At 39.9% G+C, this 71,095-nt stretch overlaps 5 protein-coding genes and 1 long non-coding RNA gene across 7 annotated transcripts in view; 4 read left to right on the top strand and 2 right to left on the bottom strand.

Moving 5' to 3' along the window:
- The window catches only part of LOC100708368 (granzyme K), a 6,862-nt gene extending 356 nt beyond the window's left edge, over positions 1 to 6,506 (top strand). Inside the window, exons 2-5 of the mRNA XM_005473578.2 lie at positions 1,172 to 1,313; positions 2,166 to 2,304; positions 5,295 to 5,564; positions 5,681 to 6,506. Coding sequence (XP_005473635.1) covers positions 1,172 to 1,313; positions 2,166 to 2,304; positions 5,295 to 5,564; positions 5,681 to 5,845 — 716 coding nt within the window. The 3' untranslated portion in view covers positions 5,846 to 6,506. The remainder of the gene's footprint in view (positions 1 to 1,171; positions 1,314 to 2,165; positions 2,305 to 5,294; positions 5,565 to 5,680) is intronic.
- Positions 6,507 to 19,253: 12,747 nt separating this feature from the next.
- On the bottom strand, positions 19,254 to 20,016 carry LOC112848331 (uncharacterized). Its single transcript, XR_003222420.1, has 2 exons — positions 19,725 to 20,016; positions 19,254 to 19,397 (listed from the first exon to the last, which is right to left on the bottom strand). It is a non-coding gene; the product is annotated as an uncharacterized LOC112848331 (long non-coding RNA).
- Positions 20,017 to 32,454: 12,438 nt separating this feature from the next.
- On the top strand, positions 32,455 to 36,442 carry LOC100708644 (granzyme A). The gene is made up of 5 exons (XM_003451067.5): positions 32,455 to 32,607; positions 32,862 to 33,003; positions 33,760 to 33,892; positions 35,144 to 35,407; positions 35,530 to 36,442. Exons 1-5 carry the CDS (start codon positions 32,544 to 32,546, stop codon positions 35,686 to 35,688), a joined length of 762 nt encoding a protein of 253 aa, XP_003451115.1. The 5' UTR covers positions 32,455 to 32,543; the 3' UTR covers positions 35,689 to 36,442.
- A 7,574-nt stretch (positions 36,443 to 44,016) lies between these two features.
- Positions 44,017 to 50,410, bottom strand: LOC109204552 (granzyme K-like). Of its 2 annotated transcripts, none has more exons than XM_019365651.2 (5): positions 50,369 to 50,410; positions 46,145 to 46,286; positions 45,468 to 45,606; positions 44,935 to 45,204; positions 44,017 to 44,853 (listed from the first exon to the last, which is right to left on the bottom strand). In XM_019365651.2, the coding sequence occupies exons 2-5, from the start codon at positions 46,228 to 46,230 to the stop codon at positions 44,692 to 44,694; spliced, it is 657 nt and encodes a 218-aa protein (XP_019221196.1). In that variant the 5' UTR covers positions 46,231 to 46,286; positions 50,369 to 50,410; the 3' UTR covers positions 44,017 to 44,691. The 2 variants fall into 2 exon arrangements, with proteins under 2 accessions (XP_019221196.1, XP_019221195.1); XM_019365650.2 differs by lacking the exon at positions 50,369 to 50,410 and adding an exon at positions 46,515 to 47,996.
- Positions 50,411 to 54,032: 3,622 nt separating this feature from the next.
- On the top strand, positions 54,033 to 57,753 carry LOC100708915 (granzyme A). The gene is made up of 5 exons (XM_003451068.4): positions 54,033 to 54,118; positions 54,392 to 54,533; positions 55,317 to 55,455; positions 56,681 to 56,944; positions 57,066 to 57,753. Exons 1-5 carry the CDS (start codon positions 54,055 to 54,057, stop codon positions 57,222 to 57,224), a joined length of 768 nt encoding a protein of 255 aa, XP_003451116.1. The 5' UTR covers positions 54,033 to 54,054; the 3' UTR covers positions 57,225 to 57,753.
- Positions 57,754 to 65,388: 7,635 nt separating this feature from the next.
- Positions 65,389 to 70,223, top strand: LOC100709186 (granzyme K). Its single transcript, XM_003451069.5, has 5 exons — positions 65,389 to 65,474; positions 65,748 to 65,889; positions 66,899 to 67,037; positions 68,974 to 69,243; positions 69,368 to 70,223. The coding sequence occupies exons 1-5, from the start codon at positions 65,411 to 65,413 to the stop codon at positions 69,527 to 69,529; spliced, it is 777 nt and encodes a 258-aa protein (XP_003451117.1). The 5' UTR covers positions 65,389 to 65,410; the 3' UTR covers positions 69,530 to 70,223.
- The last annotated feature ends 872 nt before the right edge of the window (positions 70,224 to 71,095 follow it).

The raw sequence follows: 71,095 nt of genomic DNA, 5'->3' as shown, positions 1-71,095 counted from the left end.
TCTAACCTGAAAATATCTTAAAAGTTTATTTTGTGACCCAGAAATAGAATATTAAAACTAAGTAGCTGCTACCATTGTTGGAAACTGGAATTGGCTGCACCGCGCTATGAATTCTGGGATAGCTGACAAGCCAGGCGACGAAGGCTGTCCCAAATTCATGGGCTGCATCCTCCTGAGGCCGCATTTGTAGGCCGATTACGTCACAGTGATGCGATGAAGGCTGTCCAAATTCGTAGACTCCTCCGAATCCAGCCGACAAATGCGTCCTCCTTTTCCCTGAATTTGAAGGATGGGTCGGGTGTATACTTCATGGCCAACCATATCCCAGAATTCATAGCGCGGCCCAGTTTCCAACAATGGCGGGCGCAAATAAGTTTTAATATTACTCTTATTACTCTTTCTGGGTCACAAAATAAACTTGTAACATATTTTCAGGCAAGAATGTAGGTGTGTAAACTTCAAATATCTGCTCGGTTTATCAAGACATCACATATTTGCCAAAGTGCTCCAACATTTTCGAAGACGTCTGTTACCCGCCAGTTTGAAGTTTTGCGAGATCTCGCAAAAGTTCATCTTTTTTTTTTTTCTCCCATGTCCCCTGTAGGGCTCGGTAATATACTACTGTGTTACATCTATTAAATGTATTACATGTGACGTGTAAAACACGCATTACACATGTATTATAAAGCAGTTGTCACACGGTGTTTTATGTCTGTGAAGGTTCTCAGTCATCCAGGTCATCGTAGTCTAAGGAGCTTGGAAAGAAAAAAGCGTCTGGACTTCTTTAAGTTGCTTGAAAACATTTCACCTCTCATCCGAGAAGCTTCTTCAGAGTGTGTGGGTGTTAAGGCGCTCACTCACATCCTGGGCCATCTGACTTAAGGAAATCACATAATAGGGTGGGGCTAGGATTCACAATGAGTTCACCCGAAACCTTGGCTGATTGTGACCCTCACCCGTTTTCGCACCTTGGCTCGTGTGATTAGGTAGAGGATCATTAGGGGGTTCATTGTCCCTGTTGGGTGGGACACTCCCTAAGGCCTTAAATCTGGGACTCTCCACCATTTGACCTTAGAACTGAAGAAGCTTCTTGGATGAGAGGTGAAAGCAAATTTGATTTAAACATGGGCTGATTTTGTTATGTGACTGGATATTTTTTTTCTTACTTTAGGTCATGGTTCGGAGATTATTGGAGGGAAAGAAGTCGAGCCACACTCACTGCCTTTCTTGGCTCATGTGAAAAGTGAACGATTTACATGTGGCGGGACATTAATCCATCCACAATGGGTCCTGACAGCTGCCCACTGCACGGAGTAGGAACGCTTACTTTTCTTAAACTTTCAAATGAAAATATTGCAATATTTATGTTTAACTGAATGTGTGAAAGATAATACATAAAGAGATTTAAAAAGAGATCACAAGGAAAAGGTCTGTAAGACATGACTTGATCTGACAGCTTGGTAGATTAATGAAACCACAGGTTGATTACACTCCAAGAAATGACAAAAAAAAAAAATATATATATATATATATTTTTTCTATTCTAGCCTTCAAAATATTCATAAAAATACATAAAATATAAATAAGATAAATACATATAATCTTCTTTAAAGGTATTTTTGCTACCCTTGCTTTAGATATAGAACAAGAAAGGAGACACTAAAATGTGCCAGTTTATTTTGTCCAGAATCTTTTCAAGTGACATATAATACATTTTATTGCAGTTATTAATGTATAACTGTCTAAAATGAATGGAGAAAATAAAAAAAACAACAACATTTACAGCACTGGGAAATAAGTTATTGTTCATTTTTTATTTATACTTTGTCCATTTTCTTGTATGTTGTATCTTCACAGAGTATTTTGTTTGCAATAGTCATTGTCTGAGAGACAAAATTGCACTCAGTTAAAAAAAAATAGACATCACAGCTACATACACATGAAATATGCAATATATTTCATAATCTAAAACACTTTGTAGTGTTGAAATTTTCATTCAGCTGTGGGAAAGTATCTTGAAATTCATTTAAGGCTCAATAACAGCACTGTTAAAATTTTACACATATAATGGGGATACTATGATTATTGTATGATTGTTTTACAAACTCCTGACCATTTTACCACCATGTTACCATTTTATATACATGAACTGTCATTGTTTACAGTATGACTATAGTGATCCTGGGAGCACACTCCCTCAGGAAAGTGGAAGTTGATTCTTGGCAGGTCAGAGAGGTTGAGAAACAATTTCCTCATCCTGACTTTTCCTGGGTAACCACGGTCAATGACCTCATGTTGCTCAAGGTAAGCTGATCATTTACTGATAAATACCAAGTGAAGTAAAAGATAAACCCAGAAAAAAATACTTATTAATTTAATTAATATATAGATTTTATTTTTAGATAATTGAAGTATTATCTAAACATGTATCTTTTTTATTGTTATTAATTTATCTTCTGTCCCTTGAAACAGACATAAGGTCTTGTTAGATCACAAAATGATATGACGAAGCAAAGTCATACTTAGAACTGTCAGGGAATGAGGTGGAGGAGGGCCAGACATTAGAGCAAGAAGTGAAAGTTCAGAACGAGGACATACCAGCTTTTGAGGAGCCTGAGAAGGAGCAAAATGAGGACAGACAGAGTTCATTAGTGATAAGAAGTATTAAATGAGCTAGGGCTCTGAAGTTCTGGAATTTGGTTTATCAACCACCACACAGGAGACAAGCCTGTGAAGAGAATTGCCTTTCCATGGCAGACTTGTTGCATTTTGATTTAGAGTACTCATTTTCCACTCAAACTCTTAGTTGGTGTGTGTGTGTGTGTGTGTGTGTGTGTGTGTGTGTGTGTGTGTGTGTGACAAAGTGGCTAGGACTGAATTCATTTACCATTTGTCACTTGCATACATTGTTATTTTGTGTTCTGTTATCTTATAGTTGATCATAATGCTTTAATGTAAACACAGCACATGTAACCTTGCCTCTGCATACTATCCCGGGTCTGTTTGTGGTAGCACTGGTTACATTCATTACATCTGTGCAAATGTTCTTAAAGCTAAATGTCACTTCGTCCTTAGTTGATTAGAATCTTTCATTTGTTTATACTTACCATTGTGTGTTCCTCTGTGCATGTCCTATCTGTGAAACAGGTATATGGGAACGGCAGCCCCAGTACTTCCTGTTTTTTATAGGATATAATGTCATTGGTCATGTCAATTGGGTGTAACCAAATGAAGGGGTGTTTCTTCTGTGTAAAATTGTTTATTTCCTTTAAACTAACCTCATGAGTCGGACTTTGTGCAGAGATTGACTTTTCAAACCGTTTAGTTGGGTGAATGAGTTTGTTAAGTGAAACAATGATTTTATTCCTGTTTCTTTGTCTAAACTGTGTTCTTTAGTCAACCCTGTTTTCTCAATGGTAGAGGTTAATGAGGTTCAGATGTAAATGGAATTCTGTATAAAGCAGGTGAGATTTTGACTGCCAGGTTCTTATGTTTTGTGAAACAATTGTTGAAAGGCGATGCCGGAAAATAAAGAACACTTAAAAGAAACAAAATTCAGTTTGATTAAATTCAGTTCAAAAGGCTCTTATCTCCTCTTCTAGATATCGTCTAAAATGTCAGAGACCTGCAGTTAATAGTAGGGCTGCCACAAACGATTATTTTGATAGTTGACTAGTCACCGATTATTTTTGCGATTAGTCGACTAATCAGATCATGCATCCATTGGACGTAAAACGTACAGCTTATTGCACCAGCATGCATCTGCTCTTATATAACTATCATTAGCTTACAACTTTAAGTGTTTAAGGTATGTGCTAACTAAAAATAAAGACAAGATGATAGTTTTTTAAATTTTAATGACATTTGTAGTTTGTCTGGTGGAGTTTAATAAACTCAGTCGTCTGCTCCTTGCTATCTAAAATATAACAGGACACCGGAGTATATTCTCGAGCATCTCACACTTCTGATAATCAGTTGTCTGCTTGATGTTTATTCAGCTGTGTAAAAACTATAACTTTAATCTCAGCCAAACCGATTTACTCAGGAACAAATAAAATACTAAAAAAAAAGCCAAACAATATCATTTTTAAGTTATCTAAGTGACTTATATATCATGTTTAACCTGAGTAGCAAAAGACGGCGGTGGGTTTGAAAATGATTTGTCGGGAGTCCGGTGTTCTCACCGACTCTAGTGAGCCTTGAACCCCAGCTAGCTATCGAGCTGGTGGGTAACAGACGTCTCCGAAAACATCGGAGCGCTTTTGAAAATATGTGATGTCTTGATAAACTGAGCAGATATTTGAAGTTTAAACAGCTATATTCTCGCCTGAAAACATGTTAAACGTTTATTTTGTGACCCAGAAAGAATAATAAGAGTAAAACTAACTAGCTGCTGCCATTGTTGGAAACTGAGCAGGGCCGCGCTATGAATTCTGGGACACAGCTTCTTCTTCTTCGGGGTTTAACGGCAGCTGTCATCCTTCTTCATGCAGTGCTGCCACCTTCTGTTTCAGTCCGTTATTACACTCTTAAATCCTACTACTTATTCCTGCGTCTTTTGGGATCTTACATAGCTTCAAACGACGCGTCGACTATTAAATTGGTCGTCGACAATTTTGATAGTCGACGTAATTGTGACTACTAGACTAATCGTGGCAGCCCTAGTTAATAACTCCTGTTATTATGGGCTGTGAGTCCCTGCTCAGGCTCCTCAAAAGCTGATATGTCCTCTGAGATTACCTGACATTGGTTGAAAATGTGAGGTAAATCCTGCTGTCCACTACAAAGGACAATAAATAAGTTTTGTTTTGGAAGGGGTAAAACTACTGTGCATTTTTGAAATCCTACTAAATCAAAGCTGAGGCTCTCAAATTGAAGAAAAAATGTAAGTTTAAGCAGCAGAATTATAATATCTATAAAAAACATTTTAAAAAAGTATCACTTAACCTCGGCTTTGGCATAAAATATAGATTGCATAAACAGTGGTTGACAGTGCAGTCTCAGACTCATTTCCCTGATAGAGGACAAATATTAATTGCTGGGTATTACTAGGAGGATAAAAGGTAAAAGCAGAGTTATTCTCTTTAATGTATTTTTGTGTATATATAATTAGATTTTTCAATAACTTAACACACCTGTTGTCCATTTACAAAACAAAATGTATAAATACATGAGTGGGGGTTCAAGACTTTAGCACAGTGCTGCATGAATACTTACATCATGACCTGCTCTGTAAAGGTCAAATATAAACAGTCATTATCAGTATGTAACATGTCCATTTAATTGTTGCTCAGCTTAAGGAACCAGTGACGCTAAACAAGACAGTGAAATGTCTCCGGTTGGGCAACACTGTCAAGGAGCCTCCAGCTGGCAGCAAATGCATGGTGGCTGGATGGGGACTAACCAAAAACAACCAACCATCTGATGTCCTCATGTCTGCCAATGTGACTGTGATCGACAGACAAAAATGCAATTCTCGTGATTATTACAACCATCACCCTGTTATCACCAGTGACATGATATGTGCTGGTTCGACTGGTAAAGAAAAGGCTGATGCCTGTAGAGTAAGTATATAAAATGTGTGTATTTTTATTAGTTTTCTGAATTAAACGGGCATTTTGGCTTTTTCAGATCCACAAGTAGTCAAAGAATGACTACCATGTATTTGTTCTTGCTGCAGGGGGATTCAGGAGGGCCACTGTTGTGCAATGGGGTGCTGGTTGGAGTTACTTCTTTTGGAAAGAAGTGTGAGAGTAAAGAGAACGTACCAGGAGTCTACGCATTTGTCTCAAACAAACAACTCAACTGGATCAAAGAAACAATGAAGTCATATGAAATGCCATGAATCCACAGGCATCAATACATATGAGCTAAGCAAGACAAAAATCTTGAATGCTTTTACGCTTAATCTGTCACTGCTTTCACCATAGAAACTACACATATATGATATCAGCCCTTAGTACTTTCCACTGCAGAAACATAAATCCAAATCGTCTTTTTAGCCTTTCTCTAGGGCAATCATTGTGATGGTTTGTGGATTATTTGATTTTCCAAAACTGCATTTTGGCTGCTGTTACTGTAGAGTCTACATAGATGTGGTTATTTCTGAAAGAATTTCTACAAGAACAGTTCCTAAAATAATTTCTTCTTGCAGTGGAAAATGACCTTTACCCATCTTTTATTGTCCTACTTGTGAAAAAATAAAACTTACTACTGTTAACTACAAAATTTTGTTAATCTTTTTCCAAATAATATAAAGTAGCCAGAAATATGAGTGCTACTTGTTCCAGCAGATGTCTGCTACTACTGCAATAAAACCAAGTAAACAGTTTTTTTTTTTGTTTGTTTGTTTGCTTTTTGAGCATGATAAGATGAAAAAAAATTTGGATAAAGATTTTTTTTTTTTTAAACAAAGATTTGTTCTTGAAACCCCCAGGCAACATTTTTATATACCTTTATCTATTATCTATTTTCTAATAAAGCTAATGGCATGAATAAAAAAAACAGATCTTTCCTTCTCGCTTTCATTATTTGTACAGCAATTCTTTTAAAATTCTGTCTTTTTACACTACCTCTGAAACCTTTAAAAATGTTTGTGATCCAAAACTGACAGTCTTTTATTTTTAGTATTCAAATTGATTAACTTTTAATGGATAAGAAACATTTTAGTAATTGTATTTTCAGGAAACAAACCAGCAGATGCAAAGTAATCTTCTGCGTCCGTATGAGACACTCTGGATTCTCAATCGACTCCAATAGAATGCCGCTCGTGTCGGTAACACACGCTCCAGCTGTCCATTCCAGCCCTACCTTAACCTTAACCATAACATGATAGCTTTGTTTTCCAAAGCGATCAGAACGTAAAACACATTTACATGTATAAATTCATTCCAAATGGCTCTCATGCCTCCGAACATAACGAGGATTTGCCACATAGCATTGGTATGTTACGTGTTGGGATGAGAATGTGTTGCCCTGGGTGGCAGGGCTATAGCTCGCCACATCTACTATAAAAGAGTTACATGGAGAAACCTTGTGAATACAAGGGCGCTCACACACATACAGGTGTGCACATTTGTGTTCACACCTAAAAACCTGGTTGTACAGATAAAAGATGTGTTGTTGGTAAATGGACTGGTTCTTATATATCGCTTTTCTACTCTGTCTGAGCACTCAAAGCGCTTTATACAACTAATTCATTCACCCAATCACACAAGCACTTTTTCTAAGCTCTTAAGTGCTGAGTATCTAACATTCATCCACATTCACACTCCAATGGATGCATCGGAGAGAAACATGGGGTTAGTATCTTGCCCAAGGATATTTGGCATGCAGACTGGAGCAGCCTGGGATCGAACCACCGCCCTTCTGGTTAGTGGCCTGACTGACCTGCTCTGCCAACTGAGCTACAGCCACCCCTTGAGTATTGGTCTTGAGTGCTGCGTAGTAACATTCAATATTCATTTTTTACTGTTACTTGTCTTTGTTGTTGCTGTGGTTTCCCTACTGTTGTTCTCTTTTTGCTTGATTTTTTTTTCAGTACGTGATCAAACACTTTTAGTGACTTTGTTTTCTCCACTCAAGGCTGGTAGTCATCATAAGAATGTTCTGTGTAAAGAAAGAAACTTGAAAAGGACGCTGAATAAGTGAAAATTATGTCAAAGTTAGCCAATTCTTTAAAATCAGAACTGCTTTGCAGCTTTGCATGTCTGACAGTCCACGGTGATTTAGTCATGTGCAGCTACTAAAACAAGCTGGTTTAGCTCATCTCCCATTCTTTAAACCATCTGTCTTCTGAGTGGCTGCCCCTCATAAACGTAAGATGTGGACAGCAGATTGGCGGGACTTCAGCAATATCAGCCAAAATTGTTCATAACAAGCAAGAATTAATGGCTTGTTTTGGACAGACATGACTTGGAATCATATTGTGACACCACAGTATCCTTCTTCATTTCTTCATATTACCATATAAGAAAAACTCAACAACAAAAACAAATACACACCAGAATTTGAGAATAGAAATCCCGCCTACTGCAGCTCCCTCCTTGCTGTTCTAAACTCCTTACACCAGACAAACATAGACACATACACTTACACATGTACTTCATTAGTTAAACCAAAACAAAAAACAGGCCTCGATCCTCATACTCATTATATTCCCAGGGTTGCATCATTAGTACGCCTTTCTCTAGCTGCTAACCTGTTTGCTGAGGAACGGATTTTTGCAAAGAAGAATGGGCAAGGATTTCAGTCTCTAGATGTGCAAAGCTGGTAGAGACATAACCTAAAAGACTGGCAGCTGTAATTGCAGCAAAAGGTGGTTCTACAAAGTATTGACTCAGGGGGCTGAATAATTACGCACACCCCACTTTTCAGTTATTTATTTGTAAAAAAAAATGTTTGGAATCATGTATGATTTTCATTCCACTTCTCATGTGTACACGACTTTGTATTGGTCTTTCACGTGGAATTCCAATAAAATTGATTCATGTTTGTGGCTGTAATGTGACAAAATGTGGGAAAGTTCAAGGGGGCCGAATACTTTTGTAAACCACTGTGGTTTAGATCAACTATTAGTAAACAGTACAAATATAACAAACAGATTACTTTTTAGTTTGCTTTACACGTTGTCCAAACATGGCTTTTGACCAGTAACATTAAAAGAAATTCAACTAATCATTATGCAAAGCAATTGGATTCTACTCCAAGTACAGCTGAGACATTGTCTCAGCTGTATCCTGCTGACCAGCCTACACATTCCTCTCAGTTGTCCCATAAGTTTGAATGACAATATGTCATGAAATATGGAAGTCTTTAAAGCACAGAATGAAAATTACAATAATCTAAGTTTAGTTTAACCATCATACAAGCACAATGAAGTATTCATCCATGAGAACTACACCAAGTCAAATTTCTCACGATCAAAAAGTGGGTAAGTATATGTGTGTGTTGCTGTTTTTATTGTTGTTGGCGGTGGTGATGGTGAATGGTGTAAGGTTGGTAATGATATATTTGATCACAACCTTAGAAGCGTTTAGGAGCCCATTTTGCTGACTTGTTCATTTCAGTTGTCAGACCACATCCTTTCAGCTCTCTATATGGTGAGCATCACAGTGGGTTTCAGTGCATACAGCATCTATGATAGACGAAACGCAAAATGTTCTGCCTGAGTAATTTCAGTGTTTTAATTTCATGCATGCTCCTCTTGATCATTCAGCCAGGTGATTAATGATTTCTACTGAACTTTAATTTACTTGTAAATCATTTTCTCATGCATTTAAACAAGCAGAATGCATAGTCACATTATTGATATCTTTCAGCATTAGAAAAGCAGCTGGTGAAGGAGGTTTGCTACATGAATCTGTTTTCAGCTTTATCGTCTGCTGACTTTATGTGACGGATATCTCCTTTTTTTCTAGGTCATGGGTCTGAAATTATTGAAGGGAAAGAAGTCAAGCCACACTCGTTGCCTTTCATGGCCTATGTGGAAAGCAAAAAATCTTTCTGTGGAGGGACGTTAATCCATCCACAGTGGGTCCTGACAGCTGCACACTGCACCAAGTAGGAACATGAGACCTTACACACACACACAAAGAAGTATATGGTTCTATATATACATATCACAAATTCTTTATTTTCTTACCATAGATAGAAATATAGAAATCAAATTGGCATCAAACATACTGTCTGTTGTTTTTATAGACAGGCCTGTAAGCCTGTAAGACACATGTAGATTTGTGTGCATTGTCTGCAAATATTGATGTTGGTCATAATTCAAGAAATGAGAAGAGAAAGATTTAATGTTTATTTAAACCAGAATAATCATGTTACAAACAAGAAATGTGTGGTAATCACTGTCACTGAAAGAGAAATTGCACTCTGAAATTTTCATAACTGCAACATTAATATTGTTTAAATTCAGCTGGAGGAAAACTCCATGCAGTCTCTATAATAGCCATAAACCAAATGTATATAATAACACACATGTACTGAAGTAACTATGCAGTTATGATATTTTGATAATTGTTTTATTTAAAAAGGTTAATCTGACCTATTAACCTTTTATATAAGTGAAATTTCACTAATATTTTTTTCTTCTACAGCAGGGGTAGGCAACCTTTCTGATGGCGAGTGCCATTTAAAATTTCCTCAGAAGTCAGTGTGCCATATGATTGCATTAGCAATAAATTTAATAACGCTCTATATGAACAGTTACACATTATATAGAACCACTTTATAGAATTATATTTGTTTGCAAATGTTGGCAGCTATCAGCGAATAGTTATCAGCTATTTTGAAACAAAAAAAAAGACACTTTTTATTCATAACAAGAACTCCATAACAGCAAATGAACTGTACAACAGAAAATACAAATGCTATTTATGGTCTCCTCACAACAATGATAAGAAAAATAAACTGGGCCAATATGGCATGTTTGTTAATACAGAGACACACATGTTAATGTGAAGTCTCCAAGTGTCCAACGTTCAGACGGCTACCTGAGGACACTCATGTGAGAGAAAATCTGCTCACACAGATATGTAGAGCCAAATACTGTCAATAAGGCCTCTGCAGTGTTCTGAAGACAGTTAAACTTGTCAGGTAGTGATGTCCAGCAGGTGAAAATGCAAGCTCCATGAACACGCACAGCTGTAGATTCCAGCTGCTTCGATGTCGCATTAACTGGCATTAACTCAGCCAGTTAATGCGCGACAAATCTAGCTGCTCATTAAAGATTTCTGGTTTGATCAGAAAATAAAACATTGGTCCATACGCCTGAAAGTCCCAAAAATGCATTGTGTCTCGAGTCTATGGATGCATTTTGACTAAAGACCGGCCCCCCAGATATTAAAGCCATAAAGCCTTTGAATGAAAACAAACGCTGTTGTGACAGTGATGTACACTGTCTTGTTGGTAAAAGTATGATTTCTATTCATTTTACGTCAGATAAAAACTTTGGTTGTAAGCTTCAGATAATTATTTAATAACAGCCAGACATTTTAAATGAGAATAAGAAAGTATTTCTTTGTGCCCCCCTTTCCCTGTTAATGCCCTACCTGCCCCCCTGGCAAAACTTTGCTAGACCCGCCCCTGCACAGTTACCAGCTGTCAGCTACATAGAAAAGGATCCTGGTGTTATTTGTCTCTCAGAAACAGTTCATAACTTCCCTTCAACTCATTCATGTCACCTAAAAGGTAAACCTGTTTCTCCATCACCTGTTCAGCTGTAATGATTCAGTAAGGACATCTCCTGGTTTCATCTTCATGTTTCCCTCTCACCAGATATACAAACCGATATCATGACCAGCAGCTTTTACAGCTGTGGCTCCAGCAAACATCAGCTGATACTAGAAATTAATATTAAATAAATTCTAACAACAGCTGACCAAGCTTAAACGTGCTGCTGTTGTTTAGTGCGACATCCGGCAGTTTCCTCTTTCTGGCGCAAAGTGAGTGATAAACAAACAAGAGAGAAAAGCTGATCAGCTGATCATTGATCAGTTTTATGATTGAAGTAGCAACAGGAGAGAGAGGGGAGAGAATGAGAGGAGAAGAAGATGCAGCTGTGCAGCAAAGACACAGAATAACTCCAGCTTTGTGTCTTTTTCCATCCTAGCTGAAGTACGGGACAAACTGTGTTCCTTCTCAGCTCAACACGAAACGCGTAATAATTTCTCTGAATGCCGGACGATTCCGTTTGTACGGGACGGTTGGCAACTCTACTAACTAACCTTATGAATAAAATAAAGTTCACTAGCAATAAAATCATAGCACCAGCCCAGCTGTATAGAAACTCCGTCATGCTAGCTAGCACGCAGTACGAGTTATTGTAACTGACTGTAAAAAGTCAGCACAACGAAAATAAACTCCACCTAAACTTGTTTTATATCTGACCCAGATAGACTGCAGGTAATAACTTCTTACCTGAAGTTTAGTTCACCTGACACTCCGACCGGCGGCTGCCTCGGGTCTCTCCTCCTCCTGCCTCCCCTTCCCTCATCCACCTGCTGGCCTCCACCACTTGTTAATTTTACTGAATCTGTGGAAGCTCCGCCATGGCCAACACCAAACAACTGAGTTATTTTTACACACCGACCAGCTTCTGGCCAATCCACCACCAAAAAAAAAAAAAAAAAAAAAAAAAAAATCATCGGGCCACTGAGCAAATGCCCGGTATGCCTGATGGCCAGTCCAGCTATGGTCGTGCGTGCCATCAGTTAACCCTTCGCGTGCCAACGGTGGCACGCGTGCCTAGGGTTGCCGACCCCTGGTAGCATATAACTGACAGTGCTCCAATAAACCAGTGAAATTGTATTGTTTTAATTGTAAAGTGATGCTTGTGAACATTTTTTAACACAGATAAATTCTTTAGCATGTTAAGTTTATTCATTTCTTAATTTGAGTAATTGAGCTTGAATTTATCCTTTCTTCTTTGTTACTTTTGAACTTCCTCCACTTCAGGTTCCTGTAAAAAGCAATTTAAGTAATGTCAAAACAGAATACTAAAGGCAATTGGTTTTTTGCACTCTTCCTATATGAAGAGTCTAATATTTACTCCCCACTTTAAATCATTCTAAATTTTGTTGTTACAAAAAGTAGTTAACCTTCACACTATATCTCAGTGTCACTGTAAATGAGGTTCAGTCATCAAATATCAAATGAAAATCTCCAAAGGTTGGTTCTGTTCATCTGGACGTAGCTTTTTCAGTGGGAGAAACGTTTCGTCACTCATCCAAGTGACTTCTTCAGTCTCAGCTGACTGCAGGTTTCCCCAATCTTATAAACAGTACATTTGCAAAATGACTGAAACCAGCCCACTGAAGGAACAATGGGTTGGAAGGTCAGTTCCTTCATCATAATTATGCAAATTCTCATGACCCTTGATCAACAACCACTGATCAAAGCCCACTGGTCAAAAGATGAAAAGGTTCCTTTATATGTATTTGCTGGTCACATATGTATAGGCTGACCACGTTTATTAATCAGGGTATATAGTATTACTATTATTCATGGTATAAATACCGTGAATAATAATTTAATATATGAAAACAGTGTGAATGATAAATGTGCACAGCCTGTCATGGTGGGGAAAGCCGGGGTGTTTATTCAGTGGGCCCAAAAGCAGACACGGGATATACGGCAGACACAGGCTGACGTTCAAAAACAAAAAAAAACAAGGCAAGGTGGAACAAGGGTGAAACTAAACTAAAACCTAAACTGGGAAAGAACTAACAAACTATGAAAACAATGACGAGAGGCAAGAACTTAAAACTGAACAGGAACATGCAAAACATAAACTCGAAAAAGTCTAAGCATGAGCATGGACATGAACCTGAGCAGTAGCAAAAACTCTGTGGCTTTTAGTGACTCAACATGAAGACAAACAGATGACCCAACAAAGAACAGAAGGAGACAGAGGAAAAGTGGAAAAACCTGGGGAGACACAGCTGACACAAATGATCATGACACCACAGGAAAAAGTAAAACTAAACACACTGAACATGGAAACAGCAGACCTTTCAAAATAAAGGAGGAAACATGGGGAGACATGAACTGGCTTTGTCCCACCATTGGAAGGATTTCTCAATATCAGCCACATCATCTATTTGCTTGGCCTGGGATCTGTCTGTACAAATCGTGCAGTGGTTGTGCTTCCATGATGGTTCCTGTTCTTGCTCCTCTTCTTCTTTAAGTTTCTGCTGCCTGAAGTATTCATTACACACATGATCCGTTGTGCCCATCTTTCTGATGTACTCACAGATCTTTGTTATTTCATCCTAAAATAGACCTTTTTTCCTAAATAATACAGTGACAGCAGATACACATGTAGGTATATCTGAAAGTGTCTGTCATATACCTACTAAAACCTCCGTCACACAGCAGCTAAATAAAATTGTTTACGTTTGTTTAAATTTGACCAGAGGCTTTGCAACTATATCAGCATGCATCAGTTCCAATAAGTCTGTTTTGCTGACTCATGGTTAGATAATTTAAGGTCAACATTAAAAAAACTCTGCACAACATTTGGTTTCTGTGCATACATGCATCAAAAATAAAAAATACAAGATAAGGAGAAATGTTTTGCCTGGGAAAGTTAGGGTAATATCACAACTACAGTTTTTTTTTTACTCTAATCGGAATCAGTAGATAAATAGCTTTTTCTGTGGTCTGGTTTCTTTTCACACGGAGAAAACGGCACGCCATTTCAACCAACGTGTGTCACTGCAGTCTATGCCAGAATGTTCAGTCTTCATATTGGTCAGATGTGTCTTGGGCAAGAGTATCAGAGGAATAGAGGAGAAAATGTTTTGATTGATTTTTTTTTTATTGATTTGCAAGAACAGCAGAAAAGAGCAACTATTGAGAATGTATAATGACTGAATGTATAATGACATGGTAATGGTCACAATGTTCAACTAAAGACATGTTCTGTATATATTATCTCTTCTTGGATATTCATTCTTTGTAATTGTGAGTTTTGCATCCACCTGTCACTAATATAGAGTGATTATTACATACACTGTCTACTTTCCTTAACAATAGGATGATCTGGATTCATACACACTCACATGCATGGAGGGAACACATTAATTATGTCTTGACTGATAGAATGTTTATCGTCCAGCTCAGAAAACAAAACTCAGTCTTAGGACTCAGGGAAGCGATTTAATTTTTATGGCTCAGTGTGAGCACATATGGAAAAAGGCAATTTTACTCACTACTGAGGTGGCATCTGGAGACCAGGCTTCTGAAAATATGTGTGGAGAAACCTTCTCTGACTACAGCCTGGGTTTAGCCAAAATGGGCAGATATAGAGAGTTGAGCCAAGGCTGTGGAAATTATTTTTTATCTTTAATTTACACACTTTTGCATTTTGTATGGTCTGGAGCAGAATCCACACTAATCCAAGTACAACTATGATATCCAACTGGCCAGCTTAAGCTGAGATACCACTGCAGGCCTGTTTGAACAATTCGTTTTCACATCACTGATGGTGGTATAGAGGGGGAAGGCCTTAGACATGCACTTGGCAGAGATGGGAGGTGTGTGTTCAGTGTTTGGCATTATGTGCTGGACTCTCATTTCTAATAATACAGTTTCCGATGAATCAGAACAGACGACCCATTAAGTGACTGGCTGATTAATGAAATTGGGAAATACAAGACAATAATTGTTTTATTGAAGGTGTCATCTAATCTCACATCTGTGAAGGATGCTGAAGGACAGACATGAGGCTTACATGTAAAATATGGATTTACATATTAAAAGGTGTAAAATGATGGACTTGGAATTTATTTTTTTAACTTTAATTTACACATTTGTGCATTGTGTAGGGTCTGGAAAAGAATCCATGTGCATCTGCAGTCAGGGTCAGATTGCTCTGGAAAACTACTGGAGGCCGTGTGTATAGGTGTGTGTGTGAGTTGATAGGAAGGAGTTGTCATTTTGCTCTTCTTAGCAGGGATAAGACCACTGCAGAAGATGTAACATGAGCTGGACACCAGACCGAGTGCCAAAAGAAAGAGACAAGCCTAAGCTGCAGCTCCTCCCATCATAGTCCACAAAGACTCCAGACTGACCTCATCCATCAGCCTGTCCATCACAACTGCAAACAAGAAGGGGCTCAGAGCTGATCCCTGATGTAACCCCTCCCTCACCTTGAACCCATCTGTCACTCCTACTGCACAGCTCAGCACTGTCTCATAGATGTCCTGCACCACCTTCACAAACCTCTCTGCCACTCCTGGGTTCCACACCCAGTACTGTAGTTTCTTTTTTACAGCTCTATCAATTCCTTTCTCTAGACACACAATACAGTACAGTTCCTTCTGACCTTCCCTGTACTACTTGATCAACTAGTATAGGATATCCTGGTTTCATGCCAGGAAATGCTCTTTCCTAGGCCATACTGCTCCTCACTAATCATCGTCTCTGTTCTTCATCCCGCTTCATCAACTATTTTCCATAGCTTCAATTTATGACTCATCAACTTTCTCCTTTGGTAGTTACTACAGCTCTACACATCACCTTTCTAACTGAAAATGAATACCGGTACACTTCTCCTCCATTTATTTGATACTCTTGGACCAGACACGTCTGACCAATATGATATTGAACATTGTAACAGGCAGAACACTTATTCTTATCGTCTTCTCTTTTTTTTCTTAATTACTGAAACCAAAAGTGGTGCAGAGCTTTTTATCTTCCGATCAAATTATTTGATCTAACCATGAGTCAACAAAATAGGCTCATGGGAACTAATGCATGCTGATATGGGCTGTATCCCAATTCAGGGTCTGCAGCCTTAAAGGCCGCACTTTAAGGCCGATTACGTCACAGCGACGTGACGAAGGCTGTCCCAATTCAAAGGCTGCTCAAAATGCGGCCCTCAAATGCGTCCTTCATTTCCCTGAATTTTAAGGATGTGACGGTGTAGACTTCATGGCCCAACATATCCCAGACTTCATAGCGCGGCGGTGGGTGTGGATAATTTTGCCGAAAAAAAACAGTGGAAGCGGAGCGGCCAAAGAGTAAACTTTCAAAAGTAAGTACTGAATATTATGTCACTTATATATGTGTAAATGTTTAATAATGAAGAACATTAAAACATTACTGTTGGCCACATGTCGGCAACGTTATGTGACATTAGTGATGTTTGTACTTTCAGCGTTTACTTTGTTTTAAAGCCTTTACTTTATATGCCGTTCAATAGTCGACCTTTATCTTACAGAGAATGTGATGATTTTGTAGATAATTAAAGTCAGTCATATATCCACAAACACAACAAGCTGAAAGTCAGTGATTGCTGCTCGGTTTGCAGTCCTGAATATCTCTGTTATGATGAGTTGTGTGGCTGTCAGTGGCTGGACCCACGTGCAGGACTCGGAGACAAAACATGAACTTAAACGGCAGCTTTATTTGCTGGTGAGTCACGCTTGGCAATACATAAACAACAACTTAAACTAACTAGACTAGAGATGCTGACGGTAGACGACAAAGAATACACACACAACAAACGTGGAGGATGCAGCAACTGGCAGGGAAAAACACAGGGCTTAAATACATACTGAGGTAACTAGGGAATGGGCAACAGAAGGGAGACACAGCTGGGAAGGATCAGGGCTAACGAGACGGGGGAACCAAGCTGCACACACTAACATAAGACAAAGACTTTCACAATAAAACAGGAAACATGAATTACTAAACAAGCACGCAGACTTGACACTGAGAAACAGAAAATAACACATGGAACTCAAACAATATGTGAGACCACAATTCCTAAAAACAATGATAAACTGAAACATGAAACTCTTAATACTAGACATCATTATAATCATCAACACCAGCACAACAAGAGAACAAGAAAACAATCCATCATTCAAATATAAACCAAAACATAATAAACTCAAAATACTGGGTCCAACGGACCCAGAACCGTGACAATCACGGCACAAGCAGGATTCACTGCACTGTTAATGTTAGCTATGTTATATTGCTGCCTCTGTTCGGTGGTGTCGAGCCAAACGGACTTTAACGTGTGTTTGAATGAGCTGACGGTTCACTCGTTAAGCTGAAAGAAAGATGCTTTAATCACAGGAGTCACACATGTGTCCACTGTACCATCTGGGAACTCTTCTTTTTTAGCACTCGTAATAACACAAACACTAAATCCTCCTTCTCTTGTGCTGTTTTGTAGCAGTGTGTACACCTGAGACTGTCACCTGTCTGTCTGTCCTGCACTCTCTCTCTGTTTCTTTCTCTCTGATTGTGGAATAAAAGTATGAACATGTATTTATAAGTTACACTTGTGTTTGAATCCTGCAGCTTATCACACATTTGATTTCCATGTGTGACAACTGCGAGTGTCCAGAGTGAGGACAGACTGAGGGACCCACTGCTGCACATCATCTGTGAGGCTTTGCACCCCTGATGATCCACCAGGACAAACTCAGCAATGTGTGAGGAAGAGGAGGAGGAAGAGCCAGCAGCAGCTGACAGATGGAGAGAATAGACAGACTGTTCCCTGTTTGTGAAGGACTGCTAGGAAAGTTTAACATAACTAATTGTCTGTCCTGAATCAGTCTTATTAGGTAATGTTCAAATAATTTTATCATTCCAGTGTTTTCAGTGTGGGAGAAAGTATTCAGGGCCTTCAAGTTACACACTATGAAAGGCAGAAACAAGTTTAATATTCAGAAACCTAAAGTACGTATCAGCAGCAGAATGGAGCTAAAAATAAATGTTTGTTTCAGTTCTATGAAGCTTTGAGTATTTTGGATTAGTAGTACTGCTGTGTTTGTTGCATCATATTGCTGTAATTGTTTATATGCTTTATATATTCTGAGGTAAGTTGATCTATAGTGTTACATCATATTCTATAAGGATGTTATGTGTTTGTATACTTTCTGCCTAGTTTGACCCATTTAGCAGAAGTCAGCCTGTTTAAGGCTCTGATATCTATTCTGTATGACTTAAAGCAGTTATGACATGGTATGATTTTCTCACCCAATAAAGGAATATTTCATATATCAGTCTACTCTTCATTCTATCAGAAACAGTTATCACAGCTCGTACATTTTCTTTTTACACATATATGTAAGAATTGAGCCAAATTTAGTAATGCCGACATATTAAAAGAACAATATTTGTCTCTTATATATAATACATCTATATATACACTGTCAAAGATAATTGTCTTTGAGTGAAGATTTAAGGTAATTGGACATATAAATAAATGTAACTTGAATCTTTACTGAAGCTCAGTATTTGACACGTAGTTCAAACTCACTGCTGTAATAACTAATAATGATTAATATAATAACTATTATATTGGCCATATTATATTTACATTACCAAAGTGAGATTACTTTGGTCTCATGAACAACATTAGCTAACTGTTATTTACTAGCTTAAAATGACTGTTCAGTACAGAAATGAAACCCAACAAGCATGTTTTACAGTCCTGTTGTCTCAGCCTCAGATACTTATCAAATCACACAGAGCTGATGTAGAAACAAATGAACAAAATATGTTCTCCTTCTGTCAAACAAAGCTGTATGAAACGTTTCCAGCTGTTAGTATCATGGTTGCTAGGCAACCTGGGCAGCGCAACTGTTGGGTAGATAACCCGGAATGGGAGGACTGTAAGGTGTTGATTCGGGTTTGCAGCCACCACTCCCCGGAGTGTTGGCCAGAACACTACTCTAGGCCCGGATGGATATTCAGGAAGGAGACAATGAGGACACCGAGGATGGTTTAGACGCTTGTATTGCCTTCACACGGTCAGAAGTAACAGGCTTGTCAGAGGAGCAGGTGTTACATGCAAGTTTAGGTGCGCAGGTAGGAGTGTGGGGGGTGCATCGGTGTGGATATGAGCGTGTGTGTGTGTGTGGTCTCTGAAATGAACAGAAAGAAAATAGTACATCACTGGAATGTTCACAATAGTAACTCAGAGTCCATCAACAGAAACACAGGTGGGAAATAAACTAACATCCCCTTTGCTACCATAAGCCATCTATTACCCACATCTCACATATAAACCCACTGAGCTAACCCAGCACACAGTTATCCCCAATCACACGGCAGGAGAGCTAGCCTAGCCTAGCTTAGCTTCGCTTAGCACTCGCTAGCGACATAGACAAAAGCATAGTCATTTCCCCTCTAACTTCGATTAGAGTCACAAACGCATCTTATCCCCACATCCTCACACATCACAGACTTACGTTGCTCAGTAACGCACACTTCTCACGAAATGACCACTTCTCCGCCGGTAATCGGGAGCGGAAACGCTCATATATCTCACCCACGTATCTCCCTGCCCAAATCCTCTCTCATACAAAGCGGTGGGGTGACCTCTACTGGCCACTCTAAGAAACTACAGGTGAACAACTGAACAGAATAAAACCGTAACTACGGGGCCTTTTGTACAGCCGCCCCCAAATGTATGAAGTACCCACAGTATACACAACAAAAGGCAACTTCTAACAAAGTCACAGTGATTGTCCTTTGCCTTCGTCCGGGAGGGCAGGCAGTAACACCAGCCTCGCCACAGGTCGGGTGAAGGTCCTGTCTTTCACCTTGACATCAGCAGACCTGATGTGCCCGTTGGGACTGGGGTGGACCTTGGAGATGCGACCCACGAGCCAGGAAGCGCGAGGCAGCTGAGGATCTACGATCATCACCACCGAACCTTCTGTGACGTCCGCGGGGGATGACTGCCATTTCGGGCCGAAGCTGCAGGCTCAGAAGGTACAGTCGGATGAATCGAGACGAGAAGTGGTCAGCCAGCACCAGGGAGTGCTTCCACCTCTGGCGACTCAGGAGCTCTTCTTTAGGGTAAGCCACTTGAGGAAGTGCTCCGTCAGGCCGCCCCATCAGAAAGCAGTTGGGGGTCACTGGATCAGGATCACTGATGTCAGATGGGACATAACCTAGTGGTTTGGAGTTCAAGATGCCTTCCACCTCCACAAGGACCGTGCGGAGGACCTCTTCTTGAAGGGGTTGGGATCCTACTGTAGTGTAGAGTGCCGTCTTGACAGATCTAATCTCCCGCTCCCACACTCCCCCGAAATAAGGAGCCGCTGGTGGATTGAAGTGGAAGATGATCTTCTGAGGAGCCAGGAGCTTCTGCAGGTCAGTGGTCATGGCTGCAAAAGCTGCTTGGAGTTCCCTTTCTCCCCCACGGAAGTTGGTCCCCTGGTCTGAGTACAGCTCAGCTGGGGTTCCTCTCCTGGCAATGAACCGTCGAAGTGCCATTAGGAAGGCATCTGTATCGATGGAGGTTAGGACATCAAGGTGGACCGCTCTGATAGTAAGGCACTTAAAGATGATGCCCCACCTCTTCTCCACACGGTGCCCAATTTTGACCTCAAAGGGTCCAAAACAGTCCACGCCTGTCGAATAAAAGGCAGGTTTGTAAAGGCGGAGGCGCGCAACTGGCAGGTCAGCCATCTTGGGAACAGTTGGGCGGGCTCTCCATCTGCGGCATTCAAGACAGGTCCTTTGAAAATGCCTAACTGCTTCCCGGCCTCTCAGGATCCAATGAGTGCGCCGAATCTCCGCGAAGACCCTCTCTGGCCCTGGATGACACAGGCGACTGTCGACATCCTGGATGAGCAAGTGGGTGACTGGATGTGTTGGATCCAAAACTAAAGGATGGGAGTTGGTAAAGGCGAGATCTTCAGAGCGGCGAACGTCCACCTACACGGATGACCTCATTTTTGCGGTGGAACTCAGGGGATAGTGCAAGGAGACGACTGCTGCGACTGATAGATTTCCCCTGCTTAAGGAGTCGATACTCCTCAGGAAAGCTCTCCTGTTGAGCTTCTCTCAGAACGTGCATCTCTGCTTGAATATAGTCATAAGCCGATGAAGTTCCACCGCCTTTGGCCGCCCCATGCAACTGCGTAATAGCAGCCTCCAGCAGCTGTGTCCAGGTGTCATATCCGCTGAAGTTCGAGGTGGCGGGGTCAAAGGTGGTAGAAACTCCACAAAAGGTCTCTTTACGGAGCTCAGAAGGGCCTGGTGGCTCAGCCAGGGTGCCGCTCGGCTCTGGAGGCCACTGTTCTGGACTTAGGAGCAGGAAAGGAGGCCCTTGACTCCATCTGTTGGGTCTGGTTAGCTCTGGAAGGGACTTCCCACAGGTTATATCATCCACGGGGTTCTGGGCTGAATCCACATAGCGCCAGGTGTGCGAGTGAGTTACTTCCTGGATCTCAGCCACGCGGGTGCCGACGAAGACCTTCAAGTGGCATGACTCGGACCTCAACCAGGTGAGTACAGTTGTGGAGTCAGACCACAGCACTATTCTCCCCATGTCCAGAGTGAGCTCATTTCTAAGGAGACGGGAGAGATGAGCTCCGGAGAGGGCCCCACAGAGTTCGAGTCTAGGCATGGAGAGAATGCGTTTAGGGGCAACACGGGAGCGAGCCATCAGGAAGGCCAGATGTGAGCTGCCATCACCTGTCACCGTTCTCATGTAGGCCACTGCGCCATAAGCCTGCTCTGACGCATCACAGAAGATGTGAATCTCTCTCTCACTAACTGACTCCGTGACATGCTTTGGGAGATAAGGGCGAGAAAGCAGGATTTGTGCAAGGAACGGCAACTCCTCTTCCCAGGTTTCCCACTGCTGCAGTAGTTCTGGCGGAAGCTGCGGGTCATCCAACCCCCTCTGCTGATCCCAAAGGCGCCTCACCAGCATCTTGGCTCAGGTGGTGTATGGTAGGATAAAGCCAAGTGGGTCATACTGGCTTGCGAGAACCTTATAAATGTTCCGCATAGTGGGGGCGCCATAACTGATTTTGCGGTGTTTGTAACCCAAGGTGTCCGTGGGGAAGTGCCAGCTAAGGCCCAGAGTCGGCTCAGAGGTGTCTGATTTGTCTTGAGTGAGCCAAAGTTCTGCACTTGTGGATCTGAGGTCTTCAGGTAGGTGGCCAATTGTGCTGGGTTCATTACTGGCCCACTGGCGAAGGACAAATCCAGCAGAAGACAGGAGGGCTCTTAGGCTGTCCACTAGGTCCCGGGCTCCTTCAGGGGTTGGCACACTCTGGAGAAGGTTATCAACATAGAAGCACTGTCCCACAGAGTGACGTAGCGGATCATCTCCTTAAGTGTGGTCCCTGGTGTGGCGCTGCAGAGCAAAGGTTGCACAGCATGGGCTGCAGGTTGTACCGAAGGGGAGGACCTGCCATTCATAAACGGCCACAGGTTCCTCAGGGTGCAGATCCCGCCACACAAACCGCAGGAGGGAACGGTCCTCAGGAAGAAGGCGAATCTGGTGGAACATACCTTTAATGTCACCAGTAATGGCTACGGCATTCTCTCGAAAGCGAAGGAGGACACCAAGGAGCGATGCGCTCAGGGTAGGCCCAGGTAGAAGATGTTCGTTGAGGGCTTGGCCTTGGAACTGGAACGAACAGTTAAACACAAGGCGATCTTTGCCATTGTGGCTAACAAGGTGGTGAGGGATGTACCATGACTCATCTGCTTGAGCAACCTCAGAGGGGGACACCTTAACCACCGAACCGGCCTGGACCAACTTCTCTATCTCCGTCCTGTAGATCTTAGCTTGTTCTGGATCTTTCTGGAGCCTTCTCTCCACACTTCTCAAACTGGGAACAACCGCGTTAGGGCTAGCTTTAAGGTGTCACATATTCTGGCAGCGAAGGAGGGGGGTGGCATAGCGTTGGATGTCCTCGACTTCTACACGAACTGTCTTCTGCTCTAGCAGGCTAACTGCATAGTTATCTTCTCTTGAACGGGTAACCACCTTGCCTTCTGGCACTGGGACGACATCTACCTGCCATAACTTCTCTACATGTTTGAGTAGCTCACTCACCTGGGGAGGAACAGCAGTCGTGAAGAGGCACTGTTGTGGCAGCGAGGATGAACCGATAAGGCTGGAGGGACCCTGTAGTGTCCACCCTAACCTGGTGCACATAGCAGCGGGACCACCCGGTGGACCAAGACGGACAGCTTCAGTTGGAGTGATGAGCTGTGGATGGTCACTGACAATGAGAAGGAGAGGTTTGACCTTCTTGAAGGACTGGAGAGGCAGGCCTCTGAGGTGTCTGTACTTCCGCTTCAAGGACTCCACAGGGTAGCTGTGCTCGGCTAGGTCGATACGGGTGGCGATGAAGGCGTTGCGGACCTTATACTTCAGCTTAGGTTTGCCACCAGGGGAGATCTCGAATGAGACACACGATCCATGTAAAGTTTGCACATCTTGCCTTATAGTGCGCAATGGAAGTGTCTCTGGGATGCCTTGAAGGTCAAGCTTCTGGGCAGCAGTGGGTAGCAGCATAGTCCTCTCTGACCCATCATCCAAAACCGCGTGAGTGCTCAGAGTCTTGCCATTATGGTGAAGGATGACTGGGACAACCTTTAACAGGACTTGGCCGCTCTCTATAGGATGATCGAGGTACAGGATGCCCGTAGGATTCTCACCTTCTCATGGGGGAGCAGACACTGGGCCATGTGTCTTTAAGGGCTTAGAATTCACGTCGTGAAGGACCTGCAGATGGCGACCCTGACACAGGCTGCAGGGTTTCTTGAGGGTGCACTGGGCTGTCTGATGGGAACGAGCACAACGCCAGCACCTCTTGTTGGTCTTTATCCAGTCTGTGAGCTGTTCGCGACTCAGCTTAACGACCTCTGGACACTGACTCAGGTGATGGGCACGGTTATCGCCGAAGGCACAGTAGGGCTGCGGCCTAGCTTTGTTTGGAGTGGTACCTAGTGACCTGGGTGAGGTCTCTGCACCGTGAAGAACCGTAACAGGGCGCCTACTTGGTCTGACGTCAGGCTTCTTTTTGGTGATCGTTGGAGTGGGCAAACCGTCATAGCCCTGACACCAGGATTCGTACTTTAACCAGGTAGCCAGGTCGTCCAGGGTGTAAGCCTGACCAGAATGGCTGTACATGCACCGACAGAAATCAGCTCTTTGCTCTGAAGGAAGCTTACTAAGGAGTCGAGCCACATGGGAGCCACACTGGAGTTTGACCTCCCCATCAGGGCCTAAAGTCTTCAGCATGGCCACGAGCGACTGGATGTGGAGAGAGAATCGCTCGAATGCTGCTGCATCCCCTCGGTGGATGTCAGGTGAGTCCATGACAGCAGCAATTCTTCTCAGGGCAAGCTGGTGGGGCTGCCCAAGCCTGTCGTTAAGAGCATTCATGGTGTCACTGAAGGGCGTGGCAGAATGGAGGTAAGCGTCTGCTATCAACTTTGCTTCCTCCAGGTGTAGGTGATCTAACAAGACTTGGTACCTGAAGAGCTCTGAACTCTCCGGGGGCAATAAGTTCTCTAGCGCCATCTTTAGACGAGCAAATTCCCCAGGATCACAGCGTGTGAGCTTAGGAATGCTCGGATGAGGCCCCCTGTAGGTCAAATCTGGGGCCGCTGCTAAGCCGGGGGGTCTATACATCTGTGAGGTCAAGAAAGGAGTAGATGAGGACGGAGGTGGAGCTGGCAGTGGTTGCAATGGAGGGGGTGTGCTCTCGGAGGCGGTGCTGGAGGGTAGGTGGTCCTTGGCTGAGGAGAAGTGAACCCTGGCTTAGATTCATGTGGGGGGATGATCTGACACTTCTGTGCAGCCATAGACTCCCTTTTCAGATCCTGGAGCTCTTTCATCATTGTATCGATGCGGTCCGCAACTGGGACAGATTCCTCCTTGAACACAACCGGAGGAGATGGTGGAGGCCAGTCCACTTCCTCTTCAGCAGGGGGTGGCTGGAGATGAACAGCAGGGGCTCTGGGCGGTGGACTGAGCTGCAGACTCTCTGCACGGTCCAGCAGCTGCAGCAAACTAGCATGAAAGGCCTGGAAATCAGCCAGCCCGTCTCTCATCTGGTCATGGGACTGCTGGAACAGGAACCTTTCACGTTGCATATCTTCTAACTCTGCCCTCAATGGTGTGACATGGCCGTGTGAGCGGTCATCAGAGGGGTCAGACGGAGGATGGTGGGAAGAACGGGTGTCGCCTCCTGTCTCACTTTCCTCCTGGTAACCTGCACCAAGCCCGGAGAAGTCAGTCTCATAAGCTTCATAGCGGAGGGGACGACGTACATTACGCCGTGGGCGCGCACCAAGGGCTGAGAAGTTCTGAATATCATCCATCTTGTTAGGGTAGAGGTAGCTTACATCCGACTCGAAGGACCATAAATGTTGGGTAGATAGCTCAGACTGGGAGGACTGTAAGGTGCTGGTTCAGATTTGCAACTACCACTCCCCGGAGTGTCGGCCAGAACACTGCTCAAGGCCCGGATGAATATTCAGAAGAGAGACAATGAAGACACCGAGGATAGTGAAGACTCATGTATTGCCTTCACACGATCAGAGGTAACAGGCTTGTCAGAGGAGCAGGTGTTACATGCAAGTTTAGGTGCGCCGGTAGGAGTGTGGGGGGTGCATCGGTGTGGATATGAGTGTGTGTGTGTGTGTGTGTGGTCTCTGAAATGAACAGAAAGAAAATAGTACATCACTGAAATGTTCACAATAGTAACTCAGAGTCCATCAACAGAAACACAGGTGGGAAATAAACTAACATCCCCTTTGCTACCATAAGCCATCTATTACCCACATCTCACATATAAACCCACTGAGCTAACCCAGCACACAGTTATCCCCAATCACACGGCAGGAGAGCTAGCCTAGCTTAGCTTGGCTTCGCTTAGCACTCGCTAGCAACATAGACAGAAGCATAGTCATTTCCCCTCTAACTTCGATTACAGTCACAAACGCATCTTATCCCCACATCCTCACACATCACAGACTTGCATTGCTCAGTAACGCACACTTCTCACGAAATGACCACTTCTCCGCCGGTAATCGGGAGCGGAAACGCTCATATATCTCACCCACGTATCTCCCTGCCCAAATCCTCTCTCATACAAAGCGGTGGGGTGACCTCTACTGGCCACTCTAAGAAACTACAGGTGAACAACTGAACAGAATAAAACCGTAACTACGGGGCCTTTTGTACAGCGACAGAGGCTAGACCGTTCCATTTCACAAGCCTACAAGCCTCGCACTTCCAGCCTTAGCGGTCTTTGAGTACGTGGCCCTTGAGGAGTGTTAAGGCTGCGTACTTTAAGGCTGCAGACCCTGAATTGGGATACAGCCATTGTGTCAGGATCTGAAGGTTTGTCTAGAAAGTTCCATCAGGCACGTGAGTTTCTTGGTCTCCACCCCTCGTCGGAGCCATCATCTCTCCTGCAGCACACCTGATGCTGATTCTGTGTAATCAGGTTGAGGATTTAAGCTCCACTCAGACTCTCCTTCACTGCCAGTTGGTCAACAACCTCACGTTGGTATTGGCTCTAAGGTTTTTCATGCTCTTGCGACTTGTTTTGTTGCTTACTTTGGTTTTTCTGTGCTGCAGTTTTCCTGGCCCTTCTTTGCCATTGCCTTCAACTTCAGCTCTCCTCGGATTATCTTAGCATTCTGGAAAAATACAAAAAACCTCATCTGCCTGCCCTCCAGCTACCAGACACTGCCTCAGAAACAGTGGAACTCAGCCTTTGCCACTACTCACCTGGATTCTCACCACCTCTCCCTCAAAGCCAAGTTCACCCCGGCTATCAGTAAGCATTATCAGACATTACTGCCTCCGCAAAATACCCTGCGCCTGCCACCTTGCTAACCTTGTTCTCTTTTTTTCCCAGACGCACCCGCTCCGTCCCTGCCACAATCTGTCAATTCTCCGTTCACCCCCACAGCCGCATCATTAGTAACACTTTGCCACGAATTCATCAGTTGACTTAATAATAAAAAACTGTAAAATGCCGTCTCTGTTGTGGTTCTCTGCGAGTCCAGTTTAGCTATCGGCCTGTGGCCATTGTGACATATTGTTTCAAAGCCTATAGTCAAATGTATCATTAATATTAACAATTTTATTTAACTGTTGTGTGATGAAGGTTTAATGAGGCAGCAAACATGTAGATATATGACTTACACTTTCAGATGCACCTGTATGTGTTTCTGACAGGTTGTTGTGTATTTTGGAAGGGGGGGGGGGGATGATCACATTAAACATTTATACTAGGGGTGGGACTTGATTAAAAAAATGTTATCTAATTAGACGCTTTGTAATCAAATAATCGCACAAGACAATTTGCCCCAAAGCCCAAATGTTTGTTTTTTTTAAGGGGTTTTAGTGAGTGACATAAGTAATAGACATGGACATGAATATTGTAAACTCAAGCTCTTTTAATTTATGGGGAACAAAGGCATTTGAACTGCATTTCAGTGGAAAACAGAAAAAAATATCCCTGGCCAAAATTGGGAAGACTTAAAAATAAAGTGTTATTTTAAGTACATTTTCAAAATAGTATTGTTTTTAAATAACAAATTTCAACATGAAGTGCAGTTTTTCTTCTTAAAAAAATAAGGCAGAAACAAAAGGTTGTTTGAACAGCTTCACCTTTAAACTCTGGGTAACCTTAGCCAACATTATGTGGTACATTAGGCTAAAACAGTGTGATCATTGAACAATTTAGTGCAAAAAAAATAACAAACCCATTGGACTCACAATACCTCCATTCTTATTTACTACCCATCTCTTTCAGCCAGTTACTTCGACTTGGATAAACTAGCCTGTTCATATTTTCAGAGCTCAAGGCAGCTCTCTTTTTTGTTACTATGTGATCTGCAAGTGAGAACAGTCTCTCACATGGGACAGAAGTGGCAGGACTAATCAAATACTGGACAGACAGCTGTGGGTGGGTCCCTGCTGTAATTAAGGTTAAGAATATAATCCACCCACTGTTATCATCTTCAATGCCCTGTACCAACATAGAGCAGAGCAGCTACCTGAACTCTACTCCAACAGAGGTCGATCATCTAATAATTTTACCTCCTCACTAGCTATGACTCTGGATACTGTCTCTCCTGTTTAAAATAAGGCCTCAAATCAGAAGTATTTGACTCCGTGGTATAATTCTCAAACACGTAGCCTAAAGCAGATAACTCGTAAGCTGGAGAGGAAATGGCATGTCACAAATTTAGAAGATCATCATTTAGCCTGGAGAAATAGTTCTCACAGATTACATCACAGATGTAATATTATCTACAGCTACCTTTGGTACCACTGATATTCATTTAGACTTTTTTTCTCCAATTGATCTTTCTGAGTTAACTTCAATAATTACTTCCTCCAAACCATCAACGTGTCTTTTAGACCCCATTCCCACAAAACTGCTCAAAGAAGTCCTCCCATTGATTACTGCTTCAATTTTAAATATGATCAACCTATCTCTAATAATCGGCTATGTACCACGGGTCTTCAAGCTGGCTGTAGTTAAACCTTTACTTAAAAAACCATCTCTAGACCCAGCTGTCTTAGCTAATTATAGGCCAATCTCTAACCTTCCTTTCATATCAAAAATCCTTGAAAGAGTAGTTGTCAAACAGCTAACAGATCATCTGCAGAGGAATGGCTTATTTGAAGAGTTTCAGTCAGGTTTCAGAGCTCAGCACAGCACAGAAACAGCTTTAGTGAGGGTTACAAATGATCTTCTTATGGCCTCTGACAGTGGACTCATCTCTGTGCTTGTCCTGCTAGACCTCAGTGCTGAGTTCGATACTGTTGACCATAATATTTTATTAGAGCGATTAGAACATGCTGTAGGTATTACAGGTACTGCGCTGCAGTGGTTTGTATCATATCTGTCTCCAGATAGACTCCAATTTGTTCATGTAAATGGAGAGTCCTCTTCACACGCTGAGGTTAATTATGGAGTTCCACAGGGTCCAGTGCTAGGACCAATTCTGTTTACATTATACATGCTTCCCTTAGGCAGTATCATCAGAAGACAGCATACATTTTCACTGCTATGCTGATGACACCCAACTCTATCTATCCATGAAGGCCTCCAGTAACACTGTGAGGAACCTTGGAGTGATTTTTGACCAGGATTTGTCCTTCAATGCACATATTAAACAAATATGTAGGACTGCTTTCTTCCCTTTGCGCAACATCTCTAAAATATCCTTTCTCAGAGTGATGCTGAAAAACTAGTTCATGCATTTATTACTTCTAGGCTGGACTACTGTAATTCATTATTATCAGGAAAAACTCACTGAAAAGCCTTCAGTTAATCCAAAATGCTGCAGCAAGAGTACTTACAGGGACTAGAAAGAGAGAGCATATTTCTCCTGTTTTGGCTTCCCTTCATTGGCTTCCTGTTAAATCCAGAATTGAATTCAAAATCCTGCTCCTCACATACAAGGTCTTAAATAATCAGGCCCTATCTTATCTTAATGACCTTGTAGTACCATGTCACCCCATTAGAGCACTTCGCTCTCGGACTGCAGGCTTACTTGTTGTTCCTAGAGTTTTTAAAAGTAGAATGGGAGGGGAAGCCTTAATTTTTCAGGCACCTCTTCTGTGGAACCAGCTTCCAGTTTGGATTTGGGAGACAGACACTATCTCTACTTTTAAGATTAGGCTTAAAGCTTTCCTTTTTGCTAAAACATATAGTTAGGGCTGGATCAGGTGACCCTGAAGCCTCCCTCAACTATGCTGCAATAGGCCTAGGCTGCTGAGGGACTCCAGTGATGCATTGAGTTTTTCCTTTCCAGTCACCTTTTTCACTCTCTATGTGTTAATAGACCTCTCTGCATTGAATCATATCTGTTATTAATCTCTGTCTCTCTTCCACAGCATGTCTTTATCCTGTTCTCCTTCTCTCACCCCAACCGGTCGCAGCAGATGGCCGCCCTTCCCTGAGCCTGGTTCTGCCGGAGGTTTCTTCCTGTTAAAAGGGAGTTTTTCGTTCCCACTGTCGCCAAAGTGTTTGCTCATAGGGGGTCATATAATTGTTGGGTTTTTCTCTGTATCTACTGTAAAATATAAAGCGCCTTGAGGCGGCTTTTGTTGTGATTTGGCGCTATATAAATAAAATTGAATTGAATTGAACCTAAAACTAAAAGTCCCAATAAATGGTCTGTTAAAATAGCAGAGACAGCGGTGTCCTCCTGATGTCCCATCTCCACCAGGTCTCACCGGCCGTCGCTGAGGGATAGGAGGAAAAATGTCAGTCACTGTTCTTTTAATGACCGGAACGCCTTTTAATCATTAGTTGGGCGAGACTTACCCCGCGAGGTCAGAGCTCTGAACTCTACCCACTACTATCCTAGGCCCAAGCGCGCGTCAGGTGTCTCGCCCCTTGCCGCCATCCGGTGTACTTCTGCCCGGCCGACAGCTGCGAATCTTGCCACACCGCTGCAGAATATTCCCAGTTGCCCCTCTGCAGCCCAGAATGTCTCGAGAATGTCCTCCGACCTGCAACCTGCGACCTCCTCAGTTGCCGCCGCCACCGCACCACCGCCGCCGTCTGCCACCAGCTTCTTCGCCATTTTTACTGCACCCCTTCTACTGACCTGCCAGGCCCTCTTATTGGCCTCTGTGACCTCCCAGGTGTGTCAAGTTAATAATCAGGGTGGGGCAGAGTCTCTCCGGGACATGTCAACAATAAATACAATAAAAGCATGCAATAAAAAATGAAACACTATACTTACAGTTTTAACAATAATAAAACACAACTCATGCGAGATAAAAACCTAGTTAACTTGTCCATTTCCACCCCGTGACAATCACCTTAAGATTGGATAACCCACCTCCTGTGAATGTTTTAATGCAGTACAGTTGTTATTATTCTCATTTGTCACATCCTGTTTATGACAGTTAAAATAAATAACATTCATATAAGAAATAAAATTGTCTGTGTAAACTGTATGTGGTGTTACATAGGCCTATACTACTGTACTTTAATGTCAGTCATAAGGGTGGTATTTCAAGAGCCATATATTTTATGAGGTGGTACTCATTGTGAAAAGTTTGAGAACCACTGCTCTATGCAGTATTTCCTTCCCACTTTAAATTTTGTGGCCTTCGTTCTCATATTCCATCTGGACATCACTGTAACTGAGGTACAGACCTAAAAAATATTTTGGATCAAACATTTAAACAGCTTCACTGTTATGACCCTGTAGCACTGACACAGCATATTCATGCTGTGCCAGTAGTTGTAGATCTCTGCTCAGTTTTTAGAGAAATGTGTAGCTTCAACACAGTTCACAGCAATGCTGATAAAGCAGAACAATAATAATTATCACTAAAAAGTACATAAGATTAACACATTAACAAACTGGCAAATGGTCATTTTCATTTTGATCATTACTAAGTATTGTTGCAACATAATTAACTGGTCCTGTGCACCACATTTACAGGACGGATGAAAATGGCATCCGCACTACTTACCCTCTGGCATCTAACTTTAAAGCATTTGGCAACTGCTTTTGTTTGAAGGAAGTCTTATAGTGTTTCTGAATTAAAAACAGCGTTTGGGAATCATTATAAGTATAACTGAAAGCATCAGTGACATACCTACATGTCACAATCACACAGACACTAAATGGTTGTTAATCATATTAAATTTGACCACAAGCTTATCAGAATGTATCCGTTCCCATGACTCTGTTTTGCTGACTCATGGTTACCTCTAATCATTTGAGTAAACATAAAAAGCTTTGCACAACATTGGGTTTCAGTGCATTCAACACCTGATAAACAAGAGATAAGAAGAAATGTTCTGTCTGATAAATTTGGATGCTTTAACAATTTCTCTGAATTGTTGTTTTTCCATCGGTTGAGTTGGGTTCATTTTTTCTAATCAAGATGAGGTCAAAAGTATACATACAGACTTAAATATATGCAGATGCCCCACCTTGACCAGATGGTTTTGGTAGCCATCAGCAAGCTCCTGACATAGTTCTGGCTTAATATTTACTCTCTCAAAATAGTAAATATTTACTTCTTGTAACCAAATTATTGTTACACAGTGTGTGTGTGTGTGTGTGTGTGTGTGTGTGTGTGTGTGTGTACACTTGACCACACATTATTAACCATTTGTGCGCATGTGTTCATTTTGCTGACTCATTAATTCTGTGGTCATACCACATCCTTGCAGCTCAACATATAAAGCGGAGCATCAAAGTGAGTTTCAACATTCAACATCTGATCAAACAATTTAGAAGAAATGTCCTGCCTGAGGAATTTCAGTGTTTTCGTCTCATGCATGTTTCTCTTCATCATCCAGCCAGGCAAGTAACATCTTCTATTTTAAATGTATTTTTAAAATAAAATATTTTGCCCGTCTTGGAAACAATTAAAATTTAATGTGAGAAACATGTATTACTGTATTACATGTATTAAATGTATTACATATGATGTGTAAAACACACACGAGATATGTATTATAAAGCAGTTGTCACAGGGTGGTCGTTTCACTCATCTGTTCTTAATTTGATCATCTGCTGATTTTGTTATGTGACTGGATATTTCCTTTTTGCTTTAGGTCATGGTTCTGAGATTGTCGGAGGGAAAGAAGCCGAGCCACACTCACTGCCTTTCATGGCTTATGTGGAAGGTGGACGATCTTCGTGTGGCGGGACATTAATCCATCCACAATGGGTCCTGACAGCTGCCCACTGCACTCAGTAGGAACGGTTACTTTTCTTAAACTTTCAAATCAAAATATTGCAATGTTTATGCAAGAAAAGTCTGTAAGTCACGACTTGATCTGACAGCTTTGCACATTAATGAAAACAGAGGTTCATTAGACTCCAAGAAACAATCTTTTTTCTAATCCAGCCTTCAAAACATACATAAAAATATATAAAAGGTGCCTTTTAAATAACAAACATACAAATAATCTTATTTAAAGGTATTTTGCGTTACACTTGCTTCAGAACTGGAACAAGAAAGTTGATACTAAACTATGTCAGTTTATTTTGCCCAGAATCTTTTCAAGCATCTTATAAAACGCTTTATTATAATTATTAATGTAAAACTGCTTAAATTCAATGAAGAGGATAAATATACAAAATTTAAAACACTGGGAAAAAGTTATTGTTCATTTTTATTTATAAATTGTCCATTTTATTTTATGTTGTATCTTCACAGAGTATTTTTTTTTGCTCTAGTCATTGTCTGAGAGACAAAATTGCACTCAGTTAAAGAATAACAGAAATCACAGCTACATACACATGAAATATGTAATAGATTTCATAATCTAAAACGTTTTTTAATGTTGAAATTTTCATTCAGCTGTGGGAAAATATCTTGAAATTCATTTAAGGCTCAATAACAGCACAGTTAAAATCTTACACATGATTACTATGATTATTGTATGATTGTTTTACACACTCCTGACCTATTAGCATTTTATATACGTGAACTGTTTTTGTTTACAGTATGACTCTAGTGATCCTGGGAGCGCACTCCATCAGGAAATCGGAAGTTGATTCTTGGAGAGTGGTTGAGAAACGATTTCCTCATCCTGGCTATGACAGAGTAACCAAGGTCAATGACCTCATGTTGTTCAAGGTAAGCTGATAATTCACTGCTCAATACCAAGTGAAGCAAAAGATACCCTCCTGAAACCCAGAAGAAAAATACTTTGATAATTAGATTTTATTTTTAGATAATTTTGGTATTTTGTTTCAAATAAACATGTATCTTTTTTATTGTTATTAATTTATCTTCTGTCCCTTGAAGTGGACATAAGATCACAAAATGATATGATGAAGCGGAGTCATATTTAGAGCTGTCAGAGAATGAGGTGGAGGAGGGCCAGACATTAGAGCAACAAGGTGAAAGTTCAGGAGGAGGACATACCAGCTTTTGAGAAGCCTGAGAAGGAGCAAAATGACAACAGGCAGAGTTCATTGTGGATATCGTAATTTCTAAAAATGTCAGAGACCTTCAGTAAATCGCTTCTGTTATTATCGGTCGAAGTTACATCCTCAGGCTCCTCAAAAGCTGATGTGTCCTCTGAGCTTTCACCTTCCTGCTCTGATGTTTGGTCTTTCTCCTCCACCTCTACCCCTGACAGTAGGAAGACAGATTCCCCTTCCATAGTTTCTTTCTCTTTTTCTCCATCACCCTCTATTTGCTGAAGTATGGACATTGGTTGAAAATATGAGGTACGTCCTGCTGTCCACTACAAAGAACAATAAATAAAAGTTTTGTGCTGGAAGTCATTAAATTACTGTGCATTTCTGAAATCCAACTAAATCAAAGGCCCTGAAATTGAAGAAAAAAATTAAATGTTAAGCAACAGAATTATAATATATGCAAAAAAATGTCGCTTCACCTCCCTTTTCGCCATACAATATGGAAACTGCAATTTCCATCATTTTTGAAAGAAAGTCCATGTGCTCCATTAGTCCAGCCCCCATAAATGCGGCATCAATGAAAAGTTCAAGATGTCCCATTCAACTACAGTAGGAGTCATATAGATTGCATAAATGGTTATTGAAAGTGCAGTTTTAGGCTCATGTCTCTGGCAGAGGACAAAAATTAATTGCTGGGTATTACTAGGAGGACAAAAGGTAAAAGTAAACTTATTCACATTAATATATAATGTATTTTTGCGTATATATATATATATTTAGACATTTCAATAAGTTATGCCACCTATTTTCCATTTACAACACAAAATATATAAATAAATGAGTTGTGGTTTGAGACTTTAGCACAGTGCTGCATGAATATTTACTTTATGACCAACTCTGTAAAGGTCAAATATAAACAGTCATTAACAATATGTAATATTTCCATGTAATTATTTTTCAGCTTAAGGAACCAGCGATTCTAACCAACACAGTGAAACCCCTCCAGCTGGGCAAAATCGTCAGAGACCCTCCACCTGGAAGCAAGTGTATGGTGGCTGGATGGGGACAAACTGAAAACAACCAAACATCAGATGTTCTCCTGTCTGCCAATGTGACTGTGTTCAGCAGACAGACATGCAACTCTTATTACAACCATGACCCTGTCATCACCAGTAACATGATATGTGCAGGTCATGATGGTTTAGATGAGGGTGATACATGTATGGTAAGTATCAATAATGCATTGTTTTCTTCTTGAAAAGCCATTGAGCTCAGCAACTTGTTTTTTTGGCATTTTCACACGTGTACGTTAGTCAAAGAAAGACTATCATGTATTTATTCCTACAGGGGGATTCTGGAGGTCCACTGCTGTGTAATGGAGCGCTGGTTGGGGTCACTTCATTTGGACCAAAGAATTGTGGCTCCATGAAACGTCCAGTCTTTTCCTTTGTCTCAGAGAAACAACTCTCCTGGATCAAAAATACAATGAAGTTTTCTGAAATATGATGAATCCGCAGGCATTAATCTATCTAAGCTGAGCAAGAAGGGAAACTTTTTTTAGGATGTTTCTTGTCAAATCTGCAACAGCTATCACCATAGACCCCTTATTATTTTCTATTGTAACAGCTCATTGATTCTACATTTTACTTTCCGCTTTCTTTAATTTTGAAACACTCTACATATATATGATATTGGCCCTCTCATGATTCGGCCTTTTCACTGAGGGAACTTAAGACGGATAACAGTGGCAAACATTGATTGCATTGACCTCCTTAACACATTTTTTAGATTAGATAAAACTTTATTAATCCCTTGGGTGGGTTCCTCCGGGAAATTTGGTCCCTTCTGTATACAAAAATGGACACAGTGACTATGATAGTTTGTGAATAACCATACATAAAAATTGTTATTCCTTGAAGTATTTTTTTTCCCAAACAACTTAAAGTACTCCCAAGCATGAGTGTTCCTGGTTGCTGCAGATGAATGCCACTACTGCAGTAAAACTACAGAAAAATTATTTCTTTAAATGCACACAAAACCCATAAAAGTGAAGCAAAAAAAAAAAAGCAACATTTCATGTAAACTGAAATTGAGACCTGTAAACATTTCTTTGACAAAGATAAATTCCTAAGCACACTAAGTATGCTATTTTGTTTATTTCATTTCTCATTCCATTTGTGCTTAGAAAAAAAAACTACTAAAAAATTCTTTGAGTACTGTCATTTATATTACCATTAAAGCTACAAGCATCAATGAAAAAGACATGTTTCCTTCTCTCTTTCTTTCGCTGTTTGCACTGCAATTAAATAGAAGTGTCATCTTTAGTATAGCTTGTGAATAGCTTATAGCATATCTTTATGCATAAATATAAACAGAGGAAAAGTTGTAATTACAGGCTGACTTTGATGCCTAAGATACTTAATATCTTTGATTTTCATTCTTTCAAGGATTTTTTTCTTCCTTCAAGGAAAAAAAGATCAAAAATAAGGTAATGCTGTAGTTATCACTGCTGCCTCACAGCAAGAAGGTCCTGGATTTGAATCCACGATCTTGCCAAGGTCTTTCTGTGTGGGGTTTGCATGAGTTCTCTCCAGGTACTCGAGGTTGCTCCCACAGTCCAAAGACATGCAGTTATTGGGGTTGGGTTACCTGGTGATTCTAAATTGGGCATAGGTGTGAATGTGAGTGTGAATGGCTGTCTGACTCTCTGTATTAGCCCTGTGACGGGCTGGTGACTTGTCCAGGGTGTACCCCGCCTCTTGCCCTATGAAAGCTTTAAATTTAAGTGGAAGAAAATGGAAGGATGGTTTTCTTCAAAAGACAATTACAATAATGCCAACAAGAATATGAGACTGTTCCAAAATATGCTGCACTAAACACAACTGACCTGTTTACCTCCACAAATTCTTATTTATTATTTTAAAGTTTTTGTGGTTACAAGTGTAGATGAAAGTATCAGTTACCTTCCTACATATTTCCATCCACTGTGCACAATGCTTATTATTTATGATAAATGTGAACATTTGACCACAGGCTTTGAAATGATGACGCATCAGTTTCCATTTTTCTGTTTAGCTAACTCATTGATTTTTTTATGGTTAACCTGCATTCTTTAAACTCAAAAATAAAAGGCATTGCTTGTGAATTACTGTGGTTTTCAGTGCAGTCAGGGACCCACTGCTCTAATAAAAGAGAGATATAAAGAAATATTCTGCTTGGAAAATTTCTAACACAGTGTAATTAAAACCTCTACTTATCCCAACTGGGGCTTCAACTCAGGTGAACAAGGCTGAATGAAACAGGAAATCGCAATCACTGAGACCAGGAGTAAGTTTATACTTGACACAGTGACAGGATATGGAGACATAACTGACCGATGAGAATAGGATCCCAAAAGATGATACTGTAACTAAAGATTACATAATCTAATGAGATGACCTACATAGACTGGAAGTATGTCTGTGTAGGTTCTCAGTCATGCAGGTCAAGGTAGTCTAAGGAGCTTGGAAAGAAAGCATCTGGATTTCTCATCCGAGAAGCTTCTTCAGTTCTAAAACCAAACGGTGGAGAGTCCCAGGTATTTAGTCCCTAGTGGGAGTTCCTCAAGAGGGTTGTTGAACCAGTAATGATCATATGCCTCACCACATGAGCCAAGGTGTGAAGAAAGGCGTGGTTCTTTATCACTAGGAGTTTTATTTTAAACCATTGTGAGAACTTGCTTCACCCTATCATGTGACTCATTGAGCCACCTGATGAAAGATGTGAGTGGGGGTTGAGACACCTGCGAAGGGATGTCAGAACAGCACTGCAGGTGGCAGACAGATGGTGTCGTAAGCTATGTCCTCTGTTGTTGTTCACATTAGACATAGATGGCCTCTTTTAAACCATCTGTCTTATCTGTCCACAATAGGAAGACTGGTACCCTCAAAAGAGTGGCATTTATCTTTCAGATGCAGATGTACAGCTCAGTCTTGTCCTGTCAAGGTGGCTGTCCTATGTTGTGCCATGCCTTTATGGAGTGGCTGTTTGGTTTCTCCGGTGTAGAGGTCTAAGCATTTCTTGTTGCACTAGTTGTGTTGGGGAGTTTTGTCCTTGGGATGAACCAGTTTATGTCTGAAGGTGTATATGCTGTCCTCACTAAAGTTTGTTGCAGGCATCGTTATATCAGCTATACAGCTAGCTTAACATTCTTTACTTCCAGAACCTTATCCTCCAAGAAATAGGCTGCTTGTTGTGATTGGCAGGATTTAGTGATGAAAATAAATTCTCTCTCTCATTTTTGTAAAACTGTACAAAGAAAAGGAATACAAAATACACAATAAAAGTATGTTCCATTACACTGAGAGAATAACATTGCTCTAGTAAAAGATACATAACCACAAATGAAGCATCTGCTGAAAATACAAGCATCTACTTGCCTCCAAATATTTTAACTCAAAATAGTGTTAAAACTTAATACACATTAAATGTATAAGAGCTTACGGACGAAGCCGATATTGTGGACTTTAACACCAGGATTGCATAGATTGACATCAGAGTCACAATTTTCCACTGAAGCAATTGAGCACGCTACTTCCTGTAGACAACTTCCTCTTCAAAAAAGAGGTTCTGCTTAGTTACCACTAGGTGGTAGTGACACTTCTAAACAACTATAATACGTCCAATCCATGACAGTGTAGCTGGGTCTGAAGAGCACTGGGATGTCGTCCTTGGAGAAAATTCTTCTGAGTTCCTCTGATAAATCTGCTACTTAAGGGATGACAATTTTGTTCCATTTCTCACTCTGTTTCTCCCTAGTTGGTGTCTGACCTTTTTATTCACTAAGTTCATGTGAACAGTACAGGCTTCTACTTCTTGGGTTTTGATTTTGACCCAGGTGTCATCGACGTATCTGTCTCTTACCTGTGGCTCCAACACTTACTTCCCTCTCGTGCTCCCAATCTCCATCCAAGTGAAGAAAAACGCTCCGCTCTTGATCCCTGGCAACACAACAAACATAAACACGTCGGCATAGGTATTCACAACAAGCAGGGTTCAAAAACACTGAGAAACACGGCCATACTAATGAGGGTAAACTCAATAATCCACCGTTGACTGAATCTCAGTCGTACTGCTAAATAGGATGCTCATGGAGAAGGTAATCAGCACAGCTGGTGATACCTTGACGAGGTGCAGGTGGGGCTGCCTCCTGCGCTGGAACACTTCTGAGAGGAGAGGTCACTCCATGTCAAAAACATCCGGGAGCGCGAGTGTAAACAAACACAGGGAGAAGGAAAAAAAGGGGAAACAGAAAAACGCAGAACACACACGGACACAATGGGCAGGTCAGCCGCAGAGAACTGCCCAACCATGACATGATGTCACAATCAGCAGCATCAGAAAGTGGAAGTGATGTGAAGCTTTGTTTTAGCCAAATGTGAGACCATAGATCTTCCTTACTGAACTTACGCATGACCTTCATGTGGTGGTAAGGCCTAAGTGTGCAAATCTGACCAGTGGTAAAGTTGTTTCTCTTTTCTAAGGAGCTGTAATTGTTTTCTGACAGTTTCCACTGCCTCGGTTGTAGGGATACAAATGAAAAGGGAGACCACATCAAAAGAGGCTATGGTTTCAGCTGTCTATGGTTTACAGTGTAAAGTTTTGGACCTTGTTGGTGAAGTCAGTAGAGTTTTTGATGTAATGGTGTTGTGTTCCCCACAAGGGGAGCTAGGATGGTGGCGAGGATGGTTAGAGACACTTTGTAGGTGGCTGAGTTTATACTGCTAATGATGGGTTTGAGTGAGTCTCCTTCTTCGTGGAAATTCGGAAGTCTGTACATACAGGGTATAGCATTCCCTGGGTACAGACCGTGGAATGTAGGGTAGTCAGTGGCTTTTATATGTAACTGATGACTCTCTTTTTGTAGTTGGTTGTGGGATCTTGCCTTAAGGCTTCACACAGAAGGCATTGTTGTCACTGAGGAGTGTAGTAATCTTAGTGTGATAATCAGTTTAAAACAATAGTGCACTTCCCCTTATCGACTGCTAATACGGTGATGTTTTGTTCTTTTCAGGGACGGCCTTCTTTCTTTGTATTGTGAGGTTAGATGGAGGAATTCTTGCACTGGAGAGGGTAGCTGAGACAAATGTTCTGAAACGGAATTGTTCGTGAACATATCTGTGGTCACCACATGACTTATATAACCTAATATCCAAAGTTACGGGATCCTAATTATGGCCAGTTCACTAACTTGAGACAGATTCTTCAAGATAAGGCAGCCCATCAATGTACCAAGTTATCCTGATGTCTCTGACAAGGGGTAAAAGAGTGAAGTCCTCTGGAAAGTGAGAACTCTGACTATGCAATCAGACTGCCATGGAAAGATGATTCCTTTCACAGTCTGGTGTCCTGTATGGAAGTTGAGTTAACCGAATCCCATAGCCCATACTATACTTATTATCCATAATGGACTTTGGCACGCATATCTTTTTCTTAGTATTACACAAGGTCTCTCCGAGTAGAACACAAAGCAACACACAACAAAAAACAAAGATAAAAAAAACAGCAAAAGGAGATTTTAAAGCATCACTACAGTGTTTCTACTTAAGAAACATGAACAGGTAGAAAGGCTGCAGACTGACTGCTCATCAGTTTGTTACTCGTTGCAGTTCAGTTGGCTGGTGCTGGCATTCACTCAGCCTTAAAGTTACTCTGGTTCTTGACTACCTTTGCATTAGCATGCCGTCTGTGCAGCAGTTTCTGTCCTGGATGCAGTTTCCACTTTACCATTCTGCTCTCATTCTTTTGGGCAATAAAAATAAAGGTAATGACTCATCATTGCACTTTGCATACCCTTGCTGGATTTACTTCACTCTCTAATCGAAGGATGGAGCATTGGTATATTTTTATATACAAACCCATTCTAAGAAAATTCCTATCATATATTTACATGAAGTTCATTGCCCTCCAGATCACCTACCATCTCAGAGCCAGTAGCTGGCTGCGGTTTAAAGTGCCCCTTGCTAACACAGAGTCAGGAAAACTGAGTATGTCTTATTTCGGCCTGACGTCTTGAAATGATCTGCAGCTCAGGCTGAGGTTGGAATCTCTTATCCCTTTACCCAGTTTGGCTTGTTTTGCGCTTTGCACACTGTGTTGCTTCTCATCTTGGCCAGGACATCCTTGTAAAAGGGATTTTCTAATTTCAATGGATTTTTTTTTCTGGTTAAATAAGAATTTAAAATATACATATATATATATATATCAATGGACACAAAAACTCAAATCAGCTGATTGTAGCAGGAGTGCAACAACCAATAACTGGGATCAATAGGAAAAGAAAAAGAAGAAAATATTAATCCAAAAATCTAAATATCAAAATGTTTTTTTCTTTTGGGTTCTCAGTAAAATATAATGCGCTTGTTAGTATCAATATGTTATTTTTATTTTTAACTCATTTTCAGCTTAAGGAACTTACCAAGAAAGTGAAATCCCTCCAATTGAGCAACACTGTCAGTGACCCTCCGGCTGGAAGCAAATGTATGGTGGCTGGATGGGGACCAGTGATGGTCAAGTTACTTGAAAAAAGTAATTAGTTACTAATTACTGATTACATCTCCAAAAACGTTATCCCATTACTTTACTGATTACTTATTTTCAAAAGTAATTAGTTACTTAGTTACTTTTGAAAAACATAATACACAACCTGAATACATAATAAAGCAATAGACCTTTCAGCCCAATTCTATTTTTTATGCATAGTCCATCATATAAAATTGAATCAAATGGAAAGCCTCTTTCTAAAAATTGTTTTGAGTTTTAATCTTTTAACTCTTTGCACATTGCATTAAGCAAAAATTAAATTATATGCAACTGTCTTTGACTTGAAGAATTTTTTTTTACATTTAAACCTATTTTCTGCATATTCCAGGATATAATAAATAATGTTTTATTGTTTACACTCACTCTTTCAAATAGATAAAACACAACAGAAATAAATAAAGTCAAAGATTCAGCGGCAGTAAGTCCTGTCGCTCTTAAATCTATATTCACCTGTTTAGCAGGAGTGGGGCGGGGGAAGTTTGCCCGGTGCCGCAGCTGTCATGTCAGTGGGGATCGGGGTTTCTCTGTGAATTCCATGGCGGCTTGCTAGCGCTTGCTCAGATTTGAATTTTCGCGTAGACGAAGTTTTCCTCCCACGCAGAGTGTACAAGGAGTGTATGTTTTTGTCACTTTTTACATAATCAAACTCAAAGTAATCTCAGTACGTCCACGCTTTAAACACTGCATGCTCATACTCTCTCCTGCACTCCATATTATCCACTGGTGATCTACACACGTCTGTTGCTGCCACGGACGTTGCATGGGCTTACATCATTGTCATGAGATACTCACAAACAAAATCATAACGGTTAAGTAACGGCATAACGCAGCGTGCTTACGGGAAAGTAACAGTAATCTAATTACTTTTTTTGCAATAGTAATCCGCTACATTACTCGTTACTTGAAAAAAGTAATCGGATTACAGTAACGCGTTACTTGTAAGTTAGTCCCCATCTCTGATGGAATGGCACAAACAATGTGCCATTGAATATGTCCTAAATATTTCATATGTCAGTTATCTGGAAGAAGGGAAATTCAGATTTCATGACATTTAAAGAAAATAGAAAATAGCAAACAGAACACGGCAACACTAAGAATATAATGGTTGGCGACAAAGAGCAGCAACCATGTAGCTTTTCTGCACTCATTATTTTTATCCATCAGAAAGAATGCAGGCTTGAAGCACTTTTGAACTGGCTTCTCTTTGCAGGTGCATCAGGTACTTCCACATCTGTGTACTCTCAGCTAAAAGGCCAAACAATAATACATCAGCTATTACAGTGACTGTGTCCAAGGCTAAAACTGTAATTAAGGGATCAGTCCTATTAATGTTTGTTCCATATTTTAACTGCCTTAGGTTGCTGCAGTGGAAAGGACAAATCATGAGAGGGCTACTGTTAAATGTGCAGTGTCCATAAAAATTGGAGCAAGCTAACAGAAACCAACATATCATAAAATATGGCAATAAAAAAGCCGATTTGTGCTAGGAATCCAACAATTTTAAATAAACTACCAATTCTTCCAAAAAGAGTGAAAAAATATAAAGCCAGAGTTATGCCAGAAGCTTGTTGATGCCTACCACAAACATATGGTTGAGGTGCAACTTGATTATACATACAAACAACCCACCTACAGCCCTCAACAGCCGTTTTTGGAGTAAATAACTAACATCTTTACTTTTATGACCCTGGCATCTTCCATAATTTCCTCAGGGATTAATAAAGTATTCAGAGTCTCACTGTGGCACTGACAATCAGTATTCGTACTGCACAACAAGGGGTTGCTCTCTGCTTTTTTGTGTGTGCACTATGACACAACTCCCCACAGAGGGCAAGGGCTATGCTAAAACTTTGATTTTTTATGTTGATGTCAGCATTGATAATACGCTAACATCAGCACTAGATGTAAATCTAGCATAGTATAGTATTCTTTTTGTGTCACTGTGAAGTTATATAAAGCAGTACTGAAACAAATAATGTTTTAAAAAGATCAAACAAAGAAAGTGCATATGTCACCCAATGAGTAATATATTACTTTAAAGTTTGGAGATGATCCAATGGAAATTAAAACTTTTTTCCTAATTCATGTAACCTTGACTTTTGTCCTGTGACCTTAAAGCATTACATACTTCAGTGTTGTATTTTATTATCTTTACCCATATGACTGAAGCAGACCTGGCTGAAATCTCTGACTTCTATAAGCTTTAAAAAAATGAAATCGCAAGATACATTTATGCATGTGATTTATGTGATTTTGCAAAACTTTATGGCTTTATTGTGACATCGTAGAGCGTTGTGTTAAAAAAAAAAGTGTGTAAATAAAAAGTGTGTTGTACAGCTGTACACAGTCATGGTCATAGAATACATAAAGAACAGACTAACATAATATTGAGTTTTTCATTTAAAAAAGTCCTCTTGATACAGAGAAGTGGATGAATCCAGGGACAAACTTCCATTTTACCATGAAACATCCAATTCTTCATCATATTCTTATCATTAAGGGCCTAATTGTCACATCTGCTCTTACCAGTAGCAGTTTATAAAAAGTGGAACATAAAAAAGAGACAATTGGCAGAAACTTGTTTTATAGAAAAAGGGATAACCTGATTTATGAACAGTCTGTAGTGACAACAGCTAAAATGACAAACATTAATCCACAAACCATCACACTGACTGTTTCCTTTTCATTTAGAGGGTCAATCCTATTATTGTTCACGCCACGTTGTAGCTGCCTTAAGTTCCTGCAGTGCAAAGTACAGAGTACAAAACCCTACCAGAAACTAAAACATCATAAACTATAAGAGAAAAAAATGCAACGCTAAAATGAATAATTGTCAACTAAGTGATCTACAGAGACCAAATATTATTTAACATAGAAGTATCAAAGATTCCCTTCTTGCTTTGCTCATATTGGTCGATGCCTGCGGATTCATGACATTTCAGATCTGTTAATGGTTTCTTGGATCCAGTCGAGTTGTTTGTTCGAGATAAACGAGTAGACTCCAGGTTTTTTAATAATACCACAACCATCTCCAAAAGAAGTGACTCCAGCCAGCTCTCCATTGCACAACAGTGGCCCTCCTGAATCCCCCTGCAGGAAAATCAAATTCACGATAGTTTTTCTTGGACTAACTAACAGGCGTGAAAAAATACATGCTTTTTATATACTTACTTGACAGGTATCAGCATTGTTTAAACCATTTGAACCAGCACATATCATGCCTCTGGTGATAACAGGTCTGTTGTTGTAATAATAATGAGAGTTGCACTTCTGTCTGTCAATCACAGTCACATTGACTGACATCAGGACATCCGACCAGTCCGTCTTTTCGGTTGTTCCCCATCCGGCCACCAGACACTTGCTGCCAGCTGGAGGGTCTTTGGCAGTGTTGCCCAACTCGAGCCATTTCACTGTTTTGGTCAACTCCACAGGTTTGTTAAGCTGAAAAAGAGTTAAAAATAACTATTACATATTGATAATGACTGTCTGTACATTAGCTTTACATAGTTGACCACAAAGTAAATATATGTATGCAACACTGTGGTAAAGTTTTGAACTGCCTGTCCTTTATTTATATATTTTATTTGGAAAATGGGAAATATATACAGCAATTTATTGAATTACATAATCTATAATATAAGGTTAAAATAAACTCATCCACATCTTTGCTTCATTTGTTTTTGGACACTGAATTATCAGCTTACCATGAGCAACATGAGGTCATTGCCCAGGAAGACACTGTAATAGTCCGGATGAGGAAAACGTTTCACAACTTCTCTGATTTGCCAAGAATCTCTTTCCACTTTCTGGAGGGAGTGGACTCCCAGGATCACTAGACTCACACTATAAAAGAAAAAACACAGTGATGATAGTTCATTTATATAAAATGTTAATAGGTCAGTCACCTTATTATATGTGGATTGTTGCATATGGCTGGGTTATGGCCATTACTGAGCATTAGATTAATTTGTGTGGTATAGTCGGTCAGCCAAATAAAGAATTTCAACAACATAAATTGAAAAAATCCATTATAAATAGCATTTCCTACAACAGCTCCATGAATATATAATGTTCACAATATAATGGAACATCTATTGAAATATAAATAAATATATATATATTTATTAAATATATCATGTCCAACTTTGTATATTTATCCTGTCAATTAAATGTAATCAACTTAACATGTAAAATTATAGTAAAATTTATTAGTTGACATTTGAAAATTCTGGATACTTGATACTGACACATTTTAGTGCCTATTTTCTCATTGTAGTTCTGGAGCAGGTGTAATAAAAAAATAACTTTTACATGGTCTGTTAAAAAAATGGTGTAATATTTGGATTTGAACATTTTAACACAGTAATCCTCGGGCTCCTACCCAGTGCAGTGAGCAGCAGTCAGTACCCATTGTGGATGGATTAATGTCCCTCCACAGAAAGATGTTTTGCTTTCCACATAGGCCATGAAAGGTAGTGAGTGTGGCTCAACCTCTTTCCCTTCAATAATCTCAGAACCATGGCCTAAAACAACAAAAAAAAATCCTGTCACATAACAAAACGAGCAGACTATCAAGTAATGAACAGCAATGAAGTAATGAAAGTAATGAACAGGCGAGTGAAACAAACACTCTGAACCAACTGCTTTGCAATACTAAAACACATCAGTAATGTGACATTGCATTTGCTGATTTACATGAAAGTCGAAATTACCAAACAGTAAATTCAAGTGCAACAAAAGACATTACTAACCTGGCTGGATGATGAAAAGGAGCATGCAACTGAAATTGCGCAACCAGAACATTTCTTCTTATCTCTCTTTGATCAGACGCTGAATGCATTATAACCCACTGTGATGCACATATTTATATGTTGAGCTGAAAGCTGTGGTTTGACCTTGGAAATTGATTAGTCAACAAAATCAACACATCAAACCCAACCGTTCAAAGTCTGTGGTTAAATATATCATTAATATCTGTCCCACAACACCCAGTCTACAGTGTTCCCACAGGTGCAAATTCCCACATAATGCCATCCATGGCCTGTAGGCCATACGTAGAATCATGAAAAGCAACTTCCTGGGAACCCTTTTTTTAACTTCACCAAGCATATCAGCAGCCTATTTTCTATCGAATGCAATGCTTGTACTCATGGGCAATTTTCATTCCCCACAGTAAAAACCGGTCCCCGGGTGGTTCATTTTTCAGGTCATGGACACCATCAAGATAGAAAAATGCACACATACACACACACACACACACACGCACACACACACTTACAAACTATGTAATGCTGCTATGTAATGATGGCGCTCACAGTTTCAGGGGGTGCAGATATGCCTGTGTGCCACTGAAACTTTTAACATTTATACACCCACGCTCAAATATGCATGGTGGTTGTGGAATTATGCTCTGGGTCTGTTTTCAGCCAGTGGTACTGGTGCACAAGGTGGATGTAATAAAGACAAAGGACTACCTCTAAATTCTTCAATTTCAGCTTGAACACAGTTGTTTAATCACAAAACAATGATCCCAAACACCTAGCCTTCCTACACATCAATCCTATAAAAAATTTGTAGATTGTGCTTTAAGGTCCATGCCAAGAAGCCAACAATTTTTAAATGAACTCTTTGAATAATTCCAAGCAGAGCAGAACAGTTCGAATATGTCATTGAAACACCCAAATTTCTCAGGCACAATAAGTCTTCTTATCTTGTTTTTTTATCAGGTGTTAAATGCACTGAAACCCAATTTGGCACAAAACTTTTTTATGCTGAGCTCAAAGGAAGTGCCGTAACCGTGAGTCAGCAAAATAGAGACATGGAACTGATGCATGAACTGATAAGCTTGTGGTCAAATTTAACATAAATAACAACCTTTTTTAATGACTGTGTGATGGAGATTCTTTACATGTGACATTTCCACTGGGTGTAGTGTATGTATATCACTGATATTTTCAGCTATACTTACAAGGGTTACTAAAAGCTGTTATATTCAGAAAAACTATAAAGCTGGTTGAAAAAATGAAACTGTGTTTGTGGAGGTAAATGATCACAAAAGACATAATGTTTTAATATAACACTCCAAAAAATGAAAGGAACACTAAATCAGTCTCAGCTGATTTGGTGTTAATGAAATTAACAACTAGAGGGGCAACAATGCGATAACTGCTAAAACCAGATTGGATTTACAGATGAAGGCCACTGACATTTTTCTCTCCTAATCTTTTCTGGCCATTTTTTCATTAGTTTTGCATTTGTCCAGCATTAGTGTCACTGCTGACATCATGAAGCGAACCCTGGACCCTACAGAGGTTGCAAAGATGGTCAAACTTCTCCAGGATGGCACATCAATGTTTTTGCCAGAAGGTTTGCTATGTGTCCCAGCACAGTCTCAAGAACATGTAGGAGATTCCAGGAGATAGGCAGTTACTTTGGGAGAGCTGGACAGGACCGTAGAAGGTCCTTAATCCATCAGTGGGGTATCTGCTTCCTTGTGGAAGCAAGAACAGGATGAGCAATGCCAGAGCCCTGCAAATTGGCCTCGAGCAGGTTACTTGTGTCAATGTCTCTGACCAACCAATTAGAAACAAACTTTGTGAGGGTAGACTGAGAACCCGACACCCTCTAGTGGGCCTTGTGCTCACTATCCAGATTAGTATTTGAAAAAGAATATCGGAATTGGCTGTGCTTTTCACAGATGAGAGCAGGTTCACCTTGAGCACACGTGACATAACTGGCGAACGGTATTCTGCCTGTAACATTGTTCAGCACAACAGGTTAGATGGTGGGTCGGTGATGGTTTGGAGAGGTGTATCTATGGAGGGCCACAGGCTAACCAGCGGCACCTTGACTGCCATTTGAAATTGGAATAAAATTCTTGGACCCAATTACAGACCCTATACTGGTGCAGTCAGCTATATGTTCTGCCAGGTGCACGAGAATGTGATGTGTTTTCTAAGTGTTCCTTCCATTTTTTTCATGAGTGTATTTACTGAAAATAGTTGTAAACAGTAGTTTCATCAAAAAGTTGTGAAATAAGTGTAAGCATTATGTGTACAATTTTTGCTTAATAATCATTATTTTTTATTATTTTATTTATAATTTTCCAAATTTATCAGTACAAGTGTGAAGTGGGTTGAAATCACACAGTGCTATCAAAAATATATAGCAAACCAACACCTGTTAACACAAATTAACACGTTTCTTCATGTTAATTCCACCTCTGTTAATAACCTGAGAACCTTCACAGACACACCTTGAAAAACCAGAATTTTTTATTTATTTATTTCTGTTTCTGGCTTTATTAGAAAGTAGAAAAGTAGAAATTATAGAAGAAAATGTCTTTGTTTTGGGGTTTTAAAGCACAAATACTCAGAATGAAAAATGAACAAATACGAAAGCATGCTCAAGAATGTATGTGTCAAAAAGCTGTCCATGAGACTCACTTTCAGTTTTAGTTTATAATACAGGAAGTGGTGAATCTGTCTAAAAATCTTTTTTTGTTGTCTAACTTTAATGAGTCTTAAAACAGTTTTTAAAAAATTGATTTCCCTGGTTTTATTGCAGCAGTGGCAATCAGCAGCAGCAGCAAACACGAATGCTCACATACTTGAGGAACTTATTTGGAAGTTATTTGAAAAAAGTGAAATGAATATTCATATTAATAGTCTTTTTGAGAGAAAATAAGGTGGCAATAAATGGGAAAAGGTCATTGCCAACTGTAGTGGGGAATGACTATACTATAGTTTAAGAGTAGCATAGAAAAGCCTTTCAGACAGTATGAAGAAGAGTGGAAACATTATTAATTAAGGTGGCAATAAAGAACAGTAAAGCAGCAGCTGTGTAGCTTCCCCCAGTTATTGTTTTGCTCCAATGGTGTCACCACCTGCTGGCCATCTGGAAAAAATGCAGGTTTGAAGCGCACTTGGAATGGCTTTTCTTTTCAAGTTCAGTTCAATTTTCAATTCAGTTTTATTTGTACAGCACCTAATCACAACAACAGTCCCCTCAAGGCGCTTGAAGTCTGGAAGCCAGGTTTTATGTACTTAATGCATTGACAGCAGCTAAACTACCAACAATAATACATCAGATATTACAGTGACTGTCTGAGGCTAAATTGGATTCGTGAAATTCCAGACTTCATTTTTTTAATCCATTGGAGTCTAATGTGTAACCCTAGGTTTTCTTTAATTATACCGCAAAAGTCACTTCTTTTGTTGTTCAAAACTCCAACCAGCAGAAACAGGAGGGAGAGGAGAGAATGAGAGAAGAAGAGGCAGCTGTGCAGCTTCAGCTTTGTGTCTTTTTCATTGTAGCTGAAGTCCAGGACAAACTGTGTTCCTTTTCACCTCAATACGAAACGCATAATATTTTCTCTGAATACCAGACGATTCTGTTTTTTACAGGACGGTTGGCAACTCTAATAATTAACCGTATGAATAAAATAAAGTTCAACATCAGTAACATCATAGCACCCACCCAGCTGTATAGAAACTCCGTCATGCTAGCTAGCACGCAGTATGAAAAAGTCAGCATAACGAAAATAAACTCCACCTAAACTTGGTTTATATCTGACTCAGATAGACTGCAGGTCATAACTTCTTACCTGAAGTTCAGTTCACCTGACACTCGGACCGGCGGCCGCTTTGGGTCTCTCCTCTTGCCTCCCTTTTCCTTCATGCACCTGCTGGCTTCCACCACTTGCTTACTGAATCTGTGGAAACTCCGCGATATCCACCACACGAAGTAACGAATAACGAGCCTATCTAAATCCCAGTAACGAGTAACGCGTTCCTGGTTTTGGCATAATAACTAGTTACCGTGCTCGTTACCACAATAATAACGTAGTTACTGTAACGCGTTACTTAATAACGCGTTAGTCCCAACACTGCTAATCTCTAAGGCCAAGCCCTACATACCACGTAAGGCCCTGGAAAAACTTATCCATGCCTTTGTTAGATCAAGATTAGATTACTGTAATTCCCTTTATACTGGTCTCCAATCTGCCCTTTTTCATAGACTGCAGCTCGTTCAAAATGCTGCTGTGCACCTAATAACTGGAACTGGTAGGTTTGAGTCTGTTACTCCAGTTCTTTCAGACCTGCACTGGCTCCCGATTAAATATTGCATTGATTTTAAAATCTTATTGCTCACTTTTACAATCATAAATAACTCCGCGCCCAGCTATTTTGCGGATCTCCTCAGCTTTTATACTCCTGGGAGAGAGCTTAGATCAGCAGGCCAAATGCTCCTGGTGTGACCTAGATCTCGGCTTAAGACCAGAGGTGACTGCGCATTCGCCTCTATTGCGCTCTACCTCTGGAATAATCCCCCTCAAGCTATTCGCGCGTCTGATTCAATTCAATCTTTTAAATCTCGATTAAAAAGTTATTTGTTTAGCCTTGCCATCCCCGCCTCCTAGAGCCCGCATTTTTAAGAGTACTGTAACTTATCTTTTTTTGCTTTGAGAAATGTTTATAATGATTTAACATTCAGCCTTTCAGCTTGTGCCTACTACTACTATGCCTGGTGTATTATTGGCTAGTTATGTCTCCCAGCTGTCAGTATATTTTATTTTTATTTATTTTATTTTTATTTGTATTATTTTATTTATTTGTATTTATTATTGCTCTAAATTGGTTCTGTGAAGCACTTTGGCAAACCTCTGGTTTTTAAATGTGCTATATAAATAAAATTGTATAATATTGTATTGTGCATGTCACGTTGTCACTGCACCCAGTGGAAATGTGACATGTGGTGAGCCCCCATCACACAGGAACTAAATGGTTATTACTCATATTAAATTTGACCACAAGCTTATCAGAATGCATCAATTCCCATGTCTCTATTTTGCTGACTCATGGTGAGAGCACATCTTTTGAGCTCAACATAAAAAGCTTTGCAATACATTGGGTTTCAGTGCATTCAACACCTGATAAATGAAAGATCAGAAAAAAATGTTCTGTCTGAGAAATGTGGACGCTTTAATGATTTCTCTGAATGTTGTTTTTCCATCAGAGAATCACCATGTGACATATATCTATAATGAGTTGGGTTCAAAGATTACATTTAGGCTGCCCCTACCTGAGCCTTGTTGTGATTTGGTGCTATATAAATAAAATTCAATTGGATTGCATTGAAGTAAACATCCATCCATCCATCCATTCGCTTCCGCTTATCCTTTTCAGGGTCGCGGGGGGCGCTGGAGCCTATCCCAGCTGTCATAGGGCGAGAGGCGGGGTACACCCTGGACAGGTCGCCAGTCTGTCGCAGGGCCAACACACAGGGACAGACAACCATTCACACTCACTCGCACATTCACACCTAGTGGCAATTTGGATTATCCAATTAACCTATCCCCACAAGCTGCATGTCTTTGGACAGTGGGAGGAAGCCGGAGTACCCGGAGGGAACCTACGCAAACACGGGGAGAACATGCAAACTCCACACAGAAAGACCCCGGCCTGATGGTGAAATTGAACTCAGGACCTTCTTGCTGTGCGGCAACAGTGCTAACCACCGTTCCACCGTGCTGCCCTTGAAGTAAACAAAATGTGCTAAATTAGGAATTAGTTCATTCCTCAAGTGAGAAATGAAAAAGGGGGACTGTTAGGAATAAAAGAAATATTTTTAATGTGTATCTGCTCATTATATTGTTTTATGTACTTTAATAATGAAGGCTTGTAGAGCAAGGCCACCTTTGACTCACAAATAAGTGCTCAGCCAGACTGAAAAACAGGAAGTTGTAGTGCACAGGCATATTAATAGATATAGACACTGTTACGGCCCTAGCAGGGCCTCATCCTGAAGGTGCCTGTGTGGGTGTGTCCTACAATCTCCCATCTGCCTGAGGTGCCACCTTCTTTCTTTTGTGCAGCTGACTCTCGTCAGTAATTAAGAGTATTTAAGCACAGGGAAAGGTGAGCTCTGGGCCAGAGTGCCATTAGTGTGGTTACAGCTTGTGAGCTGTGTTTTTGGTGGTTTCCGGCTAGTGAGTTTCAGGTCCGTGTTTGCAGCTAGTGAGCTGCTCTTTCTTTTTGGCTTACGTTTTACTTTATTGATCAACGCCTGAGTTTTGTTTGTTTTCTTAAATGGTGATAGCGGCTTGTCTGTCTCTTTTAGTTGAGCTACTTTAATAAAACTCTTTAATTTAACCCTTTGCCTCCTTGACTCCTTTTTCTGACCCGTACACCTTTTGTTACTTCCCCTCACCGCCTAGACCCCTCAGGGGAACGTAACAACACAAAAAAGAGGAACTTTCCATATAAGCAATGTTCAAGCCTGTGTGACGTGTGAAGTACCGAAATAACACCATATAAGACACAGCTGATGATTCTAATGTTAGAGAGCTCTTGCAACTGGCGTTTGAGCTGTGCAGGGTTCTCTCTCTCTGGAAGATGATTGAATAAAAAGAAATATAACTGTTTTAACACACTATGAGTCGGTTTTCTCTGTTTTGTCATGGGGAAAAAAGGATCGGGTTTAATAGAGCACATCTTTTGAGCTCAACATAAAAAGCTTTGCAGCACATTGGGTTTCAGTGCATTCAACGCCTAATAAACTAAAGATAAGAAAAAATGTTCTGTCTGAGAAATGTGGATGCTTTAATGATTTCTCTGAATTGTTGTTTTTCCATCAGAGAATCACCATACAACATCTATCTATAATGAGTTGGGTTCAAAAGATTACATGTATTTTCAATCCACATGAGGTCAAAAATATACACACGAACTCAAAAATATGCATATATCCCACCTCAACCAGATGCTTTTGGTAGCCATCAGCAAGCTGCTGACATAATTCTGACTCATCTTTACTCCTTCAAAATAATTCTTGTCACTTTGGCCAAATTACTGTTACATAGTTTGTGTGTTACGTCCTCACGAAGGAGGTCTAGGAGTGTGTGTGGGGACCGTTAACAAATGGTTTGGGAATAGAATGAAAAGGAAACCAAGCAGCGGTGTTTAACATATATTAATGTTTTTTTTATGAATAAGCTTAACACAAAGAGACGGCAACGCCGTTTTATCACTAACAACAAAAAGGAAAAAGGTCACTACAACAAAGACAGCAACAAACAAACAACAATGAAAAAAAGGCACTTCCACGGGCCCACTGCTACGGCCGTAACTCTGTGTGTGTGTGTGTGTTTGTGTTTGTGTTTGTGTGCATATGTTCATTTTTCTGACTCATTAATTCTGTGGTCATACCACATCCTTGTAGTTCAACATATAAAACTGAGCGTCACTGTGAGTTTCAACATTCAACATCTGATCAAAGAGGTAAGAAGAAATGTCCTGCCTGAGGAATTTCAGTGTTTTCGTCTCATGCATGTTTCTCTTCATCATCCAGCCAGGCAAGTAATTTCTTCTATTTTATTTTAAATGTATTTTTAAAAAAATATACTTTGTCCATCATGGAAACAATTTGAATGTAATACATCAGTAATGTATGAAAGATATATTACTGATGTATTACATCTATTACATGTGACATGTAAAACACACATTACATGTGTATAAAGCATTACAAAACAGTTGTCACAGGGTGTTTGTTTCACTCATCTGTTTTTGATTTCATGATGCGCTGATTTTGTTATGTGACTGGATTTTTTATTTTTTTGCTTTAGGTCATGGCTCTGAGATTATTAGAGGGAAAGAAGTTGAGCCACACTCACTGCCTTTCATGGCTCATGTGAGAAGTGAACGAGCTATGTGTGGCGGGACATTAATCCATCCACAATGGGTCCTGACAGCTGCCCACTGCACTGAGTAGGAACGCTTACTTTTCTTAAACTTTCAAATCAAAATATTGCAATATTTATGTTTAACTGACTGTGTGAATGATAATACATAAAGAGATTTAACAAGAGATCACAAGGAAAAGGTCTGTAAGACGACTTGATCTGACAGCTTGGTAGATTAATGAAACCAGAGGTTGATTACACTCTAAAAAATGACAAAAAAAATAAATCTTTTTTTCTATTCCAGGCTTCAAAATATCCATAAGTATGTATAAAAGGTACCTTTAAAATAACAAACACACAATAATCTTCTTTAAAGGTATTTTATGTTAGACTTGCTTCAGAACTGGAACAAAAAAGTAGACACTAAAATGTCTCAGAGTATTTTCTCCAGAATCTTTTCAAGCGTCATATATCAAACACTTTTTTGTAATTATTAATGTAAAATTGTTTAAAATAAATGGAGAGGATGAATATACAACATTTAAAACACTGGGAAATAAATTATTGTTCATTTTTTATTTATACTTTGTCCATTTTCCAAGAGACAAAATTGCACTCAGTTAAAGAATAACAGAAATCACGGCTACATACACATGAAATATGGAATAGGTTTCATGATCTGAAATGTTTTTATGATGTCAAAATTTTCATTCAGCTGTGGGAAAATATCTTGAAATTCATTTAAGGCTCAATAACAGCACAGGTGGAATTTTCCATATATAATGAGGGAACTATTATTATTTTATGATTGTTTTACACACTTCTGACCTATTACCATTTTATATACATGAACTGTTTTTGTTTACAGTATGATTCTAGTGATCCTGGGAGCACACTCCATAAGGAAAGTAGAAGTTGATTCTTGGCAGGTCAGAGTGGTTGAGAAACGATTTCCTCGTCCTGGCTATTACAGTGCATTCAAGGGCAATGACCTCATGTTGCTCAAGGTAAGTTGATAATTCACTGATCAATACCAAGTGAAGCAAAAGTTACCCTGAAACCCAGAAGAAAAATACTTTGATAATTAGATTTTTGTTTCAAAGAAACATGTTGTGTCTTATTGTTTGTTATTAATTTATCTTCTATCCCTTGAAGCGGACATAAGGTCTTGTTAGATCACAAAATGATATGATGAAGCAGAGTCATATTTAGAACTGTCAGGGGATGAAGTGGAGGAGGGCCAGACATTAGAGCAACAAGGTGAAAGTTCAGAAGGAGGACATACCAGCTTTTGAGGAGCCTGAGAAGGAGCAAAATGACAACAGGCAGAGTCCATTGTGGGCATTTTGTAATTTCTAAAACTGTCAGAGACCTGCAGTAAATTTCTCCTGTTAAAATGGGCCGTAGGTCCCAGTTCAGGCTCATCAAAAGCTGATGTGTCCTCTGAGCTTTCACCTTCCTGCTCTGATGTTTGGTCTTTCTCCTCCACCTCTACCCCTGACAATAGGAAGACAGATTCCCCTTCCATTTTTTTCTCCATCATCCTCTATTTGCTGAAGTATGGACATTGGTTGAAAATATGAGGTACATCCTGCTGTTCACTACAAAGAACAATAAATAAAGGTTTTGTGCTGGAAGTCATTAAATTACTGTGCATTTCCGAAATCCAACTAAATCAAAGGCCCTGAAATTGAAGAAAAAAATTAAATGTTAAGCAACAGAATTATAATATATGCAAAAAAATGTCACTTCACCTCCCTTTTCGCCATACAATATGGAAACTGCAATTTCCATCATTTTTGAAAGAAAGTTCATGTGCTCCATTAGTCCAGCCCCCATAAATGCGGCATCAATAAAAAGTTCAAGATGTCCCATTCAACTACACCAGGAGTCATATAGATTGCATAAATGGTGATTGAAAGTGCAGTTTTAGGCTCATGTCTCTGGCAGAGGACAAAAATTAATTGCTGGGTATTACTAGGAGGACAAAAGGTAAAAGTAAACTTATTCACATTAATATATAATGTATTTTTGTGTATATATATATTTAGACATTTCAAGAAGTTATGCCACCTATTTTCCATTTACAACACAAAATATATAAATAAATGAGTTGTGGTTCAAGACTTTAGCACAGTGCTGCATGAATATTTACTTTATGACCAACTCTGTAAAGGTCAAATATAAACAGTCATTAACAATATGTAATATTTCCATGTAATTATTTTTCAGCTTAAGAAACCAGCGATTCTAACCAATACAGTGAAACCCCTTCAGCTGGGCAAAATCGTCAGAGACCCTCCACCTGGAAGCAAGTGTATGGTTGCTGGATGGGGACAAACTGAAAACAACCAAACATCAGATGTTCTCCTGTCTGCCAATGTGACTGTGGTCAGCAGACAGACATGCAACTCTTATTACAACCATCACCCTGTCATCACCAGTAACATGATATGTGCAGGTCATGATGGTTTAGATGAGGGTGATACATGTATGGTAAGTATCAATAATGGATTGTTTTCTTCTTGAAAAGCCATTGAGCTCAGCAACTTGTTTTTTGGCATTTTCACACCAGTGCGTTAGTCAAAGAAAGACTATCATGTATTTATTCCTACAGGGGGATTCTGGAGGTCCACTGCTGTGTAATGGAGCACTGGTTGGGGTCACTTCATTTGGACCAAAGAATTGTGGCTCCATGAAACGTCCAGTCTTTTCCTTTGTCACAGAGAAACAACTCTCCTGGATCAAAAATACAATGAAGTTATCTGAAATATGATGAATCCGCAGGCATTAATCTATCTAAGCTGAGCAAGAAGGGAAACTTTTTTAGGATGTTTCTTGTCAAATCTGCAACAGCTATCACCATAGACCCCTTATTATTTTCTATTGTAACAGCTCATTGATTCTACATTTTATATTTTACTTTATATAATAACCATACATAAAAATTGTTATCCCTTGAAGCATTTTTTTTTTCCAAACAACTTAAAGTACTCCCAAGCAGGAGCGTTCCTGGTTGCTGCAGATGAATGCCACTGCTGCAGTAAAAGCACAGAAAAATTTTTTGTTTAAATGCACACAAAACTTATAAAAGTGAAGCAGCAAAGTGAGATTATTCAGCCTGTCAACCAAACAGATTCAGAACCTCCTGTATTACAAATGTAAACTGAAATTGAGACCTGTAAACATTTTTTTTTGACAAAGATAAATTCCTAAGCACGCTAAGTATGCTATTTTGTTTATTTCATTTCTCATTCTATTTGTGATTGCCCCCCCCCCCCCCCCCCCACACACACACACCTGACCAAAAAATAAAAAAATAACATACGCTCTGCTTATTCTACTTTATTAATAGAAAAAAACATTAAAAAAAATCTTTGAGCACTGTCATTCATATTACCATTAAAGCTAGAAGCATCAATAGAAAAGACGTTCCCTTCTGTCTTTCTTTCGCTGTTTGTACTGCCATTCTTTAAGAGTGTCATCTTTAGTATACCCTATGCATACCTTAGAGCTTACATTTATGCATTTCACTAAGTGGGCCCACGTCCTCATTTTAGGTTTAACAGCATTTTAGTTGGTAAAGATGAATGCTTGGACATGAATTGAGCTTTGGTTTGGGGAAGGCCTTGAAGGGGACTGGTGACGGCTCACTGGCCTGGCAGATCCCCATGTACTAAATAGAAGTGAAGAAGTTGAAGAATTGAAAAAAGGAGGCAGGGTGGGGCACGTGAACGAGAATGAACAGCTTGCAGAACTGGGAGAACGTATATAGATGAGAACCGGAAGGAGTGTGGTCCAGCTCCTGAAATTCCGATACATAATCTCCAAAAATATAAACAGTGGAAAAGAGGTAATTACAGCCTGACTTTGATGCCCAATATGCTTAGTGTTTTTGATTTTCTTTCCTTCCAATAATTTTTTTTTTAAATGAAAAAAAGATCAAAAATAAGGTAATGCTGTAGTTAGCACTGCTTCATCACAGCGAGAAGGTCCTGGATTTGAATTCACCATCTCGTCTTTCTGTGTGGAGTTTGCATGCTCTCCCTGTGTTTGCATGAGTTCTCTCCAGGTACTCAGGTACTCGAGGTTGCTCCCACAGTCCAAAGACATGCAGGTATTGGGGTTGGGTTAACTGGTGATTCTAAATTGGGCATAGGTGTGAATGTGAGTGTGAATGACTGTCTGACTCTCTGTGTTAGCCCTGTGACGGGCTGGTGACTTGTCCAGGGTGTACCCCGCCTCTTGCCCTATGAAAGCTTTAAATTTAAGTGGAAGAGAATGGAAGGATGGATTTCTTCAAAAGACAATTACAGTAATGCCAACAAGAATATGAGACTGTTCCAAAATATGCTGCACTAAACACAACTGATCTGTTTACCTCCACAAATTCTCATTTATTTATTTTTTAAGTTTTGTGGTTACAAGTGTAGATGAAAGTATCAGTTACCTTCCTACATATTTCCATCCACTGTGCACAATGCTTATTATTTATGATAAATGTGAACATTTGACCACAGGCTTTGAAATGATGACGCATTAGTTTCCATTTCTCTGTTTAGCTAACTCATTGATTTTTTTTGTGGTTAACCTGCATTCTTTAAACTCCAAAATAAAAGGCATTGCTTGTGCATTACTGCAGTTTTCAGTGCAGTCAGGGAACCACTGCTCTGATAAAAGAGAGATCTAAAGAAATGTTCTGCTTAGAAAATTTCTAAGTGCAATTAAAACATCTAGTTCTCCCAACTGGGGCTTCACCAACTCAGGTGAAGGACCAGTGAAGCATTTATTGAGAATATACCACAGTGCGCTGCACTAAACACAAATGATCTGTTTTTGTGAGTCAGAGAGAAAGGATTTTACTCAGAATTGTAGAAGTGAGGTCAGACTTGCTTTCAGACAAGGAGATATGGCAGGGCCAGATATTAGAACATGAAGGTCAGAGCTCAGAAAACATGCCAAAACTTGAGGAGCCTGAGTGGACCCCACCCACGGGCTGGGATGTCGTGCTTGCAGAAAATTCTTCTGCAATTCTCTGATAAACCTGCTACATAAGGGATGACAAGCTTGTTCTGTTTCTCCATATTTGGTGTCGGACCTTCTTTCCTGTGTATCTTTGCTCAGGACTTATTTGCTGAAGGCCCAGTTGGCATAACCAGATGTTTTAATCAAAGGAGTTTGCAAAGAAAAGCGTCTGGACTTCTTTAAGTTGCTTGAAGACGTTTCACCTCTCATCCGAGAAGCTTCTTCAGTTCTAAGGTCAAATGGCCGAGAGTCCCAGATTTAAACCCAGTGGGAGTATCCCCCCCAAGGAGGGACAAAGGACACCCTGGTGATCCTCTAATCACATGCGCCAAGGTGTGAAAGCGGGTGTGGGACCTAATCAGCCAGGGTTTCGGGTGAGCCCATTGTGAAACCTGGCCCCACCTTGTCATGTGAATTCCTGAGGTCAGATGGCCCAGGATTTGAGTGGGTGTTAAGGCGTCTGGGGAGGGAACTCAAACTGACTGAGAATCTTCACAGACAGATGTTTTAATAGGCTTCTTTAAATGTATGTGGTCCTTTTTTCCCCTTCTGGCTTAGACCAGTCCAGAAGTGGCAAACTATTATCATGTCATATCTTCCCTGGTAAACTTTATGTTTTCTATTCACTGAGTTGATGCGAACAGTAAAGGCTTCTACTTTTTGGGTTGTGATTTTGACCCAGGTGTCATCCACTTATCTGTACCAGTGGCTAGGTGCTGTCCCCTTCAAAGAGCTTTACTTTCCACTACCTCCATGTAAAGGTTGGCTACAGTGTGTGCCACTAGGGAGCCCATGGCACATCCATGTATTTGTCTATAGAAATCTCATTGTATTTAAAATATTTCAATAAGAAGACATCATTAGAAGGAATTGAACATGATTTATTTGATGTAAAGAATTCAGATAGAGGTATTTGGCAGTTAGAATATGATGACCCGTTACGGTGGAACTGAATCCCAGCAGTAGAGTTGCATGAAAGCTTCTACAAGGGAGAATGAAAGATGCACAGTGTCATGGCTTGGGGTTTTACTCTTTTTTCTCTCTTTTTTTTACCTTGAAGAGGCGTAATACTCCGAGTTCCAGACTAACTGGATGGGATATTTTGTATATATTTGTACTGTTTACTCTTTATTTGGCTGGGGCCTTTCTTTGTGAAGTTTGCATGTTCACCCATATCTGTGACTTCAGTGACATACCTACATGTCACGTTGTCACTGCACCCAGTGGCAATGTGACATGTGGTGAGCCCCCATCACACAGGAACTAAATGGTTATTATCATATTAAATTTGGCCACAAGCTTATCAGAATGCATCAATTCCCATGTCTCTATTTTGCTGACTCGTGGTGAGAGCACATCTTTTGAGCTCAACATAAAAAGCTTTGCAGCACATTGGGTTTCAGTGCATTCAACGCCTGATAAACTAAAGATAAGAAAAAATGTTCTGTCTGAGAAATGTGGACGCTTTAATGATTTCTCTGAATGTTGTTTTTCCATCAGAGAATCACCATGTGACATATATCTATAATGAGTTGGGTTCAAAAGATTACATTTATTTTCAATCCACATGAGGTCAAAAATATACACACAAACTCAAAAATATGCATACAGACTCAAATATATGCAGATGCCACACATCGACCAGAGGCTTTTGGTAGCCATCAGCAAGCTGCTGACATAATTGTGGAAGAACTAAAAGAGTTTAGTTTTAAAATGGTTGGTTTCCTTGCATTGGCCTTACTTTAAACCACAGTCAACAAATCTTCAGTAGGGTTGATGTTGGGCCTTTGAGACAGCCATTCCAGAAGCCTAATGTGTGGCTGCTTTATCCATTCTAGAACAAGTTTTTATGAGTTTGGGATCATTGTCCTGTTGGACACCTGAGAAAGGCCCAGTTATTACCAAGGTTCAGTGGTCTAGTTTTTGTGAAGTTAAAGAAATTGCTAGGCCTCCTTCTTCATGATTTTACTTACTTGGTGACAGAGTTAACCAATATACTTACTGATATACCACACATTATTAACCATTTGTGTGCATATGTTCATTTTGCTGACTCATTAATTTCTGTGGTCATACCACATGCTTGCAGTTCAATATATAAAGCTGAGCATCACAGTGAGTTTCAACATTCAACATCTGATCATTTTAATCAATTTTGCATTTTTAGTTTGTCCATATTCTTGTATGTTGTATCTTCACAGTATGTTGTTGTAGAAGCAAAATTGCACTCAGTTAAAGAATAACAGACATCACAGCTACATACACATTAAATATGAAATAGTAATAATTTTCCTTCAGCTGTGGGAACATATCTTGAAATTCATTTATAACATGATTACAGTGTGGGTGAAATTTTCCCTGTTCTCACTTCCAAAGTGTAACATTTTATGCTAGGTGCCAGCCTCGTCCCAGGCAGACGAGGAGGAGCCTCCTATCCCCCTCTCGTCCCTTCACTGGGCTCATCACATCCCAACCCAGCTAGCATTCTGCACTGGAGTCCGTCGTGTGATGCCACCACGGCTCCCCTCGTGTCAGTGCCCTGTAAATGAACAAATAGGGGCCAGAACAATTATCCCGGAAGTGGCCCTGGCTTATAGCCATGGCGACCTCTCCCAACACAGCTGCACCGGTGAACAAAAGTGGAGACACTACTCACAAATGCAGGCAGAGGTATACCTCTCCCCTGCTGCCAATCACACACGCTGTCTCCTACTGTCGCTGTTCCTGCTGTCAGGACTGGGTGGCCACGTCACGCTGACCCGTCCTTCTCCAGATGAAGCGTCGCACCCCCACAATGAGGAAGAGGGTCCCTCTTTTTCTACTGGCCTTCTTGCATTCCTCTTCATGTCTGGGGCCTCTGTGCTCCAGTGCTCCACTAGCTTGCTTTTAATAGGTCTTTAATAGGTCTTTAAACAGCTGATAGGTGATCCCTATCAGCAAATTGTCCCATGCCCAGCCAATCCAAAGTGGATTAAAACAATGTCAAATAAAACACTAAAAACCATACAATACAAACATTAGAATAAAATCATGCAATAAAAACTATACTTGAAAATAAACACTAAAATCAAAATAAAATCAATATGAAAGAATAATAACAACAAAAAAGTTCCACTGTGTGACACGTGCTTACGGGAAAGTAACAGTGATCTAATTACTTTTTTGCGATAGTAACCCCTTACTTTGAAAATTACTTGGAAAAAAGTAATCAGATTTCACGTTAGTGCCCATCTCTGGCCCCCCACAAATGTGGCATCAATAGAAAGTCCAGGATGTCCCATTCAACTACAACAGGAGTCATATAGATTCGATAAATGGTGGTTGACAGTGCAGTCTCAGACTCATGTCCCTGACAGAGGACAAATATTAATTGCTGGCCATTACTAGGAGGGTAAAAGCAAACGTATTCACAATAATCTATAATGTATTTTTGTGTATATATAATTACACCAGGGGTCTGAAACTTGTGGCCTGTGGGTCATTTGCAACCCACGTCACCCTTACTTGTGGCCCGTATAGTGACGTGATGAAATATAATGGAATTTGGCCCCCTGAAGTTTTTTTTTTTTCTTGTCAGGGAGGATTTGTTTGTTGTTCAGTACAATGTTAAAATACATCTTTAAAAAGCAAAAACTTATTCAATATGAAGGTAATATGAGCAGAGAGTACAAACATGTTGAGTGATTGGCTGTGTTAGTTCAGTGAGAGAGTTATTTGTAAAGAAAATAGTTTTCCCTAGCAGTCAAAAACGTATGTGTACACTTATCTCTGAATTTTTATTTTGTTGAATACAAATAAAATGATACTAGAAGTGCTGCCACGTGTGTGGCCAGAAAGAGTACAAATTTGTTTATTTGTTGGTTCAATGAAAGGCTTCAGTTAGTTAGGAATGAGAAAAAATGCTTTCAGGTTTGCAGTTTTGTCTTGTTATACAATAATAGAAATTTTAAAGAAAAACAAAAAAACTACATTTTTTTGTCTGTTTGTTTGTTTGTGTCAGGGCTGACTGAACAGACTCAACCGCAGATTCAAACAAGAATCAAACAGTCTTTTATTTAGACATTTCAATCAATTACTCCACCTGTTATCCATTTACAAAACAAAATATATTGGAGAAAATTCTTCTGAATTTCTCTGATAAACCTGCTGCATAAGGGATGACAAGCTTGTTCTGTTTCTCCATATTTGGTGTCGGACCTTCTTTCCTGTGTATCTGTGCTCAGGACTTATTTGCTGAAGGCCCAGTTGGCATAACCAGATGTTTTAATAGGCTTCTTTAAATGTATGTGGTCCTTTTTTCCCCTTCTGGCTTAGACCAGTCCAGAAGTGGCAAACTATTATCATGTCATATCTTCCCTGGTAAACTTTATGTTTTCTATTCACTGAGTTGATGCGAACAGTAAAGGCTTCTACTTTTTGGGTTGTGATTTTGACCCAGGTGTCATCCACTTATCTGTACCAGTGGCTAGGTGCTGTCCCCTTCAAAGAGCTTTACTTTCCACTACCTCCATGTAAAGGTTGGCTACAGTGTGTGCCACTAGGGAGCCCATGGCACATCCATGTATTTGTCTATAGAAATCTCATTGTATTTAAAATATTTCAATAAGAAGACATCATTAGAAGGAATTGAACATGATTTATTTGATGTAAAGAATTCAGATAGAGGTATTTGGCAGTTAGAATATGATGACCCGTTACGGTGGAACTGAATCCCAGCAGTAGAGTTGCATGAAAGCTTCTACAAGGGAGAATGAAAGATGCACAGTGTCATGGCTTGGGGTTTTACTCTTTTTTCTCTCTTTTTTTTACCTTGAAGAGGCGTAATACTCCGAGTTCCAGACTAACTGGATGGGATATTTTGTATATATTTGTACTGTTTACTCTTTATTTGGCTGGGGCCTTTCTTTGTGAAGTTTGCATGTTCACCCATATCTGTGACTTCAGTGACATACCTACATGTCACGTTGTCACTGCACCCAGTGGCAATGTGACATGTGGTGAGCCCCCATCACACAGGAACTAAATGGTTATTATCATATTAAATTTGGCCACAAGCTTATCAGAATGCATCAATTCCCATGTCTCTATTTTGCTGACTCGTGGTGAGAGCACATCTTTTGAGCTCAACATAAAAAGCTTTGCAGCACATTGGGTTTCAGTGCATTCAACGCCTGATAAACTAAAGATAAGAAAAAATGTTCTGTCTGAGAAATGTGGACGCTTTAATGATTTCTCTGAATGTTGTTTTTCCATCAGAGAATCACCATACAACATCTATCTATAATGAGTTGGGTTCAAAAGATTACATGTATTTTCAATCCACATGAGGTCAAAAATATACACACGAACTCAAAAATATGCATATATCCCACCTCAACCAGATGCTTTTGGTAGCCATCAGCAAGCTGCTGACATAATTCTGACTCATCTTTACTCCTTCAAAATAATTCTTGTCACTTTGGCCAAATTACTGTTACATAGTTTGTGTGTTACGTCCCTACGAAGGAGGTCTAGGAGTGTGTGTGGGGACCGGTAACAAATGGTTCAGGAACAGAATGAAAAGGAAACCAAGCAGCGGTGTTTAACATATATTAATGTTTTTTTATGAATAAGCTTAACACAAAGAGACGGCAACGCCGTTTTATCACTAACAACAAAAAGGAAAAAGGTCACTACAACAAAGACAGCAACAAACAAACAACAATGAAAAAAGGCACTTCCACGGGCCCACTGCTACGGCCGTAACTCTGTGTGTGTGTGTGTGTGTGTGTGTGTGTGTGTGTGTGTGTGTGTGTGTGTATATACATTTGTGTGCATATGTTCATTTTCCTGACTCATTAATTCTGTGGTCATACCACATCCTTGTAGTTCAACATATAAAACTGAGCGTCACTGTGAGTTTCAACATTCAACATCTGATCAAAGAGGTAAGAAGAAATGTCCTGCCTGAGGAATTTCAGTGTTTTCGTCTCATGCATGTTTCTCTTCATCATCCAGCCAGGCAAGTAATTTCTTCTATTTTATTTTAAATGTATTTTTAAAAAAATATACTTTGTCCATCATGGAAACAATTTGAATGTAATACATCAGTAATGTATGAAAGATATATTACTGATGTATTACATCTATTACATGTGACATGTAAAACACACATTACATGTGTATAAAGCATTACAAAACAGTTGTCACAGGGTGTTTGTTTCACTCATCTGTTTTTGATTTCATGATGCGCTGATTTTGTTATGTGACTGGATTTTTTATTTTTTTGCTTTAGGTCATGGCTCTGAGATTATTAGAGGGAAAGAAGTTGAGCCACACTCACTGCCTTTCATGGCTCATGTGAGAAGTGAACGAGCTATGTGTGGCGGGACATTAATCCATCCACAATGGGTCCTGACAGCTGCCCACTGCACTGAGTAGGAACGCTTACTTTTCTTAAACTTTCAAATCAAAATATTGCAATATTTATGTTTAACTGACTGTGTGAATGATAATACATAAAGAGATTTAACAAGCGATCACAAGGAAAAGGTATGTAAGACGACTTGATCTGACAGCTTGGTAGATTAATGAAACCAGAGGTTGATTACACTCCAAGAAATGACAAAAAAAACATTTCTAATCCAGCCTTCAAAATATTCATAAATACATATAAAAGGTGCCTTTTAAATAACAAACACACAATAATCTTCTTTAAAGGTATTTTATGTTAGACTTGCTTCAGAACTGGAACAAGAAAGTAGACACTAAAATGTGTCAGTTTATTTTGTCCAGAATCTTTTCAAGCGTCATATAAAACACTTCATTATAATTACTTTTTTTGTAACAATGTGTTTATTGAGTTTTTAGAACCCAAAAAAATACAGGTCAAATAAATCGTATACAGAAATATGAAAGAATATTCATCAGACAAAAAAAAAACAAAAACGTAAAACAACAAAACAAACAAACAAAAAAAAAACAGATGGACTATACAAAGTTTAATTTCTTTATTATATTTATTATAATTATTAATGTAAAATTTTTTAAAATGAATGGAGAGGATTAATATACAACATTTAAAACATTGGGAAATAAGTTATTTTTATTTATAGTTTGTTCATTTTATTGTATGTTGTATCTTCACAGAGTATTTTGTTTGCACTAGTCATTGTCCGAGAGACAAAATTGCACTCAGTTAAAGAATAACAGAAATCACAGCTACATACACATGAAATATGAGATAGATTTTATAATCTAAAACATTTTTATAATGTTGAAATTTTCATTCAGCTGTGGGAAAATATCTTGAAATTCATTTAAGGCTCAATAACAGCACGGGTGGAATTTTCCATATATAATGAGGGAACTATTATTATTTTATGATTGTTTTACACACTTCTGACCTATTACCATTTTATATACATGAACTGTTTTTGTTTACAGTATGACTCTAGTGATCCTGGGAGCGCACTCCCTCAGGAAAGTGGAAGTTGATTCTTGGCAGGTCAGAGAGGTTGAGAAACGATTTCCTCGTCCTGGCTATTACAGTGCATTCAAGGGCAATGACCTCATGTTGCTCAAGGTAAGTTGATAATTCACTGATCAATACCAAGTGAAGCAAAAGTTACCCTGAAACCCAGAAGAAAAATACTTTGATAATTAGATTTTTGTTTCAAAGAAACATGTTGTGTCTTATTGTTTGTTATTAATTTATCTTCTATCCCTTGAAGCGGACATAAGGTCTTGTTAGATCACAAAATGATATGATGAAGTAGAGTCAAGTAGAGTCATATTTAGAACTGTCAGGGGATGAAGTGGAGGAGGGCCAGACATTAGAGCAACAAGGTGAAAGTTCAGAAGGAGGACATACAAGCTTTTGAGGAGCCTGAGAAGGAGCAAAATGACAACAGGCAGAATCCATTGTGGGCATTTTGTAATTTCTAAAAATGTCAGAGACCTGCAGTAAATTGCTCCTTTTAAAATGGGCCGTAGGTCCCAGTTCAGGCTCATCAAAAGCTGATGTGTCCTATGAGCTTTCACCTTCCTGCTCTGATGCTTGGTCTTTCTCCTCCACCTCTACCCCTGACAATAGTAAGACAGATTCCCCTTCCATAGTTTCTTTCTTTTTTCTCCATCATCCTCTATTTGCTGAAGTATGGACATTGGTTGAAAATATGAGGTACATCCTGCTGTTCACTACAAAGAACAATAAATAAAAGTTTTGTGTGGCAGGTTTGAGTTGTGGTTCAAGATTTTAGCATAGTGCTACATGAATATTTAATTCATGACCAGCTCTGTAAAGGTCAAATATAAGCAGTCATTATCAATATGTAATATTTCCAGTGTTAGGAAGGTTACTTTTAAAATGTATTTCACTACAGATTACATGCCCCAAAATGTATTTTGTAATGTATTCCGTTACGTTGCTCAATGAGAGTAACGTATTCTGAATACTTTGGATTACTTAATATATTATCAAGCTTTTTACATCTACATGAATGTGCTATTGCGGATTGATTTATTACTATTATTGAAGGATAGTCGCCATACCAATACCAACTATTTTAATTCTTAATATAAAATGAGTAACAGTAAGGTGGCCATTAGGCTGCACTTTTTCTGGGTGTATATAAAACAGGTCCGCGGCACCGAACCATAGTAAAGGGACCTCCGGCTAATACGTCAGGTTCTGTGTCGGCCTCGTAGCCGAAAACTAGCTTTACTTTGTTGTCTGGGTCAACTTTGCTAGTGAGAGACAGAGAGAGGCGTTGAATGGCTGCTCCAACTGAACTTATTGTTTCGGAGAAAAACAAAGTGTACAGTCGAGTCTTAATAGCTTACTTGCAATGGGGCTACACTGACCGTGAGGCTACATTCTTTAGGACTATGCCTGTAACACTCTGCCTATTGTCTTCATATTAGATCATTTTTTGAACAGTAATTTTTAAAAATATTTCTTCAGGTCATTTTATGGCCGCAAGTAGAGGTGACATGGGCCACGAGATTGAGACCCAGGCATTAGGCATACCCTAACACATGAAAAAGGAAAAGACCGCCGTGTGATCCCACGAGGCGACCGTGGCTCAGGGGATTGGGAAGCTCATCTGTAACCGGAAGGTTGCCGGTTCGATCCCCCTGCTCTCTCGGTCCTGGTTGTTGTGTCCCTGGGCAAGGCATTTTACCCTACCGCCTACTGGTGATGGCCAGAGGGGTGTGATATGGCAGCCTCACTTCTGTCAGTCTGCCCCAGGGCAGCTGTGGCTACAACTGTAGCTTGCCTCCACCAGTGTGTGAGAGTGAATGAATAGTGGAATTGTAAAGTGCTTTGGGTGCCTAGAAAAGCGCTATATAAATGCAATTCAATCCATTATTTCAACAAAGTAACTGTATTCTGAATACCACCTTTTTAAACTGTAACGGAATACAGTTACTCATATTTTGTATTTTAAATACGTAATGCCGGTACATGTATTCCATTTATCCCCAACACTAAATATTTCCATTTAATTATTTTTCAGCTCAAGGAACCAGTGATACTAACCATGGCAGTGAAACCCCTCCAACTGGACAACATTGTCAGAGACCCTCCACCTGGAAGCAAGTGTATGGTGGCTGGATGGGGAGTAACTGAAAACAACCAAATATCAGATGTTCTCCTGTCTGTCAATGTCACTGTGGTCAGCAGACATACATGCAACTCTGGTCATTATTACAACGGAAACCCTGTTATCACCAAGGGCATGATATGTGCTGGTGCAAATAGTTTAGATGAGGGTGATACATGTAGGGTAAGTATCAATAATGCATTGTTTTTCTTCTTGAAAAGCCATTGAGCTCAGCAACTTTTTTTTGGCATTTTCATACCTGTAAGTTGGTCAAAGAAAGACTATCATGTATTTATTCTTGCTACAGGGGGATTCTGGAGGTCCACTGCTGTGTAATGGAGCACTGGTTGGGGTCACTTCATTTGGACCAAAGGATTGCGGCAACAATTTTCCTGGAGTCTACTCATTTCTCTCAGTGAAACAACTCTCCTGGATCAAAAATACAATGAGGTTTTCTGAAATGTTATGAATCCACAGGCATCAATCTATATGAGCTGAGCAAGAAGGGAATCTTTGATGCTTTTTTGTCAAATCTACCACAGCTATCACCATAGACCCCTTACTTGAGCAATATCTATTGTAACGGCTCATTGATTCTATATTTTATATTTTACTTTCTACTTGCTTGCTATAATTTTTAAGTACTGTGTATACAAAAATGGACACAGTGACCGTGATAGTTTGTGAATAACCATACATAAAAATTGTTATCCCAGAAACCATTTTTTCCAAACAACTTAAAGTACTCCCAAGCAGGAGCGTTCCTGGTTGCTGCAGATGAATGCCACTGCTGCAGTAAAAACACAGAAAAATTATTTGTTTAAATGCACACAAAACCCATAAAAGTGAAGCAACAAAGTGAGATTATTCACCCTGTCAACCAAACAGATTCAGAACCTCCTGTATTACAAATGTAAACTGAAATTGAGACCTGTAAACATTTTTTTGACAAAGATAAATTCCTAAGCACGCGAAGTATGCTATTTTGTTTATTTCATTTCTCATTCTATTTGTGCTTAACCCCCCCAAAAAAATTAGCATACCTTTGCTTTTTCTGCTTTAATAGAAAAAAAAAAACTAAAAAATTCTTTGAGTACTGTCATTTATATTACCATTAAAGCTACAAGCATCAATGAAAAAGACATGTTTCCTTCTCTCTTTCTTTCGCTGTTTGCACTGCAATTAAATAGAAGTGTCATCTTTAGTATAGCTTGTGAATAGCTTATAGCATATCTTTATGCATGAATATAAACAGGAAAAGTTGTAATTACAGCCTGACTTTGATGCCTAAGATACTTAATATCTTTGATTTTCATTCTTTCAAGGATTTTTTTCTTCCTTCAAGGAAAAAAAAAAATAAAAAAAAATAAGGTAATGCTGTAGTTAGCACTCCTCCCTCTCCCTGTGTTTGCATGAGTTCTCTCCAAGTACTCAGGTACTCGAGGTTGCTCCCACAGTCCAAAGACATGCAGGTATTGGGGTTGGGTTACCTGGTGATTCTAAATTGGGCATAGGTGTGAATGTGAGTGTGAATGACTGTCTGACTCTCTGTATTAGCCCTGTGACGGGCTGGTGACTTGTCCAGGGTGTACCCCGCCTCTTGCCCTATGAAAGCTTTAAATTTAAGTGGAAGAGAATGGAAGGATGGATTTCTTCAAAAGACAATTACAGTAATGCCAACAAGAATATAAGACTGTTCTAAAATATGCTGCACTAAATACAACTGATCTGTTTACCTCCACAAATTCTTATTTATTATTTTAAAGTTTTTGTGGTTACAAGTGTAGATGAAACTCCGTTACCTTCCTACATATTTCCATCCACTGTGCACAATGCTTATTATTTATGATAAATGTGAACATTTGACTTAAGGCTTTGAAATGATGACGCATTAGTTTCCATTTTTCTGTTTAGCTAACTCATTGATTTTCATGGTTAACCTACATTCTTTGAACTCAAAAATAAAAAGCATTGCTTGTGCATTACTGTGGTTTTCAGTGCATTCAGGGACCCACTGCTCTGATAAAAGAGAGAT

Source organism: Oreochromis niloticus, linkage group LG12 (assembly GCF_001858045.2).
Source record: "Oreochromis niloticus isolate F11D_XX linkage group LG12, O_niloticus_UMD_NMBU, whole genome shotgun sequence".
In the NCBI taxonomy this organism is placed as follows: domain Eukaryota; kingdom Metazoa; phylum Chordata; class Actinopteri; order Cichliformes; family Cichlidae; genus Oreochromis; species Oreochromis niloticus.
The sequence above is the reverse complement of the archived record's forward strand: the minus strand, read 5'-3'. Positions and strand labels throughout refer to the sequence as shown.

What these genes read in the sequence shown, in the direction of transcription:
- LOC100709186 (XM_003451069.5), top strand. Translation starts at nt 65,411, where the DNA reads ATGTCCTGCCTGAGGAATTTCAGTGTTTTCGTCTCATGCATGTTTCTC. An exon ending in TCTCTTCATCATCCAGCCAG is followed by an intron (nt 65,475 to 65,747) that starts GCAAGTAATTTC and finishes TTTTTGCTTTAG; the next exon opens with GTCATGGCTCTGAGATTATT. An exon ending in ATGACCTCATGTTGCTCAAG is followed by an intron (nt 67,038 to 68,973) that starts GTAAGTTGATAA and finishes ATTATTTTTCAG; the next exon opens with CTCAAGGAACCAGTGATACT.
- LOC100708644 (XM_003451067.5), top strand. Translation starts at nt 32,544, where the DNA reads ATGTCCTGCCTGAGGAATTTCAGTGTTTTCGTCTCATGCATGTTTCTC. An exon ending in ATGACCTCATGTTGTTCAAG is followed by an intron (nt 33,893 to 35,143) that starts GTAAGCTGATAA and finishes ATTATTTTTCAG; the next exon opens with CTTAAGGAACCAGCGATTCT. An exon ending in ATGAGGGTGATACATGTATG is followed by an intron (nt 35,408 to 35,529) that starts GTAAGTATCAAT and finishes TTATTCCTACAG; the next exon opens with GGGGATTCTGGAGGTCCACT.
- LOC109204552 (XM_019365650.2), bottom strand. Translation starts at nt 46,566, where the DNA reads ATGTTCTGGTTGCGCAATTTCAGTTGCATGCTCCTTTTCATCATCCAG. An exon ending in CCTTTTCATCATCCAGCCAG is followed by an intron (nt 46,287 to 46,514) that starts GTTAGTAATGTC and finishes TTGTTGTTTTAG; the next exon opens with GCCATGGTTCTGAGATTATT. An exon ending in ACTGCTGCTCACTGCACTGG is followed by an intron (nt 45,607 to 46,144) that starts GTAGGAGCCCGA and finishes TTTCTTTTATAG; the next exon opens with TGTGAGTCTAGTGATCCTGG.
- LOC100708915 (XM_003451068.4), top strand. Translation starts at nt 54,055, where the DNA reads ATGTCCTGCCTGAGGAATTTCAGTGTTTTCGTCTCATGCATGTTTCTC. An exon ending in TCTCTTCATCATCCAGCCAG is followed by an intron (nt 54,119 to 54,391) that starts GCAAGTAATTTC and finishes TTTTTGCTTTAG; the next exon opens with GTCATGGCTCTGAGATTATT. An exon ending in ATGACCTCATGTTGCTCAAG is followed by an intron (nt 55,456 to 56,680) that starts GTAAGTTGATAA and finishes ATTATTTTTCAG; the next exon opens with CTTAAGAAACCAGCGATTCT.